At 34.6% G+C, this 70581-nt stretch overlaps 3 protein-coding genes and 1 long non-coding RNA gene across 6 annotated transcripts; 2 read left to right on the top strand and 2 right to left on the bottom strand.

Moving 5' to 3' along the window:
- Positions 1-10171: 10171 nt before the first annotated feature.
- LOC107918106 (prolyl endopeptidase) lies at positions 10172-13762 on the top strand. Of its 2 annotated transcripts, XM_016847619.2 has the most exons (12): positions 10172-10389; positions 10517-10736; positions 10834-11034; positions 11126-11196; positions 11290-11452; positions 11537-12130; positions 12228-12608; positions 12684-12759; positions 12833-12896; positions 12999-13134; positions 13247-13360; positions 13449-13762. In XM_016847619.2, exons 1-12 carry the CDS (start codon positions 10271-10273, stop codon positions 13512-13514), a joined length of 2205 nt encoding a protein of 734 aa, XP_016703108.2. In that variant the 5' UTR covers positions 10172-10270; the 3' UTR covers positions 13515-13762. The 2 variants fall into 2 exon arrangements, with proteins under 2 accessions (XP_016703108.2, XP_040930354.1); XM_041074420.1 differs by lacking the exons at positions 13247-13360; positions 13449-13762 and having other exon boundaries at positions 12971-13132.
- A 1231-nt stretch (positions 13763-14993) lies between these two features.
- LOC107917980 (prolyl endopeptidase) lies at positions 14994-19990 on the top strand. Its single transcript, XM_016847444.2, has 12 exons — positions 14994-15456; positions 15545-15764; positions 15863-16063; positions 16161-16231; positions 16330-16492; positions 16774-17367; positions 17452-17832; positions 17939-18014; positions 18114-18177; positions 18426-18561; positions 18711-18824; positions 19652-19990. Exons 1-12 carry the CDS (start codon positions 15197-15199, stop codon positions 19715-19717), a joined length of 2346 nt encoding a protein of 781 aa, XP_016702933.1. The 5' UTR covers positions 14994-15196; the 3' UTR covers positions 19718-19990.
- Positions 19991-28093: 8103 nt separating this feature from the next.
- LOC107917622 (uncharacterized) lies at positions 28094-30288 on the bottom strand. The gene is made up of 3 exons (XR_001689769.2): positions 29000-30288; positions 28839-28923; positions 28094-28741 (listed from the first exon to the last, which is right to left on the bottom strand). It is a non-coding gene; the product is annotated as an uncharacterized lncRNA (long non-coding RNA).
- A 789-nt stretch (positions 30289-31077) lies between these two features.
- On the bottom strand, positions 31078-34593 carry LOC107916611 (L-ascorbate oxidase homolog). 2 transcript variants are annotated; one of them, XM_016845915.2, is made up of 8 exons: positions 34185-34593; positions 33988-34097; positions 32861-33131; positions 32626-32728; positions 32191-32536; positions 31734-32099; positions 31560-31638; positions 31078-31472 (listed from the first exon to the last, which is right to left on the bottom strand). In XM_016845915.2, exons 1-8 carry the CDS (start codon positions 34320-34322, stop codon positions 31260-31262), a joined length of 1626 nt encoding a protein of 541 aa, XP_016701404.1. In that variant the 5' UTR covers positions 34323-34593; the 3' UTR covers positions 31078-31259. The 2 variants fall into 2 exon arrangements, with proteins under 2 accessions (XP_016701404.1, XP_040930226.1); XM_041074292.1 differs by lacking the exons at positions 33988-34097; positions 34185-34593 and adding an exon at positions 33302-33443.
- Positions 34594-70581: the final 35988 nt, after the last annotated feature.

Genomic DNA, 70581 nt, shown 5'->3' with positions numbered 1-70581 from the left:
TACTGTAGCTTGAAAGGATAAGAGTCTAACCACGGGAGTTAGGTAGAATGGCAAAGGTTTCTCATACCTTAACCAGTGGTCAAGGGTTCGATCATCGTCTTGGGTATAGAGCAACTTTAAAACTCATGGCCAATATCGACCCTCTTAATGAGCCTATAAAATCAAGAGGATTAGTTACTGGGCTCGCTCCGAATTTGGCTCAGGATTTTCTATTTTCATTCCAGGGTTTCTCTGAATTTGAAAGTTATCACTTAGTATGTTTCTATACCAAGCCTTAATCCAATTAAGTCCATAGCGTCTACCAATTTTGCCATATCCCCTTTTATGGCTTCCGTTAGAATTAAGTGACCCAAATTCTTATTTAAATAAAATACGATGGAAAATAAAATAAAAGTAAAATCCATATAGAACTAGACTTCTTTTATTTTATTTTAGAATAAGGTTTTTTAAACCTTATTAAACTCCATCTATTTTATATTGATTAGGATAAGGTGTTTCAATCCTACTAGAATATGGCTTTACAAGCCTATAAATAGACATAGTCTATTCCTCTTGTATTGATTAAAATTTTCGACATAGTGAATTTTCTTCTCCTCTGCCCGTGGTTTTTTTCCCGAAAGGGTTTCCACGTAAAATTTGTGTGTTCTTTATTTTATTTATTTTATTTATTTTATTTTTTCACAAATTGGTATCAGAGCTTCCGGGTTATTCATCTCGATCACGGTAATGGCGTCTTTGAAGTATGAAATTTCGCTGTTGGATCGCAACACCAGATTTGCGTTGTGGCAGATTAAGATGCAAGCAGTTCTTGCACAGATGGATCTGGAGGATGCCCTGCTAGGGATAGATAAGATGCCTTCGACATTAACAGATGAAAAGAAGAAGCGTAAGGATCGAAAGGCATTAACACAATTACATCTGCATTTGTCCAACAAAATTTTGCAAGATGTGATGAAAGAGAAAACTGTCGCTGCATTATGGAAGAGGCTAGAACAAATATGTATGTCGAAAACTCTAACAAGCAAGTTGCATATGAAGCAGCGTCTTTATGCTCATCGTTTGGAGGAAGGTGCGTCTGTACACGAACACTTAACAGTGTTTAAAGAAATTCTCTCAAACTTGGAGGCCATGGAGGTTCAGTATGATAAGGAAGATCTAAGGTTGATTCTACTTTGTTCGTTGCCCCCGTCTTATTCAACCTTTAGAGACACGATTTTATATAGCCGCGAGTCTCTCACAGTTGATGAGGTTTATGATTCTTTAACCTCGTATGATAAGATGAAGCATCTTGTGGTTAAACCCGACTCTCAGGGAGAGGATCTCATTGTTCGTGGGAGACAAGATCGAAATGCTGATGATGATCGTGGTAGGACACAGGAACGGAATCCTCGTGGTAAATCTAAGGGTAGATCGAAGTCTTCAAACAAAGGTAAAACTTGCAACTTCTACAAGAAGAAAGGGCACATTAAATCTGAGTGCTATAAGCTACAAAATAAGATTAAAAGGGAGGCTGCGAATCAAAAGGGAAAACAACCAGAAAATTCCGGTGAAGCTGATGTTGTAGAAGACTACAGCGATGGTGAACTTCTAGTCGCTTCTGTCAATGATTCTAAAGTAAGCGAGGAGTGGATACTTGATTCAGGCTGTACCTTCCACATGAGTCCCAATCGGGATTGGTTTACAACTTATGAAACAGTATCTGAAGGTGTTGTTTTGATGGGAAATAATGCTTCATGTAAAATCGCAGGTGTTGGAACAATTAAAGTTAAGATGTTTGATAGAGTTGTCAGAACACTTAGTAACGTGCGGCATGTTCCAGAATTGAAAAGAAATTTAATTTCGTTGAGTACTCTTGATTCAAAAGGGTACAGATACACAGCTAAAAGTGGGGTTTTAAAGATTTCCAAAGGGTCCCTTGTTGTGATGAAAGGGCAGAGAAAAATTGCCAAGTTATATGTTTTGCAGAGTTCTACTGTTACTGGTGATGCAGCTGTCGCTTCCTCTTCCTTGTCAGATGATGATATTACTAAACTTTGGCATATGCGCCTAGGGCATATGAGTGAGAATGGCATGGCTGAATTAAGCAAAAGAGGACTTCTTGATGGGCAAGGAATTTGCAAACTGAATTTCTGTGAGCACTGTGTTTTTGGGAAGCAAAAGAGAGTTCGATTCACTAGAGGAATCCATAACACGAAGGAAACGTTGGAGTATATTCATTCTGATCTGTGGGGGCCATCTAGAGTGCCTTCGAGAGGTGGAGCTAATTATATGCTAACTTTTATTGATGATTTTTCCAGAAAAGTTTGGGCGTTCTTCCTGAAGCAGAAAAGCGATGTGTTTTCCGCATTTAAGTCTTGGAAAATTATGATTGAAAAACAGACGGGAAAACAGATAAAATACCTCCGTACAGATAATGGCTTAGAGTTCTGTTCTGATGAGTTTAATAGATTGTGCAAGTCAGAAGGGATCATGAGACACTTGACAGTTCGTCATACTCCACAGCAAAACGGCGTTGCAGAACGAATGAACAGAACGATCATGGAGAAGGTTCGATGTATGTTGTCAAATGCCAACTTACCGAAGTCATTTTGGGCAGAAGCAGCCTCTACTGCATGTTTTTTGATCAACCGATCTCCATCCGTTGCCATTGAGAAAAAGACTCCATAAGAGGTATGGTCTGGTAATCCTGCTAATTATTCTGATTTAAAGATTTTTGGGTGTCCTGCATATGCTCATGTTGATAATGGAAAATTGGAACCGAGATCCATTAAATGCGTTTTTCTTGGTTATAAAGCTGGTGTAAAAGGCTATAAGTTATGGTGTCCTGAAAATAGAAAAGTTGTGATTAGCAGAAATGTTGTTTTTGATGAAACTGCTATGCTACCTAACTTATCTTTTAAAGACTCTTCCAACAAAGAAAACCAAAAGCAGGTGGAGCATCAGATTAATACAGAATCAACTCCTCAAGCCAATACAAAATTGAGAATAGAGTTGCTTCTTCACCGCAATACTCTATCGCCAAAAACAGAACAAGAAGAGAAATTAAACCTCCAAAGAAGTATGCTGAGGCTGATCTAGTTGCTTATGCTTTAAATGTGGCTGAAGATATAGATGCAAATCAAGAGCCATTTAATTATTCTGAGGCGATTAGCTGTGAAGACTCAGAAAAGTGGATGTTTGCAATGCAAGAGGAGATGGAATCACTCCACAAAGACAGAACATGGGATCTTGTAAAACTTCCTAAAGGTAAAAAGGCTGTTCGTTGTAAATGGGTGTTTAAAAAGAAAGAAGGGACTCCAGGAGTTGAAGAACCCAGATATAAAGCAATGCTTGTTGCAAAGGGTTACAGTCAAATTCCAGGAGTGGACTTCACAGATGTGTTCTCCCTAGTTGTTAAGCATAGTTCGATTCGAGCTTTGCTTGGTATTGTGGCCATGCATGATTTGGAGCTTGAGCAGTTAGATGTAAAAACTGCATTTCTGTAACACCCCGTGCCCGAGACCGTTGCCGGAGTCGAACACGAGGTGCTGACCGACTTAGTTCATTTACTTTGTTTTCACAGTCCATTAAAAAAAATTCCAGACAGGCTGGCTAACCGCGTCACTGTCGCCTTAAAAATCATATCTTGAGTTTCACAACTCAAAAATCAGTTTCGTGATTTTTCCCTGAAACTAGACTCATATGCCTATCTCCAAAATTTTTTTCTAGAATTTTTGGTCGGGCCAATTAGTACAGTTTATTAGTCAAAGTCTCCCATGTTACAGGGATCGACTGCACTGACCCTTGCGCATTACGAATTGGATATCTCCCTGCACAGAGCTTCAATACTGATGTCGTTTGTTTCTATAGAAACAAGACTCAGAGAGGAATCTGTACATATATGGCATGACTCCTAATTATCTCTGGTTAATTTATAATAAATCTCCAAAGTCGGAACAGGGAATCCAGAAACCGTTCTGGCCCTGTCTCACGAGAACCTCAATAACTCTTAACATACTGTCCATATGATCGTTTCGTTACTTTCCTATGAAAATAAATTCATTAAGGTTCATTTACATAATTTATTAATTATTTAATTCCAATCCTACTATTTTTAGTGATTTTCCAAATCTACTTCACTGCTGCTGCCAGCATCTGCCTTTAAGGTAGACTTTACCTACTTCATAGTTTCCATGATTCAACTAGCCCTTTCAGCATAAATAGCACAAATTATGATGGTGATTAACCATTCCATACCAAATGATTATAACATTATGCTCAAACATATATAAGCCATTTTCGCATGGCTATATACATTAACCAAAATATTCCTCCGCCACTAGTCTATTTTATACATGCCATAAGATAATCCAAAACATAGCAGTACCAACAGTGGATAGTGATAGTGTGACTAGTTGCTGACGATCCCCGAGCCTGTAGCTTCGCAATGAGATCTATAAAACAGAGGAAACAGAGTAAACGGAGTAAGCATTACAATGCTTAGTAAGTTTTAAGCAGTGGCAATAGATAACAATCAAATTATAACATAGTTGTTCGTATTTTTATTTCACTCTTCCTTCGGGCATACCATCCCTTTTCTGAATACGCACATCTCATCATATACAATAGGCAGATAAACTTTCACATAAAAGTGAGCTCATGTGACATAGATATATCGTATGATTTCACATCACCCCTCACACTGATCCGATGTCACATAGTCATAAGAATAGTCTCATAGATTGCTCTCGTATGCATCACATAACTACCTTATGATTTAGTGCAAATCAAGCTCACCTATAAACTTGGAGTACATACCTGTTTAACCTTTCGCATTGAATATATTTATAAGCAATTCTTATTACGAAGTCTTACCCGGACATAATCTCCACACGAAGTTATCGGGTCTTACCCGGACAAAATCCCCACACGTAGTCATCGGGTCTTTAGAACTCGGATATAGTACGAGCACGAAGCTTAGGGACATTAATCAGTGATAATATTCTCGCATAAAGCCTGCGGGGTTTTAACCCGGATATAGTACTGACACAAATGCCCTTCGGGACTTATCACATTTATGCACTTTCACATCCATCACATTGGCCACTCGGCCCTGTCACATATATACACTTTCACATTCATCACATCGGCCATTAAGCCTTATCACGCATATACACTTTCACATTCATCACATCGGCCGTTAAGCCTTATCACATATATATACACTTTCACATTCATCACATCGGCTATTAGGCCTTATCACACATATACACTTTCACATTCATCACATCGGCCATTAGGCCTTATCACATATACACTTTCACATTCATCACATCGGTCATTAGGCCTTATCACATATACACTTTCACATTCATCACATCGGCCATTAAGCCTTATCACATATATACACACTTTCACATTCATCACATCGGCCATTAGGCCTTATCACATATATACACTTTCACATTCATCACATCGGCCATTAGGCCTTATCACATATATACACTTTCACATTCATCACATCGGCCATTAGGCCTTATCACAATTTAGAATTCACATATGGGTTTAATCAATAGCTTATAAGCAACTAAAACAAGTTTATCAAGGTTTACAACACAATCTCAAATTCAGCACAAGCTGTTTTTCCTGAGCAATAGTCACTAAATTATTTATAACTGGAGCTACAAAACTCCAAATCACTTTCCGCAAATTTTTCCTGAATATAGACTCGTATGTCTTCCATCCATAAAATTTCCAGAATTTTAGGTTTGGCCAATCAATACCAGATTTTTTTTTAAAGTTTCCCCTGTTTCACTGCTTGACTAATCTGACCACTCTTCACTACGAATCAAATTTCTCATTATCAGAAATTCCTTTGCTTACACGGTTTCTTTTATAAGAAACTAGACTCATTAAGCTTTAATTTCATATCTCATTCAGCCTCTAATTCAAATCCATGAATTTATGGTGATTTTCTAAATTCATGTTACTGCTGCTGTCCTGAGCAGGTTTATCACAATTTTACTCTTCTGGCATATCCTTTCAGCACTTCATAATATCATATCCATTTGGCAACATATCATATCAATAACTTACCTATACTTCATAATAACCATTAGGCTATATGCATAAAGATTTACAATAGAGTTATGATTCTTTTAATATGTGCTTAACATATCATACTCAATCACATTATAGGCTTTAATACTTAAAACTTACCTCGAATACTTTGAATAGTTGTGGATAGACTACTCGATCACTTTTTCCTTTCCTTTATCAGATTTTGACCCTCTTGGCTCTTGAGCTTGATTCAACAAGTAGATTTTATTAAATAACTTATCAATTTAGCGATTCGATTTAATACATGTATACCATACAACTAAGTACAAAAGATGTTATTAACTAGATATTAAACATCAAACATATGCTCTACTCATGTACCAACGAACATGATACTAGCTCAATACCATGCATAATCGAATTTATTTAGCATCATTTAGTTTTATATAAATACACATATCATCCCAACTCGACACAAGAGTCAAATTCATCACTCAAACATTCACACCAATCTATTTGAATATCTTGGCCGAAACCCTCAATTGGCTAACATAGCCTTAATATTTCAATATAAGCATGTATACATCAAAGGCAATTTAAAACACTTAGCCCTTATACTCAACAATGAAACCAACCCGTATACCTAATTATTTAACACATCACCTCCAAATGCATGTATTAACTAACATATATCCAATCCACATGCCAAGTTACCATGAATAAATTAAACTTATATATATATAGATAACCTTTCATACCCTTGTATCTAGTGTCATGAGAATAGCCGAATGTCCAAATTAACCAAGCTTAAAGATTTAACCTTCAACACTTTAATGATCCACAACCTATTCTTCAAGGCTTCAATTTTAAAGTAATTAACATTTATACTCTTGTGCCGAATTAGCTAACACTTATAGTCCATAGCCGAACCTCTTGATGGTTAAGCCTCCAATTATTCATTTCAATTACCCTTACATTTTTACTTATCAAAGCCGAAACCCATACATGACATTACTCATATCATTCAAACTCACCTTCTAAAAAAAATCATGAACAATGCCGAATCCTTAAGTGTTCAAACCCCTAATTTACTCAACACATTCTTCATCAAAACTTAAAGGAAATAATCAAATTCCTTCTTTAATAACCATAGCCGAATGCTCCATCCATCCATCAAAAATTCCAAGTTTTCAAATGGGCTAATATGGAGCTAGCTAAATGACTTAAACTAAGCTTAAAATTTCAAAACTAACAAAATTTACTAACCTTCTCAAGCTTCAAGTGACCGAATGCTACCCTCCTATCTTCCTCTCTACAATCGGCCAAGAAGAACAAGGTGATAACCTCCCTCTTTCTTTCTTTTTCTTTTAGTATCCTTAGTATTTCTTTTATTATTTCTTTTCTTTTACTTAAAATAATGACCACTTCATGGAAATTTACCACATAGTCTAATATATGCTCCATTATGGCCGGCCACTATGCACACAAAAGGAGTATTTGACATGCAAAGCCAATATTTTCACTACATGCTTAAATAGGTCCTTATAAAATAACCTATCGCATTTCAAAAGTGTCACACATAAGTCCTATTAACTAGGTTCACATGCAATCGACTAAATCGAAGTTTAAAACTTTCACACATTCATATTCACATATTCTAGACAATAATTATCACATCCAAATACTTCGGTGACTCGGCTTAGCGGTCCCGAAACCATTTTCCGACTAGGGTCACTTTAGGGGTGTCACAATTTCTGCATGGAGAACTTGAGGAGGATATTTACATGCAACAACCAGAGGGTTTTACAGTCTCAGAAAAAAGGACTATGTTTGCTTGCTGAAAAAGTCCCTTTACGGTTTGAAATAGTCACCAAGACAGTGGTACAAGAGGTTTGATTCCTTTATGACTTCTCATGATTTGAAAAGAAGTAGTTTTGACAGTTGTGTCTACTTTAAGAAAAACAGTGATGGTTCTTTTGTGTATCTACTTCTTTATGTTGATGACATGTTGATAGCAACAAAAGATAAAGTAGAGATAAGAAAGGTCAAAGCCCAACTAAGTGAAGAATTTGAGATGAAAGATTTAGAACCAGCAAAGAAGATACTTGGTATGGAGATCCTTAGAGATAGAAAAGCAAGTAAATTGTACCTAAGTCAGAAGGGGTACATTGAGAAAGTTCTTTGCAGGTTCAATATGCAGAGTGCTAAGCCTGTTAGTACTCCTTTAGCAGCTCATTTCAGACTTTCATCAGCTTTGTCTCCACAATCAGATGATGAGATTGAGTGCATGTCACATGTTCCATACTCTAGTGCAGTAGGATCTCTCATGTATGCTATGGTTTGTTCACGTCCAGATTTATCATATGCAGTCAGTGCAGTTAGCAGATACATGGCGAATCCTGGTAAAGAACACTAGAAAGCAGTTCAGTGGATTTTAAGATACTTACGAGGTACTACTGATGTTTGCTTACAGTTTGGAAGAACTAGAGATGGAGTCATTGGGTATGTTGATGTTGATTTTGCTGGAGACCTTGATAGAAGAAGATCTCTCACAGGTTATGTCTTTACAATCGGAGGTTGTGCAATCAGTTGGAAAGCCACTTTACAAACTACAGTTGCTTTGTCTACCACTGAAGCTGAGTACATGGCGATTACTGAGGCTTGTAAAGAAGTTGTTTGGTTGAAGGGACTCTTTAGTGAAATTAATGAAGACCTTTAAATCAGTACAGTATTTTGTGACAGTCAGAGTGCCATCTTTCTTACAAAAGATCAAATGTTTCATGAGAGAACAAAACACATTGATGTTCGGTATCATTTTGTTCGTGATATTATTGCTCGTGGTGATATTGTTGTGAGCAAAATTAGTACTCATGAAAATCCTGCAGATATGATGACTAAGTCACTTCCTATAACCAAGTTTGAGCATTGCTTAGACTTGGTTGGTGTTCATTGTTGAAGTTAAACCCTTAAGGGGTTTTATGGAAGAGGTGGAGAACTTGTTTATTGAAAGTTCGCGATGAAGAACTTGTTCATTGAGAATTTGTGTCAAGGTGGAGATTGTTAGAATTAAGTGACCCAAATTCTTATTTAAATAAAATACGATGGAAAATAAAATAAAAGTAAAATCCATATAGAACTAGACTTCTTTTATTTTATTTTAGAATAAGGTTTTTTAAACCTTATTAAACTCCATCTATTTTATATTGATTAGGATAAGGTGTTTCAATCCTACTAGAATATGGCTTTACAAGCCTATAAATAGACATAGTCTATTCCTCTTGTATTGATTAAAATTTTCGACATAGTAAATTTTCTTCTCCTCTGCCCGTGGTTTTTTTCCCGAAAGGGTTTCCACGTAAAATTTGTGTGTTCTTTATTTTATTTATTTTATTTTATTTTATTTTTTCACAGCTTCAGATTAGGATCTTATTAGGATGCCCCTCCTTTCCCCTTTCTCCCTCCTTCCCCCCTCTTTCCCCCTTCTTTCATTTGTTTCTTTTCTTTCATTTATTTATTTGCTTTCTTTTTATGCGAAACTGTTGAATTTAGTAGATATGATAGATACGTTGAAAAATAATAAATGACAAGAGTCCAAGAAATTAAAATAAATATGATTTATATGGTATTTGTGGACTTATCTTTTTTTTAATTTATTGGTTAATTGATTATTATGTGTTTATTTATTTCTTTTTTAAATATCAATTAAAAACTATTTTTTAATAATTAAAAATTTTACTATCAATATATCAAATAATTATTTATAAATAAAGAGTTTCTAACTGTATAAGAAAAATAATTAGTTAATTCAAACAAATATAGATAAAATTAATTTTGGAGAATAATAAATATAGATAATTAAATTTTTTTAATAAGTGAAATACCAGTTAATTAAATATAAAACCATAAATAAACAATAATTTTTCCTTCCAAGGAATATAACTAACACGACAGATCTAAGATTCCAATAATATGGCAACATGCTAGAGTCATAATGGCGACATTTTAAGGCCGAAATCCCCTAGATACCGATTAGGGCCAACCCCATGGTGCAATAAATGGCTTACGATGTCTTCATCTATTACACATTCCCGCATTAAGCGGCCGACATGTATATAAATTTGCGTCTACCCCAAAAAATAGAACGCAAGACAACTCAGTTTTCTAAGTTTTAACTACTATTTGAGAAGGTTTTTTTATCCTACAGGTTCTGCTAAGTTCAAGCTCTGCAATCATGGGTTCTCTCGGTTTCTTTGAGGAACCCTTTGGCCCTTTGAAGTATCCAAAAGCTCGCAGCGACGAGTCAGTAGTTGATGATTATCATGGTTTTAAAGTGGCTGACCCTTATCGATGGTAAGCACATTGCCTTAAATCTCTTTTTTTGATTATTTGATCACAAAAAAAAAAAAAAAAAAGAGTTTCCCTTCCTATTGGTTTTTGTTGGTATAATCGCTGAAGTTGTTTATGAATTGCATATAAGGCTCGAAGATTGTGATGCTGAAGAAGTAAAGGAGTTTGTGAAGAAACAGGTTGCTCTGACAGAGTCAGTGCTTGAAAAGTGCGAAACAAGGGGTAAACTTCACGACAAAATCACCAATCTCTTCGACCATCCACGATACACTGTGCCCTTTAGGCGAGGCAATAAATATTTTTACTTCCATAACACCGGTCTCCAAGCACAAAACGTCCTTTACATGCAGGTTGTCAGAAAAGAATATTTTTTAAATGCTTAGTAGCGGATTCATGCTTCTTTTATTTCTTTCTTTTTTAATCTCACCTCAGTCCAATTGGGTTCAGGATGGTTTAGAGGGAAAACCAGAAGTTTTGCTTGACCCCAACACCCTCAGTGACGATGGAACAGTGTCGTTTAAGGCCCTGTCTATTTGTGAGGACGCCAAGTACTTGGCTTACGGGCTTAGTTCGAGTGGAAGTGATTGGGTGACTATTAAAGTAATGCGAATCGAGGATAAAACAGTGGAGCCTGATAGTTTATCATGGGTGAGTTCTTTGGTTCTTGCACTTCAATGGTGCAGCCTGCAGAGTCTGTCTATTACTGTTTCACAGTAATAATCTTGAGTTTATATTACAGATAAAGTTTACTGATATCAGCTGGACACATGATAGCAAAGGGTTTTTCTACAGCCGGTACCCAGCGCCCAAGTAATTGAACTCACTTCTCATTAATTACTGCAAATTTTGTTCTCTGTTTTCTGCCTGCTAACTATCTCTCTGTCCCCTGGTTCTAAAATGCAGAGATGGAGAAAACTTTTATTCTGGGATACAAACTAATGTTAACGTCAATCATGAGCTATACTATCATTTCCTTGGTACAAATCAGTCTGAAGACATTTTATGCTGGAGAGATCCTGACAATCCAAAGCACATGTTTAGTGGAAAAGTGACGGATGATGGGAAGGTAAGTTGATGTTTAAGCGTGCATCTACAATTTCATTTCATTTTGGTGTCTAAGGGGAAATTCTTTGTATTCGTTATCGTGCAGTATCTTGTTCTGTATATTGATGAGGGATGTGGCCCTGTCAATAAACTCTATCTCTGTGACATGTCTACACTTCCTGGAGGTCTCCAAGGTTTCCGGGAAAGAAATGGCCCACTCCCGTTTGTTAAGTTGATAGATAAGTTCGACGCACAATATATTAATGTTGCTAATGATGATTCGTGGTTTACTTTCATGACAAACAAAGATGCTCCGAAATATAAATTAGTTCGAGTCGATCTGAAGGAACCGGGTAAATGGATTGATGTTATTCCAGAGAATGAAAAAGATGTGCTTCAATCAGCATGTGTTGTGAATGGCAATCAGATAATTACGAGTTATTTGAGTGATGTCAAGTATGTGATCCAAGTCAGGGATTTGGAAACAGGTTCCATGCTGCATAATTTGCCTATTGACATAGGAACTGTTTACGGGATCTCTGCTCGCCGTGAAGATAGTATCGTTTTCATTGGTTTTACTAGCTTTCTTACTCCTGGTATAATATATCAATGTAACTTAGGAACTAAGTTTCCAGAAATGAAGATATTCCGTGAGATTAGTGTGCTTGGATTTGATCGGTCGGAGTTCAAAGTCAATCAGGTGATAAATCCTGCTCTATTCTAGTTTTGCTTACCTCTATTTTATATGGTTGTTCTTTATTTGGTATGTTACCTTTCTTTCTTTCAATTCATTTTAGGTTTTCGTGCCAAGTAAGGATGGCACCAAGATCCCAATGTTCATAATTGGGAGGAAGGACCTAAATCTGGATGGATCACACCCTTGTTTGTTGTATGGATATGGTGGATTCAATGTCAGTCTCACACCATCATTTAGTGTTAGTCGTATAGTGCTTGCCAGGCACCTTGGTGCTTTTTTCTGCATCGCAAACATTCGCGGTGGTGGAGAATACGGTGAGGAATGGCACAAAGCTGGTGCCTTATCCAAGAAGCAAACTTGCTTTGATGACTTCATTTCTGCTGCTGAGTATCTAATATCTTCTGGATATACTATGCCCGAAAAGCTATGTATTGAAGGGGGAAGCAACGGTGGGCTTCTAGTTGGGGCTTGCATAAATCAGGTTTACTTCTCTTTCATTTATTGTTTTCCTTGACCGTAAATTGTTCAAAATATTAAGTCATTTTCCTTTCTCCAGAGACCTGAGCTTTTTGGTTGTGCGTTGGCTCATGTTGGTGTCATGGACATGTTGAGGTTTCACAAATTCACCATAGGTTAGTTTCTTTTGACCTTCTTTATATTAGATGATCACTGTTATATGTTGATTAAAGTTTTGGATTGAATTAGGCCATGCTTGGACATGTGATTTTGGCTGTTCTGACAAAGAAGAAGATTTCAACTGGCTTATCAAGTAAGTCAAAATTTATATTACTTTGGCATCTGATTATGAATTAACTTGAGACAAGGTTTTGGACATTGAACTAGCTGTTGGGTTCTACCTTATGTTTATGAGGTACTCACCATTACATAATGTAAGGAGACCATGGGAGAAACTTCCTGGTAGAATGTTGCAATATCCATCCACTATGCTATTGACTGCAGATCACGATGATCGTGTCGTTCCGTTACATTCATTGAAGATGTTGGCAGTAAGTTCCTTCTGAATACTCGTACTAGTTTCTACTTGTTCGATCCACCCGCATAGGAAGCCTGGAAATTCCACCACTTGTAAGGGCACTTGGTTTCTTTGTTCTTTTTCAGACAATGCAACATGTTCTGTGTACGAGCTTGGAGAACAGTCCCCAGACTAATCCGATTGTTGGACGTATTGAGTGTAAGGCCGGTCATGGATGTGGACGTCCAACACATAAACTGGTAATCAGAGTCGTTAACCTTGTAAAGTTATCATCTTTTTAGCCACTCCCTGGACTATATTTCACCTTATGGCGTTTTTTTCCTGCAGATTGATGAAGCTGCTGACAGGTATAGCTTCATGGCTAAGGTGTTAGGTGCATCTTGGATAGAGTAACTCATACCAAATATGAAAATCTTCGTAGAGATAGGTCAAACTTTTTTCCCGACGTGAAACTACAAGAAACTATGTTACAGTGATATATGTAGTTAAAAATTTACTCATAGTTAGAATTCACAACGTTAACCTCAGGCTATATTTACAAACTATTACTTGTAAAGGAAACATGGATCAAGATAACAATAAAGTGTTCCTTATACTGAGTACGCACATACATAATTAATTGATGATCTAATGTTTATGTATGTCATCATGTGCCGAATTTTATACACAATTTATCTGATATTCTTTGAGCAAGATATTCTCGCTTTTCCTTCTTAAGATAGAGAACATTAACTGCATATATTCTATTAAATCAATACTTTAGATTTCCACTTGGTAGAAACTTAGGCGATTCTTGGACTGCCTGAGAATCCAGTTTAAAAGACATGGGATTGTAGATTCGTTGCCCACTTCTAAAGGAACATGATACTGCCAAATGCCTATCTATAACTAAATGACACACAAGTCTGGCGTCAAAGAATAGAATGTTGGTGTGGGCATGTGGGGGATAAAAGAAAACTTACCAAAAAGTAACGAAGGCTTCAAAGCATGTATCAATATTGATGTGGCGGAGATAAAAGTAAACTTAAGAGAGAATTGAAAACACAAATATTTACGTGAAAAACTCTTCCGAAGAGGATTAAAATCACGAACAAAGGAGGCTTCGGCTTATCATTAAACGAGTAAACAAAAGAGAGTATAATATGTTGCTAAATGTACTAAATTTACAAACTCAAACTCCAAAAACAAAGCTCTAACTCAAGAATAAACTTCTTTTTATAATTACCATGAAAACTCTCATCAAAACTCATTTGCGACTACATCTTGTCACCCAGAAGAAAAACCCAAGAGTACTATATGTCCCTAAAGTAATCATAGATCGACTGATAAAATATTAGAGTTCTACTCATACTAAAATATTCCTGAAGTAATTATAGATCGACTGATAAAAGATAGCAAAGTTTAATTAGGAGAAGATAATTTTGGTGGGAAACACGTCACAATGTTCTTATTTGCGTTGTCACGACGTCGCCGGCTAACTTTTGTAAGTTCCTGCAAATTGTTCCTTAAATGTGAGGCACATCTCATAAAATTACTGACAAATGAATCTCGATGATATAAAGAAACCTAATGATTATCTACATTTTACACTGATAGACTGCAATAATATTAATTTTTATAAAAAAATTCTATATTAATTTTTTATAAAATAATCTAGGAATATAAAAAATGGTGGAAAAATATAATCAAAGTATACTTAAATCTTCTTTTTAAGTGTCACATATAAATAAAATTTCGCTCATATCTCTTTATAAAAATATAGCTACCTAAATGAATACTCATATGTTTTTAACCATAAATGAATTTAAAAGAAATCACTCATCACTAAGGAATACTTATAATTTTTGGTTAAAGTAAAATCTTGTGTTTTTCATACGTTGGAAAACATTGAACTTGAAATAGATTAAGACAGAATTAGAGTTGAATTACTAGCGTAGGCGGGTCTTTTTCTTTTTTAAGGAATAATGTACAGATAAGCAAATAAAAGATTCGAAGAAAACTGGAAAAGTCTGTTTAGCCAGCCCCAGACGACCTTTAACCTAGTCAAGCCGTTTCTTTTTCCCTATTTCTAATAGATGATTTCACGCGCATGCCACGCGCTCCTTTTTAATCTTCCTTACACTACGCGCCGTCTCGGAAACCTCGCTCCCAATCTAATAGTAAAAGTCTCAGCTCCACGGAAGAGTCGCCGTTGCCTCAACCCTTTCGTTTCGACTGCTAGTCTCATGGGTTCAGTTTCTGCGTTGAAAGAGCCTTTAGAGTATCCAATTTCTCGCAGAGACGACTCTGTCGTTGACGATTACCATGGCGTTAAGATTGCTGACCCTTATCGATGGTATCCTATTTCATTAAAATTTCCATCATTTTATTCAAATTTTATATCGATTATTTTGAAGATATTATTCAATCATTTCGCTTCCTAGGCTTGAAGATCCCGATGCTGAGGAAGTAAAGGATTTTGTTCAGAAACAGGTAAAATTAACCGAATCGGTGCTTCAGCAGTGCGAAGCAAAAGATAAGCTTCGCGAGAAAATCACCAAGCTTTTTGATCACCCACGTTATGAGGTCCCATTCAAGCGAGGCAATAAGTATTTCTATTTCCATAACACTGGACTTCAAGCACAAAATGTCCTTTATGTCCAGGTTCGTAATCCAAGAATTCTATTCAAATGGATTTTATTTTTTTCGTACATAAAAAGGGATTCAAGAGCTGATCTGATGTTGAGTTTTTCTTTTTCCAGGATAGTTTGGAAGGAGAAGCTCAAGTATTGCTTGACCCCAATTCGCTTAGTGAGGATGGAACCGTGTCTTTGAGCTCCTTGTCTGTAAGTGAGGATGCTAAGTATTTGGCATATGGGCTTAGTTCCAGTGGCAGTGATTGGGTGACGATTAAAGTGATGCGAGTTGAGGATAAATCAGCTGAGCCTGATACTTTATCATGGGTGAGCTGATTGATTTGAGTCTTTGAGTGTTCAATTTTGTTTCAAGAGTCTGTTGATTGATTATCCTGCTAACCTTGCAATTCAATTCTGTTCACAGGTAAAGTTTTCAGGTATAAGTTGGACCCATGATAGCCAAGGGTTCTTCTATAGTCGTTATCCAGCACCTAAGTAAGTAAAAATGATGTTCTGATTGGAGTAGAGACGGACCTTTTTTTTTTTTTAATTCTGAAAATAGAAAATAAGGTTATGGTATGTTTATTATGTAGAGAGGGAGAAAATGTTGACGCTGGGACAGAGACCGATTCTAACCTTAATCAACAGCTATACTATCATTTTCTCGGTACAGATCAATCTGAAGATATTTTATGCTGGAGAGATCCTGAAAATCCTAAGCACTTTGTGGCAGGTGGTATCACAGATGATGGAAAGGTAAATGGATGTCATGTTTGGCAACTAGAAATGTATGAACAACTTGGAAGGCAATCTAGTTTTCACATCTTTTTTCCTTGTATTCAAGTTGTAGTATCAAGCAACTTCTTTTAACTTAATTTCACTATATTTTCATGTTTCCAAAGAGTTAAATCATAATGCTGCTAATAGAACTACTAGTGCACTGTTCTAACTGAAAGAGAGTCTGGAGATAAAATGCCAGGAGAAAGCAAATTTAATATTTTCTCATTCTATTTTTCCTTTTAAATTTTGTTGTGCAGTATCTTGTCCTAACCATTGGGGAGAGTTGTGACCCTGTCAATAAACTATACTACTGCGACATATCCTCACTTCCTGAAGGTCTTGAAGGTTTCAGGAATAAGGATGGTCTTCTCCCATTTGTCAAGTTGATTGATACATTTGATGCTCAATATGAAGCTATTGCAAATGATGATACAGTTTTTACTTTCCTTACGAATAAAGATGCCCCTAAATATAAAGTAGTCCGAGTAGATCTGAAGGAACCAAGTAACTGGATTGATGTCATCCCAGAAGCTGAAAAGGATGTGCTTGAATCAGTATATGCTGTAAATGTTAATAAATTGATCGTCAGTTACCTGAGTGATGTGAAGTATGTGCTGCAAGTAAGGAATTTGAAAACAGGATCACTGCTGCATCAGTTGCCAATTGACATTGGGTCTGTTTATGGGATTTCAGCAAGAAGGGAAGACAGTGTGGCTTTTATTGGTTTTACCAGCTTTCTTACTCCAGGTATTGTATATCAGTGCAATCTAGGCACTGAGACACCAGATATGAAGATATTCCGTGAAATTAGTGTTCCTGGATTTGACCGCTCAGAGTATGAAGTCAATCAGGTAACTATTGCAGCAATCTGGTGATGTTAAACTTCCAATGGCATGCATTTAGTATGTTCTCTTATTCTTTTATTTGCATTTCAGGTATTTGTGCCAAGTAAGGATGGTACGAAGATTCCAATGTTCATTGTGGGCAGGAAGAACATTAATTTGGATGGATCACACCCTTGTTTGCTATATGGATATGGTGGGTTTAACATTAGTCTCACACCAACATTCAGTGTGAGTCGTATTGTACTTACAAGGCATCTCGGTGCTTTTTATTGTGTTGCCAACATTCGTGGTGGGGGAGAATATGGAGAGGAGTGGCATAAAGCTGGTGCTCTTTCCAAGAAGCAAAATTGCTTTGATGACTTCATTTCGGCTGCTGAGTATCTTATATCTGCTGGCTATACTCGGTCTGAAAAGTTGTGTATTGAAGGTGGAAGCAATGGTGGGCTTCTCATTGGGGCTTGCATAAACCAGGTTGACTGAAATTTGCTTGACTGGGTTTTTTTTTTTTTTTTGTATATATAATTCCTTGTATCTATATGTTATAGTATTCATTATTGATCTATTTTGTTTTTGGCAGAGACCAGATCTTTTTGGTTGTGCTTTGGCTCATGTTGGTGTGCTGGACATGTTACGATTTCACAAGTTCACCATCGGTTAGTATGCTCTGCATCTTTTAACTCTATGGTATACTTATTTTAGTGTTATATATATGCATGTATGTAAATATATGTTGATGAATATTCTTTTTGAAGGCCATGCATGGACATCGGATTATGGATGTTCTGACAAGGAGGAAGAGTTTCACTGGCTGATCAAGTGAGTGACTTTCTTTTGTTGGAAACTTCCATTTAATTCAAATATTCAGCTTTGTAATATGGTTATAAATCAGACTTCTATTAGCAAATATCTGATCTGGTCTGATGTCAAACATGGATGAAAAGGTGGTTTTCCCCATTCAAGGGAGAAAAAACAAAGCATAAAATAAAGATGACCTGAAAGCAAAACTAAAACACAAGTAATTTATTTGTGAACAAAATTTCTAATTTATCATGCTCTTTTGCAAGGTACTCACCACTACATAATGTACGAAGACCATGGGAACAGCATCCTGATCAGCCATTACAGTACCCTCCTACTATGCTGTTGACTGCTGATCATGATGATCGTGTTGTGCCATTACACACGTTGAAATACTTGGCGGTGAGTCTTTGAATCATCATTTGTCATATATTTCACTCATCTGCACTTCACAAACCAAGAAGCTCCAGAACATGTTTTCGTACTTTGCTTCTATATTTTAGCTTGTAAAGCTGGCCCATTGAATTTCTTGTCTTCTGTTATCTTATCAGACACTGCAATATGTACTGTGTACAAGCTTAGAGAAGAGCCCGCAAACCAACCCGATCGTAGGCCGCATTGAATGCAAGGCGGGACATGGGGCTGGACGCCCAACACAGAAAATGGTATGCTTTTATTTTGATTTCTTTTCAATTAAAAAGTGCTAACATGGGTTAACTAAGCCACCGGTGTAGTGGCAAAAGACTTGTTGCATTGATTAAGTTATTAATAGACACTAGTCCAAGACATCCCTTACCCCCAGCCTCTGATTAAAAAAATGCTAGCATGGATTGAGGTGATATTTAATATTTATGGGTCTAGTAAAAGCAATACATTAATGCTTTGTTTGGTAGGAGTTATTTTTTCCTTACCTCTTAGTACATGAGTTAGTACTAAACCAATTTCATTTGATAATTTTTAGTCACATGTCTTATTTTCATCTAAGGGAAGGAAAAACTTTAACTTATTTTGAGGAGGTTTTTTTTTTTTTTTATCAGGGTTCTATTTATTTTTTTAATTTTAAATTTAAATTTGTACTAATTATTATTTATGTAATGACAAATTATTTTAATAGTTGTGTAATAATTAAGCTTTTACTTGTCTATGCACTAAATAAGCAAACGAGGCATAAATGCTAAAATAAGAATAGTAATAATTAAATCAATCCTTAGCCGAGAACTTGAACCTCAAGCTCTGATCTATTGGTCGGGTAAGAATAACAAGGTTGGAATTATCATTGTGCAAAAAAAAAAAAAGAGAATTTCCTTAGCCAAGAACCTAACCAGTGTCATAGGGTATATGCAACACAACTAACTGCGGTTATGGAGATTCTAGACTCCTGTATCAGTACGAATGATAATAATCCATCACTATACGTGATAAGACAGCTTTAGCAAAGTTCATATTATATTCGTTACTAGAGCATGTGATATTGGCTTTGTGTGTTGTGCAGATTGACGAAGCTTCTGACCGATATGGTTTCATGTCTAAGATGTTGGGTATAACATGGATTGAGTAGCCTTTTGTGCTGGAAAAATTTGCTGCAATAGTATTTATAGTCAACTGTTGTGACTGAAGAATTCTATTTGCCCTTTTTCTTATTCCTTCGCAGTAGGGCTTAAGGAAGATTCTTTTTCCCCCTTGTTCAATGGAAAGGCATCATTGCTTGCGAAGCTTGTGCCATCATTTTTTTTTTATTTTCCCGGATCATAAAGAAAATACTGTTACCATTTCCCATACGATTATATCAGCCATTTATTCCTATTTGCAAAAATATGAGCTTGTTACAAAATGAACTTTCCACTCTCTCCACTCCCCCGCTGCCTTTTTTCTGTTAGAAATATTAAGGTGGAATTAGGACTGATAGTAACTTGAGTTAGGCTTAAGTATGATATTAATGTATTTTATGTTTACTCAAACTATAAAATTATTTAAGCCTATTCATATTTATAAATGGTTAATTTAAATCTATTTTAAGTTCATTCATATTATTTTTTAAAAATATTAATTTAAAATTTAATAATTTTGTTTATTTTTCATGAAATTTTAAAATTATACATGAACTTCTATTCGATTTGATGTGCAATATCATTTTACCAATTAACTTTATTTATAGAAATGAGTTTTTTTTTATTATTTACTGGAATGGGCCGAAAACACCAAAATGCATTATTGTAAGAGCGTTTTACGAGGAAATTCTAGCAAAACGCGTCCTCAAGGGAGTGATTTTGCCATGTCAGCACAAAACGCGTTGACGTGGATGAACTTTGTTGATGTGGCAAAATCGCTCCCTCAAGGATGTGTTTTAGCTCGTGTTTTTCTAGGGTTAGGGCTATTTGCATGTTTAGTGCCTAGGGTTTGTGAGTTTAGGGTTTTAGGGTTGTGGTGTTAGTGTTTTGTTAAAATAATTTAGGGTTTTATTTAAAGTTTAAGAGTTTTATAAAAATTTAGGGTTTAGAGTTTTTTTTAAATTAATTAAATTAGGTTTGAGGGGTTTTAAATAAATTAATTAAATTAAGGTTTAAGTTTTTTAAAAAATTAATTAAATTAGGGTTTAGTTTTTTTTAAAAAAATAATTTTTGTGTTTGGCTTTTAGGGTTTTTGTAAAAGGGTTTAGGTTAAGGGTTTAGAAAGAATTATATTAACAAGAAGGATTTTGTTTTTTTTTCTACAGTAGTTTCAGAAAAATTAATTTTGAGAAGACGGTTCTAAAAAGATAATGTTAAGAATGTTTCAAGCAGGATGCAACTGTCAGCAAAATTACTGAAAAAAGCTTCCATGTGAACGCTCTTTCTCTACAGTAGTTCCTAAAAAAATAATTTTGAAAATACAGTTTTGAAAAAATAGTGTCAAAAACGCTTCAAGCAAGATGCGCTGTTAGCAAAATTATTGAAAAAAGCTCCCACGTGGATGCTCTTTTTCTATAGTAGTTCCTGAAAAAATAATTTTGAGAAGACAGTTTTGAGAAAATAGTGTAAAAAAGGCTTCAAGCAGGATGCACTGTCAGCAAAATTACTGAAAAAAACTCCCACGTGGACGTTCTTTTTCTACAGTAGTTCTTGAAAAAATAATTTTGAGAAGACGATTATGAAAAAATAGTTTAAAAAACGCTTCAAGCAGGATGCACTGTCAGCAAAATTACAAAAAAAAAAAGCTTCCATGTGGACGCTCCTTTTCTACAGTAGTTCCTGCTTAGCCTTAGGCTATAAATGAGTCAAATTTCATTCTACTGTTGCATAAGTTACAGCAAGAAAAATTAGAGAGGCTAAGTAGAATAGAAACTGAAGATGAGTGAACGTATTGGTACTGTTATTTACTATGATAGTGAGGTCGTGACACCGAGAATGGCTTTATTTTTTTATCGGAAAATACAATGCTACTGGTTTTTAACTAGAACATAGATTTGACAAAACTTAATAAAAGATTTAGACACAAAATCTTCGGAATGACGCCAATGAGAGTTTCGTCTATTAAGTATCAATTTTGTGCTTCGGTTGATCCCGTGACATATGACTCATTTAATATCAAAGGTGGTCATAGCTTAGAGGCGATGGTCCAGACTCATCTAGCTAATGGATTACCCTATCCTAAGTTATATATACAATTTTCATAGCCAAATGAAGCATTTGTGACTTCAACATCTACTGTTGTTTGAGAGGAATACACAACCCCTACCTGACACTCCGTTAGTGGGAGGCAGAACATAAAAGCCCTCGTGTTTGGTGGCAATATGGAATACACAATTCCTGCACGACACTCGGTTAGTGGATGGGGCATGCACCTCGGTGGGTCGATGTTCGATGCTGGAAATACGTATTGGGGAATGACATCAACTTCTAGTGGTTAGCAATCCACATCTGATTGGGGACGTTATGAAACGTCTACAAGAAGGAGTGATGTACTCCCTATTATGTCCACTGGCGATAGGACCTCGTACATTACAGATGATGGTAGGTTGGATGATGAGTTTGATGTGGATCCACCTCGAGACCCTAGCCCCAATAGTGCAGAAGTTGCATTATTTTCTGAATAAGAGCCTGTTCCAATGGAACCTGAAGACGGTAAAGAGGGTTTAGATGAAGAAGAAGAAGAAGATCCACGATTCAGGGTGTACTTACCTCTAGTCCACATGCATAATGTCAATCTATCGGTAGATGATACATTGGAGTTTCTAGCAAAATACGTGATTGTACAAGTTCATCATTGGATTCGGGTGAATTGGAAGTTGGTAAGGAGTTTTCCAGTAAGGATAGTTTTCTTGGTGCATTAAAAAAACATAGCATCATGAACGAGGTTAACTACCACGTGATTAAATCCAAATCTAAGAATTTCAAGGCCAAGTGTGCAGTGTAAGACGGTAGCTGTTCATGGATAATTATCGTTTTGGTTAGGAAAAAAGACAGACTTGTGGGAGATAAAAAAGTACAAAGGTTCACATACTTGTGTTGCCAGTACAGTATCACTGGGTGTTTAGGGTTTTTGAATAATACTGTTATTACTTAATGTTGCATTATTTAACGTACTTTGCTGACAGGTGTTTCACAAGATCATCCCAAGATGGATTCAAATATGATAGCTAGTTTAATACTACCGATAGTAAAGGCTGATTCCAAGACTTCTACGTTAGTCTTAATTACCAATATTCATAGCCAATTTAGGTATACGCCCTCTTACCACAAGGCTTGGATAGCTAAGCAGATGGCCTTAGAAAAGATGCATAATGGGTGGGACGCTTCATATAATGATGTGTGGTAGTAGTGTCAGGTGCTCGAGAGGTACGTCCCAGGTTGCATAACAGATCTTGAAACGGGCCCTGTGTACTACAATGACCTCTTGCTTCGTAGATGCCAAGTGTTCAAGCATCTGTTCTGGAGTTTTAAGCAATGCTGGGACGTATCTGTGTACTGCAAGCCATTGGTACAAATTGGCGGTACCTTTATGTATGGTAGATATACCCAACGGATATTGCTAGCTGTGGTACAGGATGACACTAGGAGAATCCTTCTAATTGCGTTTGCAATAATAATGGGGGAGTCAGGTGATGACTGAGATTTCTTTCTTTCTAGATTAAGGAGGCATGTTTGCCCCCAACCTGATATCTACATTATATCGGATCGGGGCACTAGAATACTAGCCGCAATGAGCGACTGGGAAGCCTATGAGATCGCATACACCATCGGTATTGTCTAAGGCACATTGCGTCCAACTACTACGGGCAATATCAATCTACGACTGAACAACGACAAGTGATCAACATGGGTATTTAATATCTATTCATATAATTTCGTTTGTAATATTCAATTTATTTTGAATGAAAGAGTGGTATGTAATTTTCGCTATCAACTTATATTGATAAGGTATGAAATCAATGAGGACCGTTTTCATGAGATGTTGGCGATTTTGCGGTCAGTTAACGATCAAGGCGCAGACTACCTCTATAATATACCTTTCGATCAGTGGACACAAGCATATAACGACGGCCTACGATATGGTCATATGACCTCAAACCTGGCTGAATGCATAAATTTTGTTCTAAAAGGAACTCGTCATTTGCTGATAACCTCGATTATGCGAGAGATATTTCTGTTTGGCGGCACTATTTTCAAAGTGAGCAGTAAGTTAAAAAGACCAAATGCAGTGGACCATGTATGGTGCCGAAAGGCATTACAAGAAATTAACAAGGCGACGATAAGGGCCAACACTATGTACATAGTATGTCACAACCGCGACAACCTATGGCTTCGTGTGACGGAGTTCGACAGACCGAACCAAGGTATTACCGGAAAGTGATATTGTGTACAATTGAGAAATAGGACATGCGACAGTAGGATGTTTGACGCATTTTATTATCCATGTGCTCATGCAATTGCAGCTTGTCAGAATCTTCATTTGGATCCCATGAGCTATGTTGACGAAGTGTATAAAATATAATACATGTACAATGTAATGTGTGGAGACACGTTTCCACCGGTCTCAGATGAACGTAAGTGGCCATCTGTATGGCTTGCTCCATTTAAGTTGTTACCAGATAGAGAATTGCATCACAAACCAAAAGGTTGACCTTGCTCGAGTAGAATACGTGATAATATGGATATTCGATAAAGAACGAACCAACAGAAGTTATACGGATGATGTAGGAACCCAGGTCACACAATTCGAACATGTCCAAATTGAAATAGTTGATAATTGCTTAAATGAAACTATGCTACATTATTTCTATTGCCTTATTCGAAAGAACTTCTATTTTATTAAAGAGGAAAAAATATAAAAATAATTTACTATTAAAATATTCAAAACAATATTTATTTTATTAAATGAAACAATATAAAAATAGTTTGTACAAATATATTAAAAAATCAATGTATGTGCCAATCAAAATCGGTGCCACATAGGGGTGATCAACGGTTACGTACTGGATTCCTTCTTGATTCAGCTTCTGGCGGAGGTTGTGGTTGCTTTGGCGAATGTTGTGGTTATTCTGGTTGTGGGTGTTGGGAGGATGACCCACCTTGATAGAATAAAGAATGCGGAGGTGTTTGCATCACCCACGGCAGAGGTGTTTGAATCCCATAAGGCGATGGAGATTAGAAATGAGATGAGCTTTCCGACGGTGCTTTTTGCGATCCCTCCTGCGATGATGTCCTATATATCGTCGGTTGAGTCGGAGTCATCGGAAAATAAGATGCACCGGGTCATGCATTCCAACCTGGCATAGAACTGAGAAAAGAAAACTTATAAGGGTTAGGATACATATAATGGCTAGGATACGCACCTTGTAACACCCCTAACCCGTACCCATCGCCGGAACAGAGTTTTGGAACATTACCAGAATATTCAGAACATTTTACAATTAATTCATGCAAGCTACTATTCAAATTCTAAAATCATTCTTAACGTCTCTAGATTGGGCCTCAAGGCCCATTATGAGCATTAGAATCAAGTCGGGACTTAATTAGAACCTCTAAGAATTTTTCGTAGCTTTTTAAAATTTTTCTAAGGTGCAGGGCTCATACGCCAGTGTGGTCCAAAGGACACGCCCATGTGACCCTGGGACATGCCCGTGTTAGAGGTCATGTTCAACCCCATGTAACTCTCTAACTTGCACACACGACCATGTCACACGCCCGTGTGCTAGACCTTGTAGCACACACGGCTGAGATACACACACACTTGTGTGCTCAATACTGAGTATTCTGTTTCCCAAAATTTAGGTGCAGGGGACACACGACCTAACCACATACCCGTATTACCAGGCCGTGTGTCACACACGGTCTAGACACACGCCCGTGTGTCTACCCGTGTGGACAAAATAAAGCCATCCCTAGCTTCATTTCTCACCCTAATCTTTTCCATAATCCTACGCCACATCTTGCATTCATAACCTAACAAATCCAAGCACTTTATTCAAGTTAATTCTATCATTTAACCTGATATATCATCACATACAATTACTAACCATTTCAAGCATTCTAATCAAGCATATTCCATCCATCATCATGGCATAACATTTCATGCATACATATTTACAATCTCACTTTGGTTATGTCCTCATATTAGACACAATTTGATCAACTACTTAACATATATGTGGTTAACATAATATGACATTACAAGTATATCAAAACAATCATTACTAGTCATTCCAATGGCTAGATTACAAGCATCATTTACATTTACATGCCAATATGGCCAACATATCTTATACATGCCATTACAACCGCAAATGAATTACCATACTATACTGACATGGGCCGATGGATAGTGTGAGTGGTCTCCGCCAAGCTTCGAATCCAACGAGCTTTTGATTTACTCTAAAACAGGGAAAAATAAAACAGAGTAAGCATAAAATGCTTAGTAAGTTCGTATAACATGGTACTTAACTTACCATTTATCCTATTTGAGATAACTAAGTAAGGTATATTCAACCACTTTGATCTCAAGCCCTACACACATCCCCATTGCCCTTGTTAGTCATATATTCCATAGTAACATTAAGACATGTAAGGGCTTAACAACTATCAAGTTCTCATGCACTTATGCTTTCCACATCATGTATTCATTCAACATGCATAATTCATCTCATTATTTCGAGTATAATTTCATAATAATTCATTTCGAGTTCAGACCATTCCATACCAAAACTTTACTGATTTTATTCGAGTATTAAGGTCACACAAGTAGTAGTACATTTAAGGTTTTCGGGTTTATGATGAAGGATGAACATTCTCATCAAGTAATTTCTATATACAAATATCATTCCATGTTAATTTATTTTAAATTCATCTTTGCCTTTGTCAGAACTTTACCTGTTGAATTTATTCGAAATATCGATGGATACATAGGTAGCACACCCAAGGTGTACAAATTAGAATTCGTGAATTCGTATCCAATGGTACCCATAAGGTACTATTTCATAGAGTACACTCTCGAGCCACACATGTATACAACAGGATTACCAGTCCAGACTAAATCCTTTTTATGACATATACTCTAAGGAGCTCGATTTGGATTACCCGTCTGGGCTATATCCAATCCATAATATATGCTCGAGAGATATTAGGATTACTCGTCCAGGCTAAATCCTATCAGAACTAAGGTCAAAGGATTACTCATCTGAGCTAAATCCTATCCGTAACAAATGCAGGACCTCTTTCGTTTTGGGAAATCACATACCCATTGATTTTCCATTTATTGAACCGAGGTTTAAACACTTTTCAAGCATTATCGGGCATTTTATTATTTCATACCTCCGTAACATTTATGCAATTTGATTAAAACATATTCTACATTCATGTCAAGCATACAAGTAACATTTTATTCATTTACCATTTTATCGGGTATTTTCATTTATCGGGCTATATCGAGTAGGTGATCATTTCACACATTTACGACATTAATAAAATTCACAAGTGAAACATTTAAATCAAGCATAAAAATATATACAATTTAGTTACATAAACTTACCTCGAAAATTGTTCGTGTACGAAAAATCTACTAATCCGACTTTTTCCTCTATTCCTCGTTCTAACTCCGAATTTGGTCTATCCGGATCTATACGAGTAAATTTAACATCAATTCATCACATTCTATATTCATATGGACTAAATTTTTATCCTAGACAAAATTACCATTTTGCCCCTAACTTTTTCATAAATTACCATTTTGTCCCTAAGCTCGGAAAAAGAAATTCATGAAATCCGACCCTCTACCCAAGTTTAGCCGAATTATACATACAACTTATACAGCACATAAATTTCACAAATATCAACATTTTCCATGGATTTTCACCATTTTTCATTTTAGTCCTTAAATTAAGTTTTCATGAAAAATCACTTTGTAAAAGTTGTTTATCTTTCATCAATCTTTCATTTTCTACCATAAATTTCAAATTTTCAGCATATACATCCTTGATCCAATTTTTATACCATGATAATTTTTCAAATTGATCCCCCAAATTGATAGTTTAAACTATCCCGATTTCAAAAATATCAAAATTACTAAAAATGAGACAATAAAATTTACCCAATTTGGCCATGAAAGTCTCTTCTCTCTCTCCTAGGGTTTCCATGTTAATTTTGGGGAAGAAGATGAAAAAAATATGATTTTTATTTTCTTTTCATCTTTTTAATTAATTAACATTTTCACTTTCCAATTTAGTCTCTACCTTTTTTTTAATCATTTTTCATGGATGAATCATCCAAAAATATCTACATATTTTTTATTAATGGTCTAATTACCATATAAGGATCTTAAGTTTTGAATTCCATAGCTATTTGATCCTTTTAGCTACTAGAATTCAACTTTCACATTTTATGTGATTTAGTCCTTCTCGTAATTAAGCACATAATCGATAAAATTTTATTATCAAAATTTTCACGTGACATTTCTAGTATAATATGGACCATATAATAAAATAAAAATAAATTATATTTTTTGGCTCAGATTTGTGGTCCCGAGACTACTGTTCCGATTTCACCGAAATTGGGCTGTTACACACCTAGCATAATCTAAAGGGGTAGTGGTGTGGGTGTAGTCACTTAAGGCGTTGGGCCTGATGGTTGTATGGGCACTGTTGATGAGCCATGCCGTCATCCCTTCTCATTGGATTTAAAGGGCCCCGTCATTCCATTTCGACACAGATTTACCAATGCCTCTGCTCTTCTGATAGTAAATATGGTTTGCCATGGATCCTAAACCATGGCATATAATCCGGTGCGCACGCCAACTCTGGAACGATGATAGGTTCGCGGGTAGGTATATGAACATATAGATTTTCTCAAATTTTGATATATTCCGAGAAGAATATCGACCAATGCGTATTTGATTGTCATAAGTTGATTTTGTACTCATCATCGAGCACCTCAGGTGTCACGAGAATCGGTTGTCGGAATCCAAATTACCGCAACACTTTATTCGTCTAGTGCATCTCGACAGTAGCATAGTTGAGCAATGGGACCTTAACATGCCAAATGTTCGGATTTTGAAAGAATTCATCCGGAATTACTGCCTGAATTGTTAAATCCTTGTATGGTGTCCACTAAAACTATATGAACGTGATAAAAATATTAATTATATACATAATACTAAATACTAAATATGAAATGACTATGTTATGTATATATATTTTATTTAATACTTACATGCGCTTCCGACCGTTAGTCTAATAGAAGCCGTATATCTTCAAGAGCGGTAGGTATTCCAACATAACTCGCCGAATGGTTCCACCTAATTAAATAAATTTTTAGCATAAAATTATATTTTAAAACTATGTAATAATTGTAAAATCTAATATAAATTTTACCTCGTTATAAGTGAAAATGTATATGGGTGGTTCACTTGAGGACGTAATAATGAAAAACGAAAACGAGCCCATGATTGTATTAGTGATAGACAACCTTCGATTTTGGCTTTATTTAGTTTTATCGCCCCGCACATCTCCCGGTAAAATGTTGCCAACACGACAGACCCCTAACTAAGTTCCCAGTTCCTTAAATGTACGAGGTTTTGTGACAAGTTTGGCATCAAATAACCTCCAATGATCTCAAGGATATATGCCTGAGCATATCGCATTCTTTTTACTTTAGTCGAATCATTCCTTGGCTCTGGGAATGTATCTTATAACCAGCATATCTCGATCCGACCTCCGTAAATATTATCTAGAATCGCACTCAAAAGATTGTAGCATATGGCTCCCCAATTAGCAGATTGAACGGACCCGGTGAGTACCAATCCATCCACTGGCAATCCCAATTGTAATTGCACGTCCTCCAAAGTGATGGTACACTCTCCGTATGGAAGATGGAATGTGTGCGTCTTAGGTCTTCACTTCTTTATGAACGCACTAATGAGTTTCGGGTCCAACTTGCACCCCTGGCATATAATAGCCACATGCCAAAAACCCACTTCCCTCAAGTAATTTTCCATCAATAGTGATGGAGGACCAGACATATTACGAATATAACATTGTAACACCGGATCTACAAGCTGTTATAAAAAATTATAAAATAAAAATTAATTAAAATTACATAAATGAAAAAAATATTAAATAATATTCAAAAATTGAAATTAACCTTACCATTTTCATTTGTTCGGCGGAGATATATTTATGATCAAGATAAATTAATTCCCCGGCCATTGCTAACACGATAAAATATTTTTGAACTTATAAAAAATACTAATTTAGAAAAAAAATTAAAGGAAATAACTAATTAAAGAGAGCTTTGAGAAATTTAAGGAGAAATTTCAGAGTTTTTTGAGAATTTTAGAAGAAATGCTTGTGTGGAAAAAATAGGAGGGGGTTATATATATAATGGTCAAAATTTTAAATGACTATTGGGGTGACTGTTGGAGATAAAAAACACAGGATAAAACGCGTTTTTGGGGGAGCGATTTTGCCACGTCAGCAAAGCGCGTCTACGTCAGCACATTTTGTGTTGGCATGGCAAAATCGCTCCCTTAGAGATGCGTTTTGCTGGAATTTCTCCCTAAAACGCTCCTACGTGGACGCATTTTGGTGTTTTGACCCATTACGGTAAATAATAAAAAAATGACCCATTTCCATAAATAAAGTTGGAAATGGGCCTTTATTGATAAAATGATCTATATATATATAAACTTTAATTTTGATTTAATTGTATACATTTCAAAAATAAATATATAAATATATTTTTATATTATACATAATTATTTTATAGTGCAGTATATATACTTAAAAAGTGTTAACAAAAATTTTATTAAATTGATATTTAATTTATAAAAGTGTACAAAATCAGACCTTTTGTGTAATTTTGAAATTTATTTTTCATTTATCAAAATTTTATATCAACTATATTTTTAAATATTTACATTTCGTATTATATTGTTATTAATTTAATTCTTTTATAAATTACATAATATTAAAAGATAACCCATTATATTATATTACAAAATTGAAAAACAATATCTAAACTTAGCAGGCCGTCTATTCTCATCTAATTAAATTGGGATGCATTTTGTATAAAAATGGTGATTTTTTAAACGATAGCACAGTCCGAACATTTTCAATTAATTGAAGGTTATAACATACTTATAGTCCTTGTATTTTTTAAAAATTTAAAATTTAATCCGTATATTTATATTTTATTTAATCCATATAATTATATTTTAAAGAATTTAATTCAGGTCTAATTGTTAATATTGTTAAATATTTTATTAAATTCAGATTAACTATATTTTTTAATTAGTTCGTAAATACTTTTTTATTTTAAAATATTTAACTAAAAAAATTTAACCTAAATTCCTTAAAAATACAAAATACAATTACATGGTAGAGATATTTTAACGTTAATAGAAATATGAATTATGATAGTGCATCATAATTAATGGTTGAAAAATGAAAACTGAAAGAAACAATAAGAACATAAGTCTATTAGAAGAAAAAAAAAATGCGACCTCGAGTTGAGGTCTATTAATTTAAGGTTAAAAGCATAAAAGTTCCTCCATAATTCACACTAGCAACATTAATGCCAAAACTCTGCTATTCAATCCTAAACCCAAACCTGGAGATTTTATTATATGCTGGGTTAGAGGGGTCGGGTGTGTCGGCCACTTGCCCTACCGCAGAGTAGTGCATTCTTAGGGATCGGATATTCATCCCTTAGCGAAGTTGAGGTGGTGTATACTCGCAAATAAAACTGTTGTCCCAGATACTGTCTTGCCCAAAACTCCGACCTTAAGTTCCACATTCCTACGTTGTCAAGTGCCACATAAATGGCAGTCCATGACTTGGGATACACCTGCATTTATTCCCACCCAAATATCACAATCTAGTTCTTCTGAGTGTTTTTTTTAAGATGCTAGATGAAGAAAGATGTCATTCTTACCTGAGTAGTACATCGAGAAACCGCGTCACGGAGATTGTATCCCCTCCTACTAGCTGTTGTCCATTGCCCTCCATCCATACTGCATCCCAGAATAGTTCAAAAACCAATGTTTCAGCACAATTCTCTGCATATATCTTTTGGATTATTGGGGGTAAAAGAAAAAGATGTGCTTACCCAACAACAAAGAAAGAGTAGCCATCAAGATGCCAACTCTGTACAATGTTCTCATTATTCTGAAACACTATCTCAATGAAAGCCCTGTAGTCAGCTTGCATTACTGAAGTATCAAGGTATATCTTTCCGCCATAAGGATTATCAGATATGCTTCCTACACGAAAAATTCCTCCGATTTTGAAATAGTCAGCAAGTTTCAGAGGTGTGTCTGCTGGAACAAATGAAACACTGTTAACTGCATATCTTTGCTTGCCGTTAACTTGCCCGGCGGAATTCGCAAGCCTGATGGTTCTGGTTGTGTTAATGAGACCGTAGTGATATGAACCCTGTGGGTTAGGCCTTGGTCCACTTGCTGTAAGGTTAGTCCTGAAACAAAAACATGCACAGAACTAGATTAGAACACATAATATAAGGTTCACAGCTTGTCGGTGTCAGTTAAAACTTGGAAAAAAAGTACCTGATAGAGCGGGCCTGGTTCAAGGACCAGTCAATTTGGATAGTTGGTCCACCAGGAGGAGGACCAGAGACAGGGCCAGCGGAATTGCTATATCGGAGAATTGCTGTAGAGGTGAGGACCCGGCTGGTGAAGCGAGTGGAGACTGCAATGTAATAATCTTTTGCAGGCTGATCAGCTTTAAATAAAACTGAACATGATTGGCCAAGGTGAAGGTCTATTGAAGAGTAGGTAGTTTGCAAAGTGTGGGTTCCCTCAACTTCTACCAACGTCAACCGATGGTTTTGGATGCGGAAATTGAGAGAATTCTGCAATCCAACATTTGATATCCGAAGCCTGTAGGTTTTCCCTGCAATAAATGGTGCACAACATGTTTATTCTCAAATCAAATCCTTCCGAAACAACTTAAACCACATATAATTAGAGTGACTAATATACCCTGTTCAACGTTGAATGAGGCACCGCCAGGTCCTCGACCGTTTATAAGGATTCCATCAGGGAAAGGGAGCTTCTTACCACGATCCAGACGAGCTTTCAAATTCTGCACAAGCACATTTCCAGAAACCAAGTGATCCCAAATGTTAGAAGTGTCACAACTTTTATGAAGATCATGCATTTTCCATTTAAATGCCAAGTAAAGGCAAGGGTTTGAAAAATGAAGGATGATTAATACCGTGTGATTGGACTTGTACCAATCTCCAACAAGAACAGTGTAATCTCCAGCAGGATCCGGGAAGGGAACCGGGATCCGAGGTCGGCTGAGGATCCTGATCCCTCCAAAACCACCAGAAGCCTTATGGAATGCAAGAGAGGGGAAGTAAAAGAAACTTCCTATCTGATCCTTGACCTGAAGAATGTATGTGAAGTTCTTTCCTGGTGGAATAGGACAGGTTGTTCCATATACACCATCTTCATAAGAATTCCTCCTCTGTTGGATTCCACTCCTACATTTACCATTTCATTTTAGTATCTGCTAATTTTAGATGGCATCTTTCATCAAGTTCACAGCTTTTACCACTTGTATGCAACTTTTCTACATTTTCAGGACTTTACAAGTGATGAACAATTCAATTCAATTCAATTCAATATCAAGAACAAAATACTGCAATCTTACATTTTATTTGCAAGCTCATAAATGATGAACAAAATATTGAGGTATGAAAGACATTAGCTTCCTTTTTCTGGTATGCGTCCAAATCTCTATCAAAACATTCCTAAGTCCACCAACATTGCACCTTCCCATTATCTCTTAGGTGGTGGTGGGAGACAGCTAATTAAAAATTGGGCCATGATGAATGATGGGTTTAAAATTAGGTAGATTATGGGCCATCCAACTTTCCCAAATTAATTCACCAGTAAAATCTTAAAACGCTGTCTCTCTCAATCAAGGACACTTTTGCTTTCTAGTTATAGACTGATACTAGACACTATTTTCTGTGTCTCCAAGACCTATGCCTTAAACCTTGGCATTCAAATTGCCGCTTTCACGGGCAGTCTTTCACTTTACAGGAAAGAGTTAAAGGAAGGAAATGAATGGGGACAACCAGATCTGCCATGTGACCAACCACATGCAAGGATGGCAGGAAAGAAGTAAAACGAATAAAGCTGACCGATTCTTTTAATAACAAATCTTAGTAAACAACTAATTAGGATGTTTGTCAGAATGGTACTAAGCTTAAAAATATGCCCCCACATGGCAGCTAGACAGATGATGATTAGTTAGATTCGTGTCTTTCAAAAGAAAGGGTGGGTAAATGTTTGTGGATAGAAGAAGATGGAATGAATGGAGTTGGATCTTACCAGGAAATAAGAAAAGGCTCGTTTAAACTGTTATGGACGTTGATAATGAGATTGTCGTTGGTAACAGAGTGAATGTCAGGGCCCGGGAATTGACCATTGATAAGAATACCCTGCCAAAATCAAAATCTAACTAATCAATTCATCATCATATATGGTTTAAAACAAAAACAGCAAGATGTGAATGAACGAAGGGTCACCGTTTGGCGAACTCCAAGAGGATAAATGTCACCAAAGGTAACATTCCAGTCGAAGAATCTGTAGGGATCTTCAGCACCGGCAATGGCAAAAAGACCAGCTGTGGCACAAAGCAATACCACCGCCAAATGAAGCTGCATTTTGGAAGTATAAAATGAAAAAAAAAAAAAAAAACCTTTCCTGGCTCTCAGTTCCTATGTAGCGAAAGTGAAAGACTTTAAAAAGAAAAAAGGAGGGGAGTGGCACACTCTTTTAGTGCGGTACAGGGGATGATGTCTGTCTGCAAGTGTAAATAAGCCGTAAAGAAAAGAAAAATAAAAGGCAGTGTCGGTGGTGGGGTGCTTAGATAAACATCAGCAATGTGATTCAGGGTCATATGAGCTTCGGCTTCATTGCAAATGTATTGATAGCGAGGCGGTGGAAGAATGACTTCAATACAATACTAATATTATGAGAGTGGTGGTGTCATGTGTGTTTTGTACTCTTCTCTTTTGTTTTGACCTTTACATGTGAAACTGCCAAGTGATTAATTTAAAGCAGGGAAACCCAAAGTCAAGACCCCACTTTTGATCTCGCATTATTTTTGTTCTTGTTAGAATCAATAAATTATGGTCTAATTTTAGTATTATACATTAATTCTAAATTTAATTTTTATACTCTAGTTTTATACTATTTTCAAATTATGTTATAAAAAAATTATGTAATTTGATTTAATGAATTTAATGATTAACATTTTAATTAAAATTGAAATTTAAAATATGAAAAATTATAAATACTAAAATTAATCAAATTTGAGAACAAGGAGAGATTAATAGCAAAATTTGACATAAAAAGTTTACTATTATTTAAATTGAAATTAAAATTTTAAAATTCAAAAATTACAATAATTAAAATTAAAAATTAAAAAAAAACTGATCGAATACATAACTTACTCATTATACAAGTAGTAAAAACATAATTCAACTTAAAACCATTATCGCTTCAATTAAAAAGTTTGAGGTTCATTCGAATTGAATTTTGTTTTCTACATTTGAGCTTAACTTATTATTTACTCCAATAATTTCAAGGACAAATTAATTAAATTTTATAATATCTTATAGTATATTTTTTATCCTCTCCATTTATTTATATACAATTTTATCTTTAAATCGATATTAAAATAATTAAATTCCATTCAAATAATTTGAATTTAATTAAACAGATACGAATGCTAATATTATATACCATTATGATTATTTGTATTTGTTTGTTGCCTCATATTTTGTCTTAAAAATGTGAATTATGATTCAGGGATGCAGTTAGGGACAGCAGGCCATTTAAAATGAAAATTTTTATTTAAATTTTTTAAAATTTTAAAATAATAAAATACTTTAATTCTCTCTAAAAAATAAAAACTTAATTTAATTTTTAAAAAAATATAAATATATAAACTATTAAAATAATAAAATTACTTTTTATTATCGTAAAATTTATAATTTGATTTTCACTTCTAAAATTCTTTTTGGCTTCGTCCTCCTATTATTATTATCAAAATAATAAACTATGAAGGAAACTAGCTCAGAAAATTCGTCGAATTTATTAAACATTACTAGGATTTCATTCAAATGGCCTCATTCTTGGTTCATTGAATCGGTAAATACTGAATATATTTTTATTTATAAAATTTAGGCTCCATTTGTTTTACTAAAAATAATTTTCGAAAAATAATTTTTAGAAAATAATTTATTTTTCTAGAAAAGTTAATATTTTCTGGTGTTTGGATGAATCTGTGTAAAATATTTTTTTATTGTTTAGTAGATTTCTTAAAAATATTTCATAAAACCTGTTTTCAATTAAACAAACATACATTTGAGATTTTCTTATTTTTTCGTTGTTTAGTTGAATTTATTTTTTATCTATAATTTTATATTTTACATTGTTTTTGCATATATTAAAAATATTATGTTAAATTCAAATTCATTACGATGCCATTTTTTAATTACATGACTATCAAGTGAGTATTTTTTATTTAAAAATGTGACATCAACAAGATGGACAAAAAAAATTAACCATGTCAACAATTCGGCTTGATTTTCAAATTTAAAAAGTAAAGGGACTAAATTCTTGAAAATAAAAGTACAAAGATTAAATTACAAATCTGTGAAGTATACATAGACTTATGACATATCTTAACCTTTATATTACAAAACATTTATTATAAATATATTTATAATTGTAATAAATATGTGTTATTAAAATATTAATATTGAATATTTTTAATAATATGTGAATAATATTATGTAAAATTATTATTTTTAAAATTTATTATTAAAATAAAATTGAAATATTAAATAATTTATTAAAATAATAAATTATATTTATTATATTAATAATTTATTATATGACTAAATATAAATAATTAAATATGTATGTTTAATAATATTGAACAATATAATATTTTAAATATTTTAAAAATAAAAAATAAAATTTATTATCAATATAATAATATTAAGCTTGATTTAAATTAATTTGTATATAAAAATAAAATTACCTATAGATGAGCTCTTTTCCTGAAAATGACTTGCGCTTTTCAAAATAGTAAGTCATTTTACAAAAAAATGACTTATTTTATCTTGACCTGTAAGTTATTTTTCATTAACTAAACTATTTTCTGTGAAACAAACACGAAAAAATACAGAAAATATTTTTCATAAAACTTTTTATATGTAAACAAACAGATCCTTAGATTCCATATTTCATTCATATTCATATTCATATTTGTTTTTTGTTTTTCTTTTACCACAGTAACAATATGTATGCATGCATGCAATGAGATTAGCAGCACATTTCCTTTATTTAATTTTGTAGCAACTTGGGACAACGAGGAAATCATTAGCGGCCTTGTTTGATGGAGCCTGAAGCAACATATATAGACCCTATCATTATCCTTTAAACTTACGTCAAGCTTCTTTTTGGTACAAAAGAAAGAAAATCAAACTATTCTATAGGATTAAATACGATTATTAATATATGTGCTTTGCGAAAGTTATGAATTTAGTTTTTTTACTTTTATTTGATCAATTTTAATACCTTACTTTTTAAATTGGTAAATTTTGGTCTTTATATTTTTTAAAATTTGAATTTTAATTCTAGTCTAAACAATAGCAGTTAAATCTATTTGATTAAATTTAATTACTAGTCTTGTTCTATATATACAGTTGTAAATTTAGTCCATTTTCTCCAACCGGATCATTTTAAGTCTCTATACTTTTCGAATTATGAAATTTTAGTCTTAACACAAATGACAGTTGATAATCCATTAACTAGATTTTTAGTAAGTACTATTAAATAATAAATTGACATAACATTACACATACGATAATATGTTTGGCGCATCATATTTTAGAAATAGAAAAATTATACTTAATGAATTTAACGATTATTATTTGGTGAGGACAAAAATTTTATAAGTACAGGAACTAAAAATGACCAAATAAAAGTAAAGGGATTAAATACACAACTTTTGCTAATTACAGGGACTAATAGCAAAATTTAACCATTCTAAAAATCTAGTCCTCCCATGCCTAAGAACATCCGCAAGAAACAAAGGCAACGGGTTATGCAAATGGACAAGCCCATCTGTATAGTTTTGCGCCAAATTAGCTAAATGATCAGCGAAGTGGTTGCCTTCTCGTAAGATATGTCGAAACTCCAGCACATAGCCCTCTTATATCAAGTCCAAACAGTCAACAGTAAAAGTATTTAATTGATGCTCACAATCATAAGGTCGAGATAACAACTGAACTACCCACAACACGTATAACTCAACGACCAAACGAGATTTACAATTCCTCTCGAACCCCCATGTCCCTCTTGCAAGCTATCTATTCTTTCGATTCTAAGCATGAATCCATGTATCCAATCACTAGTCGAGTTGTGCAGCAGCCTACCAGCCGTTACTATGCCTGAACGAGATTGTACTGCCCTATTTGTGTTCAAAATATAACAATCTGCCAGAGAACACTACCATGCAATCCAATGTGGACCACGATAGACCTTTGGGACCAAGCGCAATTGGGTTCAATTAATATCATTGGAAAAGACCTTCGCATACTCCAAGACTCGTGTTTGCAAATCTCCAACTCCCTTAGAGATGTGATCATTTCGATGCTTCCATGGTCCCCAAATTATCACTGAAAAGGTCTCCCATGGAAGTAGAAAGTTCAAACATTCTATGGAACGACAGTTCAATTCAAACCATTGGGGAAAAGGGATGTCAAAGAAATCATTTTGGACATGCTTTATCCGCAAAGTTGTCCATACCTCATTAGCAAAACAACAATTGCGTAAAATATGTTTTGTGGTCTCAACATCAACCCCACACTCAGTGTAAGATGCATCTGTTGTTATATTCTTCCTGTATCGTACCTGATTAGAATTCAAGCAATCCAATGCCACAATCCATATGAAGAAACGAGCTCATTCTGGGTATTGCAAAAACCAAATCTAGCCCAGATTCCAGATCGAATATGTGCATTCACTGCCTTCTCCAACATCGAATACATGGATGAAACAGAGAACTTTTCTGGAACTCTCTAGTCCCTAGTAGCAAGTATCCCGAGCCTCTGAGCTATGGGAATAAGAAAGAGGGATAGCCTTAATGGCCAACCAAGCATCTTTCGATAGCTCAAGGAGGACCGTGTTAATGGTCCAAATTCCATCAGCACCCACAATTGAAGAGACCATAGCATATTGTTTTATTTAGCGGCGTCATACCCACCCACCAATCGTCCCACAATCTAATCCGAGTACCATCGCCAGCCCACCATCTAATACCCTCTGTATAATGTTCCTGATCTGAAGCAACCCCCTTTAAACCGAGGATGCTATTGCCTTGGGCATTGCTTCCAAAAAGGACACCTCTGTAAGATATTTCTGACGAAAAAAATTACACAAAAATGAATTCCGTCGTGAATGTAAACACTAACCAACTTTAAAAAGCATCACCAATTTTCTCCATCGTGCGTTCCTCAATCCCAGATCATCAGACACGTTCGGACAACAAATTTGATCCTAGTTTACTAAATGGTTATGCATGTAGTCCGTCAAGCCGCCCTAAAAAAAATTCTGATCTAATTTCTTATAGATAGATATCGGTAAAAAAGTCATTTGCAGAACATGCAACAATATGACATTGGTGGTAGGTTGTATAAGCACCTTTCGACCTGCTAACGAAAGCACTTTACCTTTCCAATTGACTAACCATCACTTTGTTCACAATACCAACATTAGTCTACTTTGAAGCCCTCCCATGCACAAGAGGAACTCCAAGATAGGTTCCCAAATCTGTAGATAGAGGTATACCCCCCACACCGGCTGTACTGAAATAATAAGCCTTATCTCTTTGAATATTAGGCGAAACAAAGAACTTAGATTTTTCTAAATTAACTGTCAAACCTGAAGCCTCACCAAAATCCTTTAAGCAATATCAAATCAGACCTATTTGTTATTGTCACATCTCAAAAATCGGATTGTAGAATCGTATTAGTAGAACTAGGTAACGAACTGAGAGTTAAATTCGAAATTCTACAATTAGGATCGTAGGGATTAATTAAATAATATTTGGGATTAGAAATTTAATAGGGAAAATTAAAATTAAGTGTTCGGGAATTCATTTGTTTAAAATGGATTTTAAAAACGAAACCCAATTTGAAAATAATTAAGAATATATGTCTTAATTAAACAAAAGGACTGATTAGAAATTTAATAGGGGAAATTAAAATTAAGTGTTCGGGAATTTATTTGTTTAAAATGGATTTTAAAAACGGAACCCAATTTGAAAATAATTAAGAATATATATTTTAATTAAACAAAAGGACTGATTTGAAAAAGGGAGGAAAGTGGGAGTGGCCTAGGAGGCAATTGCCCAATTTTTGAAAATTGGGTGGTTATTTAAACCACCCGTCGTCCCTTCCCTCTCATTTTCATCTCCCATTCAAAATTTTCCCAAAATCAAAATATGAGTTCTTCTCAAAATTGATTCATCCTTATAAATTTTCTAACCTTCCAAACACCATTTCTTCCTTCGATTTTAAAGAAAATTTAAGTTTCCTTCATCAAATCCTTCATTGTTCTTCAAACATTTTTCACCGAATTGGACTTAAAACTCGTCGTTTTCTTCAAATTGAGGTAACATTTTGATTCCTATTGATGATTCCAAGTTCATTGTTTTTATAATTTGAGATTCGATCAACTAATACGGAATTTTAATAGATCTAAAGCTTTAACACCGAAATTTGGTTAAAAAATGGTGAAATTCGAATTATTGAGTTAACTTGTTGTTTTAGATTGATTTTCAACTTATTTTGAACTAATTAGAAGGTTTTTGAACTCAATTTAACAAATCATTAATGAATTTTTTATGAATTGAACATTTTCCCTCTTTTTAATGTTCATGTAAGCTTGATTCTCCAGAAAAGTTAGATCCAAGTGGTTAGGTGAAATTGATGGCTTAAATCTGTAATAATATGATATTTAAGATGTTTAGGAACATGTTTAAAGTTTAGAAACAGTAATTGAGTGATGAAAACTCTTATTTCGGTAAAGCGAGTTAATTTTTGGTATTGAGAAAGAGAAGCATTGATCTGCGATTCCATTGCTATTTGATTGTTTTTGATGTCCATGAAATCAATTAAAAATTCGACAAAAGCAAGTGAACCTATCAATTAATAATATAGTTAGCGTGAGCACAAATATCATTCCCACAAAGACTAAAAGTACTAGTAATTACTCTCTTTCTATTATTTAACCGATAAATTGAAGTAATTGATTAAAACTAAAATTAACTAAATTAATTAACTAAAGAACACGACAAAGAAAAATCAAGAAAACAAACGATTAACAGCCCCAATAAGCGAAACAATACCCATGAAAGAATCCACCTAGATTTCATTTGTCATTATCAATTTGAATTAAACAATTTCTTCACTTAGTATCTTGATCCATAGAATTCCCTAAATTATGCTAATATCTCTTTCAAGAGTATGAGCAATTGACTCTAGGTTGATTAATTGAAATTTCTTTCTAATAAAAACGCCAATTGTCGAATTAACTTGATCTATTGATCCCTATTAGATTTGACTCTAATTCGGTAGATTTATGTCGTCCTATTTCTAGGATTGTATGCAACTCTACTCAATTATGCTAGATCTACTCTTAAATAAGGACTTTTCCTCCTCTATTCAAGCACATCAAATATGGATTAATAATCCGAAAATATTAAACCATGAATTAAGCACACAAAATTGATAATAATATCCAAATATTTATTATGTAAAACATAAATAAAAAGATAGAAGTCATCATAGGGTTCATCTCCCTAGGTATTTAAAAAATTAGTTCATAATCGCAAATAAAAACATCTCAAAGGCAATATAACCACAAGAAATAAAGAAACTCATAATAAACTTCAAAGAAATCAAAAGGAGATCTTCAATCCTGATGGAAATCTACTTCAGAGTAGGCTTCAAAGGTGTTTTCCGAGTTGTTTTCTTCAATATTCTTTGACGGCTTCCTCTCCTCTTCTTATATTTGGTATATATAGGTATTAGAATGCCAAAAAACACCTAAAAATTGCATTTTTCCTCGTGTCTGGAATATGATTCACGAAACCCACATGTTCTGGCACATGGTCGTATGGCAGCCAGTATGGCTCACACGGCCATGTGTCCAGTCCGTGTGGGAGGGTCCAACCCATGTGGCTTTTGAAAATTGCTCTGAATTTGCAATTTTCACTCGTTTTTCGCTCTTTTTGCTCTAAAGTGCTCTCCTAAGTATAGAAACATGAATTTAAAGGATTAGGAGAATAAAATTCACCATTTTACATCGAATAATAATCCAAAAATGCATTAAGAATGGGATTAAAACATGTTACTTTTATCACTTATCAATGTTCAAGGCTGTAAATGATGTGTTTCTAATATGTTTAATGTGTATGCAAAGTGTCAAATCAATTAGGAGCCTCTACGAGTAAGGAAAAGGGAAAACAAAAGCTTGTTTGAGCTTTTGGCATAGAAGCAAAGGTTAAATCGGTTAGTGATCTCGAATTGCTATTTTTAGGCACATTTTAATGTGTTAAAGGGGAGCTTTGGTAGCCCAATCACCTATCCTAAGTCCCAAAAGTAAGTGTTTCTACTCAACCTTTAGATAATTTGCAAATAAAGCTTATATGTGATGTATATGTTTATGATAAGTTGATATGATTATATGTGATGTGAAAATGTCAAAATATAACTTGTGGTTGGTTGGCTTTATGCACACTATATATGAGATCTATATATAAGGCTTTTTAGGCATTATGAGAGCATTTGAAAGCTCATTAGAAGCGATATGAAAATGCTATGAACATGTTTTATATGATATGTGAAAATGTGCATAAAACAATAAGTATATGTGTTTACATGGATATGTTGGCATTGTGATCTCTTGGAACTATTGGATATAGTTGGCATGTCATAGGATTGTGAGTACTCACCACTTTATGGTTGTGTGTGGAGGAGATATTAGTTGTGTTTGGAGGGTATATTGGTTGTGCTTAGAGGGTGATAGCTTTATGCTACATGTTATATTAGTTGTGTTTGGAGGGTATATTGGTTGTGCTTAGAGTGTGATAGCTTTATGCTACACATTATATTAGCTGTGCTTGGAGAGTGATAGCTTTATGCTACACATTATATTGGTTGTTTTTGGAGATCCGTTTATCTAATGCAATATATTTTATATATGTTTCATAATCATATTATGTCAATTTATCAATATGAATGCTATGTGTATGCTTAATGCCATGCCATGATTAATTGTTGTAGTATGCCTTCTTTTAACCATGAGTATGTGTTTAAAGGTAACGCTCTTAATCACTTATTAAGCTTGAAAAATCTCACACTCTATTATGTTTAATAATTTAGAAATCTAGTTGAAACGATGAGGAGAAGTGAGCTACCAAGTGATCCAAAGCAAGGGAAATTACCTTGAGTATGTGTTGTGTTTTCTACTTCAATAAGGAAGGTAATGTGGGACCACAACTGAGGGTTTTAGACTTTACTAATTGTTGGTTGTAATAGACTTTTTTAAGGATTTTATATCTTGTTTATGATTGATTGATTGTTTGGATTTAATGCTTGAACACGCATGACATGTTTGTTGAAGATGCATGATGAATAATATGTATATCTACTAGTGAGATGTTGATATAGATGCTCAAATGGTATGAAAAATATTTGGACAAGTTTTAAATGACATAGTGGTATGAAATGAACCTATTTTGCATTTAAAAATGCATGAGATGCAAAATTGACATGTTAAGTAATTGAATTGTGACTTTAGGATTTCAGTCAGCATAGCAATTTACTTGATATGTCAAAGTATGTTAATGCATGAATTAGAGTAATTGAGAATGATTTATATGATCTATGAATGTTATGTGATATGTTAGAATATGGAAATTAGCATGAAAACACGAAATGGTATGTTTAATTTAGTGTCAAAGTGTCGAATGTAGGTTTCTAGATTGTTTCTACAAAAGTTGCAAGTGACGTTGTAAGGACATCTGTGTGACATTATGATGAGGGAATGTCATCATGACACCAAAAATTGTGTCATTGGGATGAGAGAGGGTCTCTAGGTCATGTCATGACAAGGTAAATCGCGTGGTCATGACGAGAATCTCTGAGTATTTCTGGCATGTTTTGTTATCTTTGCAAATGAGTCTTGACTATTATGCAATGCAATTGAGGTCCTTAAATGCTATGAAATGCCATGAAATTTTGCATGATTAAGTCTTGTATAGTTAATTTCATAATTTTACTCTTGATTTTTTAGAAAGGTTTTTCAAAGTATTTTGCAAAATTTACAATCTAGTTCTTAAACCTTTGTTTTAAAATTACATGTGTTTTAAATATGGTTTTGGATTTTTAAATAATCAAAAGACCAATTGAGCAATTGGACCATTGGTAATTGGATAAACGGTGGTGGGTGTTAGTTGGAACCCACTAAATTTGTTAATTACACTTAAGGTTTATTAATTATGTTAATTTTGATTAATTAAAATTTAAACAACTATATATGAAAAAATTTAAAAGAAACAAAACCATTGTTCATATTTTTCTCTTTTCCACCCGAAACTAAGAAGAAAGAATAGGGTTTTATGCCTTTCAAAAACCGGTCCCTATTTGGTAAGCAATTTTAAGTCATTTTCTTGTATTTTTTTATGTTTTTGAGGTCGTGAGAGCTTGATTTAGATGGCCCGTGTACCAATTTTTAAAACTGTTAAAATTTCTAAAAGTTGTCATTGATTAATTCTTGAAGAAATTGGCATTAATTTGTTAGATTTTAAGCTTAGATATGGAAAAATGACTAATTTGTAAAGTAAAAATTATTGGTTTTGAACATAAGAACTAAAGTATAAATATTTCAAAAACGTTATGAAATTTATGTAATTATGGACAATATAGGATCTTAGAAGGATATGATTGAGATCAGTTTCGAAACTGAAGCTCAAGTTTGAAAAATATTGCAAATTTGGTTTTAAGGATTAAATTGAATAAAATGAAAATTTTTAGGGTCATTCAAAAGATTAAATTGCACTGATACATGCATATGATGGGACGTTATAAATTGGTCTAAATTGATAAATTAAATTAAATTATTATATAGATCAAGTATTGAATCAAATTGAAGATAATTGAGGAAAAAAGCAAAATTGTTGATTAGTCCTTAGAGAATTGATCATTTGATATTTTGTCAGGTAAGTTCATATGGTATGATTGTATTTAAATTTTTATATGTTTGAAATATGTATTTGTGTAAGTTGGATAGTAATTTTAATTTTTTTCAATTTGGTACAAAATATGAGATATGGACTAAATCGTAAAAAAATGATAATTGATTGATAATTTGAATGTGATGAATTTCAAATTGAGATATTTAATGAATTGATAGTTGATATCGACTAATCGAATCACACTGATCTGAATTTGATTGATTATTGAGATAAAAGAATAAATTGAATAAATTGCAAAGTTTGTATATAATAATGATTGATTGTGAAATTGGTTGAATATAGATGGTGTGTAACACCCTATACCTAGTCCAGTCACCCGACCCGAGCTATAAGGTATTACTACTATAAAAATTTAACAATGTTCACCAACTAATCAAACATAGCCAAAAAGATCATTTCATAATAAATTACAATTATTTCCATGTTATTCAATCATATCGGGACCTAATTCGAGCTTATGAAACATTTAAAAAAAATTATGGACCAATTATGGACTAAATTGAAACTTTTATAAAAAAAGGTAAATAGTGAAAACAGGGGTCACATGGCCGTGTGACAGAGCTCAGACTGTGTGGCTCAAATACATGGTTGTATGGCCAGACCGTGCAACTCTTTATGATCGTGTGGACAAACCTATATCAAAATCAAATAGGCCACACGGCCGTGTGGCAGGCCGTGTGTACCTAAAAGTGCCCTCAAAATCAAAATATTTCACTTACAATTCCTTAGGTCTCAAGCCATACCATTTCCATCACTTAAACATATCTAAAATACATCAAGTCATGCCAAAATATACTAAATAACATTTAACCTAAGTGCCTAACCATTATGTCATCATTGGCATCGCAACTCAAATATTAAAACATAAACCAATCAAGCATCAACCATTAGCAATCCATGTCAACCGTTCCATGAACTCAATAACCAATTAAACACATTACATCATTGTTCACATTACTAGCATATTATCAACCTGAGATTCACCAAGTTACCTAAAGCATTTATACCAAAACAACCGTTTAAAATGCGTTTAAATATTGAAACATACGCTTACTTTCACACACCACAACCAACCAAATTACCAAATAGGATTTACATCAATACAAAAATTATATACTTTAAATGGAATAAAATATAACCTTAGTGCTTATAACATACATAACCAAAACCCTATTTACATGCCACTTATAACTGGGACAAAATAACGAATAGCTACCGAAAGAGTTGACGAATGGTATAATCTCTAACGATGTTCCAGTGGACAGCAAAAGTCTGACGATCTATAAGGAATAAAACCAAATAGGGTAAGTGATGGTCACTAAACTAACTATAAATACGACAAAGGCAAGCGTACCTATCGAACAATAGTATCTCTATGGTGAGTAGAGAATATCATATCAACGAGGACTAAAAGTACTATTAATTACTATCTTCTTATTACTTACCCGACAAATTGGAGTGATTGTGTTTTAATATAAAATTACTAAACTAATTTAACTAAGAACATAGCAGAGAATGAATCAATGAAATAATCGAACCAATGAGATAAACAATACCCAGGAAAGAATCCACCTAGACTTCACCTTTTATTATGAATCTGAATTAAACGATTTGTTCACTTGTGTCTTGATCTGTAGAAATCCCTAAATTATGTTAATATCTCTTTCGAGATTAAGGACAATGGACTGTAGGTTGATTAATTGAAATCTCTTTCTAATTAAAACCCCTATCGTCGCATTAACTCTATCTATAGATTCCCTTATTACATTTGACTCTAATCTGATAGATTTATTTGTCCTATTTCTAGGATTGCATGCAACTCCACTCAATTATGTTAGATCTACTCTTAAATAGGGACTTTTCCTCCACTGAAATAAGCACATTAAACATGAATTAATATCCCAGAAATATTAAAACAAGAAATACGCATACATAATTGAGAACAAGAATCAAGTATTTATCGCGTAAAAATAAAAATTAAATAAAAGGATTCATCATAGATTTCATCTTCCCTAGGTATCTAGGGAAATTAGTTCATAATCCTGAATAAAAATATATCAAAGCCAAAATAGCCACAAGACATAAAGAAACTCAATAAAACTTCAAAAGAAATTAAAAGGAGATATTCGATCTTGAAGGAAATCCGCTTCTGAGTTGATTCCAATGGTGTTCTTCGAGTGTTTTCTTTGATCTTCTCTGATTGCACCCATTATGTCTTCTTCTAATGGGTATTTATAGATTTTCGAATGCTCAGAAACCCTAAAAATTAGTTTTTCCTTGTATTTGGGAAGTAAGGTGCAAAATCGACACGGGCTGGAACATGGGCGTGTGTCCAGCCCGTGTGGAAACGCCCAGGCCGTATGGATCCTGAAAATAACTTTTTTTTGTCTAATTTTGACACATTTTTCGCTTTTTTCACTCCCAAATGCTCTTATAAGTATAGAAACATGAATTTAAAGGATCAGAAACATCAAATTCACTTATTTGCATAATTAATCATCCAAAAACACATTAAGAATGAGATTAAAATATGTTACTTTTATAGCTTATCAGTAAGCTTATGTAAAGCTTAGTGAGTTCGTAAATTAAAACATCACATACATGTCAACTTAAGTTTACAATTTATACATAACATATAAATAACATCCCTTTTTCTTGTTTCATAATTCCTACCATGTCAAATGGTTAGGCCTGGATAAATCAAATCATCAAAACATAACATACCAAGATTTATATACCATGTTATAATCAACATAACATAATTCATCATATCATCTTGTTTCATTTCCATTTCAATAATTAACTATTTTTCTCGGAGAACAATAGTAAATTGATTTCGGATACATGAAATGGTAATGCTCACACAAGATGACAAAAGGACAATAACAGATACACGATGTTACTCGCACAAACTTTTGAGAATCCGCAATACATGCAAGATCTCAAGCCATTGGTATGATATCCATCACTGGTACATAGTACTTACTAAATATAACACCAACATAAAGTGTCTGCTACTGCAACACTAGTAAATAGTACCTGCTGAATATAAATGACATATAGCCAACATCGGTACATAGTACCTGCTGAATATAAATTCTAATGACATGTCATTTGTATCCTAGCTATTCACTAAGTTCACACGGGCTTTAACCTGTATTCTATATACTTTTCATCTTTATAGTATTATATAATGATCAACTTGCTCATATACATTTCGTATGATATACCATTCAATTCACATATACTCATTTACCATGCTTTACAAATTAATCCTTCATTTCCAAACTCATGTCTTACCTAAATTAATCATGTTAACTATAATATATATACATAAAAACATATATAATTAAATTAAAATCATTATAAACATAATAAACCTAATACGAACTTACCAAAACGTAATGGCTACCAACACCTCGACGATGACTACTCGATAACTTTTCCTTTTCCGCGATTATCAACTGATTGATCCGTTTCTTGAGCTATATATAATAATTTAGCTCAATTAACCATTTAAAATATCTTAAAATATTAAAATTCATGTAATTAACCCTTTATCAACATTTTACACTTTTACTCTGAACTTTTACCTTTTATTCAATTTAGCCCCTAAACCTGAAACTTTCAAATTGATCACAATTAAACCAAATCCATGCTAGCCGAATTCTCTCTTATACATATACAACCCATAGTTACTAAATTTTCACAAGAATTCATGTAACTTTACTATTTTAATTATTTAATCATTAAACTTTAAAATAAACCAAAACTGTTTACAAAATAGCCTTATTTAACTATCTAGCTTATAAATCTATCATCAAACTTCAAAAAACTATAAATTCATCAATGGCACAATTCAAAATATTTAACAGTTTTACAAATTAGTCCTCGGGTTAGCTAGATTAAGTTACAATGAACTTAGAAACATAAAAATAATGAAAAACGAATGAAAATTACACTTACATGCATATACAAAAACAAGGCCGAAACTTCAAGCTTAATGGCCATGGAAGTTCGATGGAAGAAAGGCCAAATAATGAAGATGATAAATTATTATTTAATCTTTTGTTTAATTTAATAATATTATAAAACATATAATTTTAATTCAATTCTTCCACTAACCGCACATACTTAATCATTATAGTTTAATTACCACATAAGTCCTCTCCCATTAACCAAATAAGCCATTTAATTAATAAAAATCAATAGCGAGTGAATTTTGCAACTTTTACGATTTAGTCCTTTTTCTTTAATTAACTAGCTAAACATCAAAATTTCCTGACCAAACTTCAATACACCTATTTAAGAACTCTATAGATATTTAATAAAAATATTTACAGGTTCGATTTAAAGAAAACAGGTCCCGAAACCTCATTTTCCAAAACCACTTGACTTTAGGGACAAACCACTTGAACTTAACTATTCGTCAAATTAAAAAATTTATCAAATCAAAATTTAATATTATATTGTATTTGATTTATTAATATTAAATAATAATATTTATGGACCCACTTGCCGGATTTGTGGTCTCGAAATCACTGTTTTTGACACCACTGAAAATAGGTTGTTACATAGTGTTATATGTTTATGTTAATCCGTAGCTAACGTTGATCCGAATTCCTTGGGAAGGAAAGAAAATGCTAAGGCCGATGATGAATAGCTTGGAATTTTCAGTTTGTATTTCTATGACTCGAAACCAATATATTTGTTTCCTATTCATAATATACTGCATTATACAATATTGAGTAAAATGCTATGGTTGAAATTGAATATCGAGACATGGACTAAATTGAATAGAATAGAAAAGTTGCATGTCCTAACTAATACATGAAATTGGTATGAAATTGAGCTAAAATATGTTATATTACATGATGAATTGATGTTGGATTGAGAATGATGGGATGTGAATTGAGCTATGTGATAATATTGTAAATTGGTTACTCTGTTAACTATATAGGTTTATACTTCGAGTTAGCCGGTGATACATTATGGTGCTAGTTGAATGTAGATTGACTAATCTGATTATTCGTCTTGAAAATTTGATTAAGGTTAACAAGATTATATCAATGTGTTTTGTGATTAAATGTAGTCGAATTGTTGTAACCATACAATAGTGTATGTAAATCAAATGAAACCAAGCCCTTGGGGGCTAAAACGAATTCAAACGAGTTGGAAGACTCCAAAAATGATTAAATTAAGTGATATTAGAAATGGTAAATCAGAAGTCGGACTGATAAGAGAATGTTTTTATATTGATATGTTTAAAATATTGTTATTATAAGCATAATGAAATGTCTATATAGATTGTATTGTAGTAGGATGAATTTGTACTAGTTTTGTACACTTAACATGTTTATATTGTAGATGTAAAGTGTAACACCTCAAACCCGGCCTAAACGCTATAGCCAGATCTAGCGATGGCACATGATAGGGTGTTTGAAAACCGTGTCATCGCGATAAAACCATTTCTTTTGAATTACTTATCTTAAGATCTTATTATTTCCAAAAATCGTATTATTTCCAAAAATCATTTTATTTATTTAGTCGATGGCTTCAAAACGTTTATTCGTTGCAGAAGCTTTTAAAACGGTTTAAACAATTGCGCAATTTCGAAAATCATTTGTTTCTTTTGAAAACCAAGGTTTCCTACTACTAGCAGTTGTAATCCATAAGGTAAAGATAAGTAAAACCCAAAACCAAACCAAACCAAACCAGAGTCCAAAAGTCCAATTACAACCCAAAAATTTAACCAGTAAAAATAAGCTGAAAATAAAACCAATAATCATAATAAAAACCATTATAGCCCAGAATAGTGGTCACCATCGAGTCCTTCGCCGCACCGATCCATCTAGGTCTGGGATTACCTGTGCACATTAAACAGAGAGAGGTGAGTTTTCATAAACTCAGCGTGTAATCCCGTAGAACAACAAACAATCAGTAATCACATTGCACAATCAGTCTTGGGCCTAAGCCCCTTTTAGTATCAGTAATAGTTTGGGCCTTAGCCCATCTCAATACAGTATCAAATATGCAGTAGAGCCTTAGCCCATCACAGTATCAGTATGCATTAGGGCCTTAGCCTATCATATCATCAGTAATAGTCATGCAGTATTCAATAACAAGTCCTACCCAACCAGCCTCTACACACCATCTTCGTCCAATCCTACACTCTATGTGGGGATCAAATCGACCCACCCATCCCTACACTCCAAATAGTACCGAATGCGGCACAAAATAGTAATTTGCAGTTGAGCTGCCAGTATGTTAGGCTTAAGAGCCTTTCAGTACACTTCCTCCAAATATAATCAACCCAACCCCATGCAATGCAACATACAAATCATGACATGCTATCTCATGGTATTAGTACATATAACCAGTTCAGTATACATGCATACTATCATCATGCTCAACATATATATACATCAAACAGTCAGTTCACACAATTAGGGTCTAAGTGATGCTTACCACCCTACAGTAGGTTCACAGTCGACTTGGGCGACCCGTACAACCTTAGTAATCAATTTATTGAAAATAGGCTCACACGCGCATGTGGCTTGCCTGTGTGGGCCTACACGCCCAGATTGGCCTTGGCCCGTGTGGATCATATGGCCTGGCCCAAACTCCCACATGCCCGTGTGGCCCACACGACCCAAATTAGTTTCGCCCGTGTGTCGCACACGGTCATGTCCTATGAGCAAGGCCTAGTCTCGTTGACTACACGCTCGTGTTAGGGCACACAGCCTACAACACGGGTGACCACACGCCCGTGTTAGGGCACACGGCCTACCACACGGGCGACCACACACCCGTGTGGCATCCATAGTGAAGTTTTGACTTTTGTTGAAACCTTGTTTTTAGTGCAATCGATTACACACCTGGTATCATTTTGCTGTCTAAACACTCCCGAGCACTCCAGTCCTAAAATCGACAATTCAAAGCCTCAATTTTAGTGACAAATAGAGATTTAACGAGATTGTAACGAAACGTTCATCCCTTAACTATCGAAACTTTTACCTTTGATCGAAACGAGAACTCTACGTGCTCAACTCGTCGATTAGGAATGATTCGCAGACCCTTGGTTAACTCCTAAACACCAAATAAAAAAAAAACTCTTCTTTACTAAGCATTCATGAGGAACAGTTAAGATTAATCAACCATAACTTACCAAATGCGCGTCCCAAAGATGAATAGAAAAAATGTTTGAAAGAAAGAAGGAAACAGAAAGAGGGGGAAATCAATGGAATTTCAGCAGCAAAAGGAACAATGGGAGCAGAAAAAGGGAAAAGGAATAGCCAATTTTTGCAAAAAAGAAAACAATACGGAACAGAATCTGATAACCCCCAAATCTTTCCCTTTAATTCTCTCCACCAAACTCCCCACTCCATCGACTATTCAGATTTTAAGTCCAACTCAAACTCTCTCGGACAAACGAGCAAAAATAATGCCCATGCTAAGATTCAAACGCAGGACCTCCTCCTCACCAGCACTCCACATATCCACCAGACCAGTAGGCCTATTCTGTTAAGTATTTACACCCAATTACTTAAAAGCCCGCTAACCAGAGGTAGGGCTTTGTTCATAAAAATAAGAAAAATTGCCCAAGTCATGGCTTGAACTTGAGACCTCTCACACACACCCAAAACTCTTAACCACTAAAGCAGATACACAATTGTGTCCCACATTCGTAAAAATAAAAATTCAAATTTTGGGGCGTTACAACTCTACCCCCTAAAAGGAAATTTCGTCCTCAAAATTCACCTGATCAGAATAGATGAGGATACTACTGATGCATCGAATCCTCAGGTTCCCACGTGGCCTCCTCAATGCTATGATTACGCCATAAAACCTTCACCAAAGGGATAGACTTCCTCCTCAGAACCTTTACGTCACGATCCAGAATCTGGATAGGCTCCTCCTCAAAGGTCAAGTCTAGCCTAAACTCAATCTCCTCAACAGGGACAATATGCACAGGATCAGAGCGGTAGAGCCTCAACATCGAGACGTGGAACACATCGTGAATATGATATAACTCTGGAGGTAGCTCCAACTAATAAGCGAATGGTCTCACTCGTTTCAAAATTCGATACGGCTCAATAAATCTAGGGCTCAACTTGTCCTTGCGACTGAACCTCAGAACCTTCTTCCATAGCGAGACCTTTAGAAACACGAAGTCCCCCACAGAATAATCAATCTCACGTCTCCTCAGATCAACATAAGACTTCTGTCTGTCAGAAGCCACCATCAGACGATCCTTAATCAGTCGTACCTTATCCTTAATTTTTGAGACTAACTCGGGACCCAGAACTCATCGTTCACCCAACTCAGTCCAACACAAGGGAGTGCGACACTTACGACCATACAGAGCCTCGTATGGTGCCATCTGAATGCTAGACTGGAAGCTGTTATTATAGGCAAACTCAGTTAACGGCAAATAGTCCTCCCAACTTTCTTGAAAATCAATACGCAGCTTCATAAAATATCCTCCAATATCTGAATCACCCTCTCTGACTGACCATCGGTCTGAGGATGGGATGCAGTACTGATATCCAACCTTGAACCCAAAAAGCGAGGATCCTTATCAGAGATAATCAAAATCGGTACCTCATGCAGTCTCACTATCTCAGAAATGTAGAGCTTCACTGACTTCTAGAAAGAATAATTAGTACGAACCAGTATAAAGTGCGCTGACTTGGTTAATTGATTAACGATGACCCAAACAGAATCCTTCTTAGTGGGTGTTAAGGGTAACCCACTAACGAAGTCCATCGTCACACATTCCTACTTTTAAAGGGGAATCTTAATTGGCTGCAGCAAACCCGAAGGCAACTGATACTTAGCCTTAACCTACTGGCATGTCAAACATCTAGCCACAAAATCAGTAACCTCTCGTTTCAATCCTGACCACTAATACAACTCTCGGAGATCTCAATACATCTTATTCCCACCAGGATGCATAGCGTAAGGGCTACTATACGCCTCTTTCAGTATAGACTACCTTAGATTAGAATCATTCGACACACATATCTGGCCTCAGAAACACAACACACCCTCAGAGTTCAACCCAAAGTCTTTGATGTTACCACTCTCAATCTATCAGAACCGAAAACCCAAAGACTTATCCTCCAGCTATTTAACCCTAATATACTCAATATAAGTTGGTTTAACTTGTAGCTCAGCCAATAAACTCCCATTGTCGAACAGGATAAGCCGAGCGAACATCGCTCTCAGATCAGTCATAGCCCTACGGCTCAATGCATCAGCCACCACATTGGCCTTGTCTGGATGGTACTCAATGGTACAGTCGTAATCCTTAAGCAGCTCAACTCATCTACGCTGTCTAAGATTCAGTTCCTTGTGAGTAATGAGGTACTTGAGGCTCTTGTGATTAGTGTAGATGATACACTTTTCACCATACAGATAATGCCTCTAGATTTTCAGTGCAAATACCACGGCGGCCAACTCCAAATCATGCGTCGGATAGTTTGCCTCATGTGTCTTAAGTTGATGAGATGCATATGCTACCACTTTACCATCTTGCACCAACACGCATCCCAAATCGACATGTGATGCATCACTATAAACCATGAACTCATTTCCAGATTTTGGCTGTATCAAAATAGGTGCCTCAGGTAGTACAGCCTTGAGCTTCTTGAAGCTCTCTTGCTGTGCATCAGACCAATCAAATGGTACACCCTTACGTAGCAGCTTAGTTAAGGGTGCTGCAATCAGTGAGAAACCTTCCACAAACCGTCAGTAATAGCTTGCCAGCCCCAGAAAGCCGCAGATCTCAGACACATTTTTAGGCTGTTTCCAATCCAATACAGCCTCAATCTTATGAGGATCGACTCGATTACCCTCAATAGAAACCACATGACCTTGAAAATTTACTTCATGTAACTAGAACTCGCACTTGCTGAACTTACCATATAGATGTTTTTCCCTCAAAATCTGAAGAACAATCCTAATGTGCTTGTCATGCTCATCCTCAGCTCTCGAATAAACCAATATGTCGTCGATGAACACCACCACAAACCGATCCAGATAAGGTTGAAACACTTGGTTCACCAGGTCCATGAAAGCTGTCGGTGTATTAGTCAGTCCAAATGGCATCACAAGGAACTCATAGTGACCATAACTAGTCCTAAATACCGTCTTATATACATCAGCTTCCTTAACCCTCAACTGATGATACCCAGATCGAAAATCAATATTGGAGAATACAGATGCCCCCCGAAATTGGTCAAACAGATCATCAATCCTCGGAAGTGGGTACTTGTTCTTAATGGTCAACTTGTTCAATTGCCGATAGTCGATACACATCCGCATGAATCCATCATTCTTCTTCACAAATAGTACCAGTGCTCCCTATAGAGATACACTAGGGCAGATGTACCCACAATCCTATAACTCCTAAATCTGAGTCTTTAGCTCCACAAGCTCTTTCGGAGTCATTTTATAAGGAATGATAGACACCGAAACTGTACTAGTGAAAAGCTAAATCCTAAACTCCACTTCTCGATTCAGAGGTAAACCTAGTAGCTCCTCAAAAAAGACATCTGAAAAATCCCTTACCGTGCGGGTATCTTTTACGTTAGAGTCCCCAGAAGCGAAAACACTCACGTAGGCCAAGAATGCCTCACATCCCTTACGAACTAGTTTCTCAGCCCCCAGTGCAGAGATCACATTATTCAGATAATTCTGACACTCCCCAATCACAACTACCTTATTATCCTCCTCGGTTCTCAATACGACCTTCTTAGTCGCGCAGTCCAAACTAATACGATACTTGACCAACCAGTCCATCCCCAGAATTAAATCGAACTCCCTAAAGGGAAGATCTATCAGATCAGCTAGAAAGAATTCTCTTTGAACCTCTAAAAGAACGTATCTAAACAACTTGTTAACCCTTATATATTGTCGCAACGGACTAACCTTACTCGTAATGCTCTCAACCAAGATCCCCAAATTTCCTGACACAGTACAAGCTTTATAGGAGTTAGTGGATCCTATATCTATCAATGTAGTATATGGTACATCAAATATAACAAACTTACCCGTGATGATGTCCGGAGCATCTCCATCCTCTCGGCGACGAGTAGCATAAACTAAAGCCAGTTGTCTCACCTCAGTCTATTCAGCACATCTGCTCGGTGCTCTCTGTCCACGGTCCATACCATTACCACCTCTGGCCTGACCATGATCCCTCGATGGTTGCTAAACTACCCTCGGTAGCTGTACAGTACCAGTACTCGGATCTTGCCTCTGATCAACCCTCATCGGACACTCTTTAATGCGATGTTCCAACGACCCACATCTCAAGCATATCCCAGTCCTCTTTCAATACTCGCCCTGATGGCGTCTACCACAATTAATACATGGTTGCAGTCTAGTAGCAAAAACAACGGCCCAACTCTAATCAACTCATCAAGTCTGGCCTATTTCTTAGGCCTCTACACAGAACTCGAGGGCTCTGAACCCCTCTTGTTCTTACTTCTCTTTCTGTCGTGGTTTTGGAGCTTAGCACGCCTAACCTCCTCGGCGATCTTCGCCTTTTCAACTAGGGCAGAAAAATCCCGCTCTTTTTGTGGAGCTATCAAAACCCGTAAGTTATCTCTGAGGCCATCCTCAAAGCAGACACATCGCTCGTACTTAGACGCCACCATACCTCACGCATAGCGGCTCAGTCTTAGAAACTCGGCCTCATACTCGGCCACTGATTGATCTCCCTGAGTTAACTTCAGAAACTCCCTCCTACGGGCATCCACATAACTAGCTCCCACATATTTTCCTTAGAAGGCGATCTTAAATAACTCTCAAGTCAATCGTTTGGGCTGAGTGCCCTCTTTAACACCATTGATATGCCTCATCACGCAGCAGTGAGACTGCACCCTTTAATTTCTACTCTAGGGTGCAATCTAAATTGTCCATGATCCTCTTTGTGGCCTTAATCCAGTACTCGACCACATTAGGGGCAACTCCAGTGACACCCTTGAATAATTTAGCCCCATTAGACTGGAGTCGTTCCGTAACTGACCCTCGGACCCAGATCCAGTATTGGGCCCATCGACCCTCTCCAAAATCCTGAGCATAGCTTGGGATAGTGCGTCGTCCCCAACCATGCAGTCTTGAGACTAGTCTCAGTCGCAGGTGAAACCGGTGTCTCACTAGTATCCAAGTTAGATAGGTTGCCAGAAGATGAGGACCTAGCTCGAGTCCCTCTACGGCCTCTATCACGACCTCTAATACCCCGTCCGTGGATGCCTTGTGTACTCATATCTAATCGAATTATCTGTATTTAGAAATTTTTATGAATCAGTTGCAGTTCAATATTTATAAACAGATGTTTTATGCAGAACATTATCGGTAATAAAGAGTTTGTTTTCGTATATCGCAGTTTCACTACAGTTTTCAGTATACACTAACTAAAATGTTTTCAGTACAGTATACTACCTATAGTAGTTTCAGAATATACTATCAACAATAGTTTCAGTTTAAAACAATTCATAGTTTAGAATACTTACAAGATCGGGGCCAGAGACTCGGTGTACCACTTATTCAGTAAAACATTTCAAATCATTTTGTAATCAATTCTTCAAAACCAAATTTTACAAACCCAATTCTACAGCCAAGTTGTGCAACCTTACTCTGATACCACTAAGTGTAACACCCCAAACCTGACCTAGACGCTATGTCTAGCGATGTCACATGATAGAGTGTTTGAAAATCGTGACATCGCGATAAAACCATTTCTTTTGAATTACTTATTAGTTCCAAAAATCATGTTATTCATTTAGTCGATGGTTTCAAAATGTTTATTATTGTAGAAGCTTTTAAAACAGTTTAAACAATTGGGCATTTCGAAAATTATTTGTTACTTTTGAAAACCGAGGTTTCCTACTTCTAGTAGCTGTAATTCATAAGGTAAAGATAATTAAAACCCAAAAACAAACCAAGCCAGAGTCCAAAAGTCCAATTACAACCCAAAAATTTAACCAGTAAAAATAAGCTGAAAATAAAACCAATAATTATAATAAAAACCATTATAGCCTAGAACTTTGGTCACCATTGAGTCCTCCGCCACACCGATCCATCTAGGTCTGGGGATTACCTGTGCGTAGAAGTGTGCATGGGCCGGGCTACTCAGCTTGGCCCGAAGGCCCGCTCAAAAAATGGGAGGGTTCGGGTAAAAATATAGGCCCGAAATATGGGTTTGGAAAAAAAAACGAGGCCCGTTTAGAAAACGGGTCGGGCTTGGGTAAAACTTTTTTGGCCTGGGCCCGAGCCCGGCCAGGCCCGAATTATATATTAAATATATGTTTTTTATTTTTAATCATATTTACATTTTATTTTTAATTTTAATATAATCACTTTTTATTATATTTTAAATTTATGTATTGTTTTAAGAATTGTTTTTATATAATATTTTATTTGTTTCTTGTTTTAATATTTGTTTTAAATGTATTTGATGATTTATTATATTTTAAAATTTTTTATTTAATGAAATAAGTTAAAAAAAATAATATGGGCCGGAACGGGCCAAGCTCGGGCTTAACAATTTTATTTTGGGCCGGGCTTGGACAAATTTTTAGGCCCATATTTCGAGCCGGGCCCGGCCCGGGCCTAGAAAATGGGCATAAAATTTTGTACGGACCCGGCTCGGCCCATGCACACCTCTACCTGTGCACATTAAACAAAGAGAGATGATTTTTCATAAACTCAGTGTGTAATCCCTAGAACAACAAACAATCAATAATCATAGTGCACAATCAAATATGCAGTAGGGCCTTAGCCCATCACAGTACAGTATCAAATATGCAGTAGGGCCTTAGCCCATCACAGTATCAGTAACAGTCATGCAGTATTCAGTAACTAGTCCTACCCAACCAGCCTCTACACACCATCTCTATCCAACTCTACACTCCATGTGGGGATCAAATCAACCCACCCATCCCTACACTTCAAATAGTACCGAATGCGGCATAAAACAATAATTTGCAACTGCGGTTATAATTATATGGTATATGTAATAGCCCAAAATTGGGTCTAGTTGGAACAGAGGTTTCGGGACTGAAATATCCGAGATAGAAATAATTATTTTATGATTATTTTGAGGTCTATGATATGATTGCATGATTGTGTGAAAATTTCGTGAAGAAATTCTATGCATAAAGTGCTCAATTTGAAGTTATGGACTAAATTGAATAAGTTGCAAAACTTCCATTCTAGAAGTTTCTAGTATGAAATTTCTTTGAAATATTAATTAGGAGGTCTTAAATAGCAATTTGACCAATTTCTAAGTGATGGAAAAAAATTGGACATGGATGGAATTTTTGAAAGTTTAGTAAGGAAGGGCATTTTGGTCATTTGGTAATTAAAAGAAATAAAAAGGGAAAATAAAGCCAAAATTGACTCATCTTTTTCATGGAGGCCGAAGTTAGCATGGGGGAAGCCATGGCTAGGGTTTTCAATCTTTCCAAGCTCAATAGTAAGTCCGTTCTAACCCCATTTTTCAAGTTCTTTACGTTTTTAGAATCCCAGTAATTTGATTAAGCTTGTTCTAGCAATAATTTAAGCTAGGGTTCATATTTGGAAAAATACCCATAGGTAAAATGTGTTTATTTTACTGTTTTATGATAGAATATGAGGTTTTAAATTATGTTAGACAACTTGTGCTACTCGGTTTTGAGTGAAAACGAGTAAAAGGGCTTAATCGGTAAAAATACCTAATAGTCATAAGTATATGTTAGAGTCAGAATTTGATGTTTCCATAGAAGGGAAAAGTGATCAGCATGTCATAAAACATAAGAATAAGGGATGAAGTCTAATTCCTGAGCTAGGGGTAAAAGTGTAAATATGCAAAAGTTTAGAGGCAAAATTGTAATTTTGCCAAAGTTTGAGTTGAGAACTGTTTTGAATAGTACATTAATTAAATAATTAAAATATGATGTTTTAGATCCCGAAAAATGAGATTTGAACCTAGAACGAGAGAAAAATCAAAAATTAGGAAAGTTGGTAAAATGGTCGTTTTAGTATCGAGGTAAGTTCATATGTATATAATAAGCATTAATTTATGCATGTTTCAATGTAAAATTGATATATTTATTATAATTTCTGAGGTGTTGAGAGTATGCAAGTTGGTATGATAATAATACAACAATAATGCTGTAATTTATATTTGAAAGTTAAATTTAGTGAATTAATTGAATTATGTTAAATTAAATGATTATGGTGCCAAGTTTATGAATTGATTTAAAAATATGTCTATGGTACATCAAGTGCATTGAATTATCATACATAAATGTGATTTCTATAATTGTGGATATTATGGGAAATTGTAAGTTCATATGATTTTTAATAACGCAATGTGTAATTTAATGTTATTGCCTTGATATTAAATGAGATGTAAGTTTATATGTAAGTAATACATCAGTATTACTTGTATTATGATATTTTATAATAATATTGGAAATATTATTTGTGGATAATTACTTGATTAGTGAAATTGTTGGAAAAGAGAGAGAAATCCCGGTTGAACCTTCGGAAAGATTGGATGATACAGATAGTATGTAGCTAGGTCACATGTATGGTGCTGAGTGCACATCATGTGTACAAGAGAGCTACAAGACATTATGATGTAGCTAGGTCGCATGGGTGATACTATGTGTACACCATGTAGACAAGAGAGCTACGGGATATATGTAGCTAGGTCGCATGCGTGGTTCAAGGTGAAGGACACCATGTAGACAAGAGAGCTACGAGATAAATTGGCTAGGTCACATGGGTGGTACTGAGTTTTCACCATGTGTACAAGAAAGCCGAACTATATGATGGGTGGAGCTATGTGCTGAAACCATCAAGTATCAAGGATTGATCCGAAGTGTTCAACGGGAGACTCTCTATGTATTGCTTTGTGAGTTTTGTGATGAATAAGTGAAGAAACTTGGTTATGTGAATGATGTGTTCATTAAGTGACCAAGATGTGGTAAGGTTATAATCAAGTAAGTTATACAAGAGGATGATTTCATGGTGACCTTGTGATCATGGGCCTATACTTGTGATGTATGAAATGTGATGAAAATGATTTGTGATATGTATGTTAAAAAGAGGTTAATACAAAGAAAGTGTGAAAGAGTGAATTAGCAATAAAACTGTTTTGGACAGTAGTAGTGACGTAATTTTAAAAAATCACCAAAAATAGTAGAAATTGAATCAGAGACTGAATGAGATATCAAATTAAATCTTAATGCGTCTATTTTCATATACAAGAAACATAGCAAGAAAAGGAGTTCTATATTTTGAGATATTTATGTTTTTGTTAGACTGGTTCAGAATGATTACGTGATCCCCTATTCTGACTTTGGAAAATCAAAAAAATTTGGATAAAAATAATTAGAGGCTTAAACTTATATTTTTAAAATCCCTAATGAGTCTATTTTCAAGATAAATAAATAATAACATTATTCGAGTTCTGTACTATGAGATAATTAATTTTTAGTGAAGAGAGGTCAGAATTGTCAGAAAGTGAAATAGGGGAAATTTTAATGAATAAACTGTACTAATTGGCTAAACAAAAAATTATGAAATTTTATGATGGAAAGATATGTGAGTCTAGTTTCAGGAGAAATTTATGGATCTTAATTTGAAGCTCTGTAGCTCGAATTATAAATAAGTAAGTGACTATGACTCGTGTGGACATGTGAGCATTTATTAATAAATTGTGAAATCGTACTTACAAGGATGCTATATACATTAAGGATGTGGAATGGAGACGAGGAGGTGGAAAATAAATATATCTGGAATACATGGAAACTATGGTATATGAAATATTGATATAATGAAATAAATGATATGTGTTTATAAGAAAACAGAAAGAGAATGATATGTATCATGACATGTATATATATATATGACTAGTCTCAATGTAATGCTTGTTGGGTTTGGAGTTGAATTGAAATGTTTCAGGCAAACATGTTATTTTGCGCATCTGAATTGTGGTATTTTATAAAGATATGATCTAGTTTTAAATATGAATGCTTGATGATTAAGCTGAAGATATTTGGTAAGATGATAATCTTGGTATAAATGTATAAGTGGTACTATAATAAACAAGGTAAAATGAGTATGAGAGACACATGTATGATGACATACAAATGCTATGTTTGTGGTGTAATTGAGAATATTTAATCATTAAATGAATACCATGTTATATGCTTTTGATTTTGTATAAGTGTGTAAAAGATTAAGGTTGACCAAAGCTTGGAAAATAGCTTAGGTATATTCCACACAAGCAGAAACACGACCATGTGTCTCAGCCGTGTACGGAACACGACTTTGGGACACGGGCGTGTAGAGCATTAAAGCATGAAATTTCCAAGATTTTTGTAAGTTCTCGATTTAGTCCCGAACCCTTTCTAAAGTATGTTTTGGGCTTCGTAGACTCAAATAAGGTACTATGTGTAAGTGAATGAACGTTTTGAAATATGAATGAAATTTTATGTCTCGTATTTTAGTTTAATGTCTGTATGTTTGTCCGGTAATGCCTCGTACCTTATCCCGGCCTCGGGTACGAGTAAGGGGTGTTACATTTAGTGGTATCAAAGCAGGTTTGGTTGATTCTCGGACTAACATAGCAAGTGTGAGAGTTTAGTTATACATGCCACAAATATGTGATAGTGTGATGTCTCTCGACACTAATGAGGACCATTTTGTTTAAAATGAAGTATTCTCCAACCGAGCTACATTTGACCATTTAATAGTAATATTGAAGTATTTGAATAAAGTGTAGCTATGATGTGTTAAACTCGAGAAGGTATGAATAAGAATTCGTGATATATGTATATGTGATAATATGTGAGATAAAAGTTTATATAGTGATATATTTATTCATATTTGTTTGGCCTACATATGCTGTTGTATGCTTGACTAAATTAATTAGTAAATGTGATGACTAAAGTTATTCAAAATTCATAGAATGTATGAGTGAGTGCACTTGTTTGAAATGAGATAATTGGAAATTTTATGTAAGACAGATATGAATAATAAATTGTTTGAAGTGGATAGTATGATTATAATGACATATGTGGATAATGAAAAAAATGTGTCATATAGATATATGTCAGAATCGAGTTAGAGACTGTACAACCTCACCCCCTTACCGATGACGTGTATATAACGGAAATTCATGAGAATCATGTTGGCTAAGTTCCTAAGTGTGGAATCAAAGAGTTCAGTGATAAAATAATTATAGATATGACCAGAGACTGAGAATGGTTGACAAGTGAAGGACAGAGTTAGAGAAATATCAGAGTTGACTGAGTTATCTTGGGATTGAAATTGATGACAGAGTGTTTCTAAAAGTATCGTCTTGAAAAAAATTAGTTAGTAATGCTGGAAATTATGAGAAAGATACTAAACTTCACTCCGGTAAGATTTTTGAGGACGAAAATCTCTAAAAGGGGGGAGAGTTGTAACAGCCCAAAATTGGGTCTAGTTGGAACAGAGGTTTCGGGACCAAAAAATCCGAGATAGAAATAATTATTTTATGATTATTTTTAGGTCTATGATATGATTGCATGATTGTGTGAAAAATTCGTGAAGAAATTCTATGCATAAAGTGCTCAATTTGAAGTTAGGGACTAAATTGAATAAGTTGCAAAACCTGCATTCTAGAAGTTTCTAGTATGAAATTGCTTTGAAATATTAATTAGGAGGTCGTAAATAGAAATTTGACCAATTTCTAAGTGATGGATAAAAATTGGACATGGATGGAATTTTTGAAAGTTTAGTAAGGAAGGGCATTTTGGTCATTTGGTAATTTAAAGAAATAAAAAGGGAAAATAAAGCCAAAATTGACTCATATTTTCCATGGAGGCCGAAATTAGCATGAGGGAAGCCATGTCTAGGGTTTTCAAGCTTTACAAGCTCAATAGTAAGTCCGTTCTAACCCCGTTTTTCAAGTTCTTTACGTTTTTGGAATCCCGATAATTTGATTAAGCTTATTCTAGCAATAATTTAAGCTAGGGTTCATATTTGGAAAAATACCCATAGGTGAAATGTGTTTATTTTGCTGTTTTATGATAGAATATGAGGTTTTAAATTATGTTAGACAACTTGTGCTACTCGGTTTTGAGTGAAAACGAGTAAAAGGGCTTAATCGGTAAAAATACCTAATAGTCATAAGTATATGTTAGAGTGAGAATTTGATGTTGCCATAGAAGGGAAAAGTGATCAGCATGTCATAAAACATAAGAATAAGGGATGAAGTTTAATTCCCGAGCTAGGGGCAAAAGTGTAAATATTAAAAGTTTAGGGGCAAAATTGTAATTTTTCCAAAGTTTGAGTTAAGGAATTTTTTGAATATTAAATTAATTAAATAAGTAAAATATGATATTTTAGATCCCGAAAAACAAGATTTGAACCTAGAATGAGAGAAAAATCGAAAATTAGGAAAGTTGGTAAAATGGTCATTTTAGTATCGAGGTAAGTTCATATGTATAATAAACATTAATTTATGCATGTTTCAATGTAAAATTGATATATTTATTATAATTTCCGAGGTGTTGAAAGTATGTAAGTTGGTATGATAATAATACAGCAATAATGCTGTAATTTATATTTGAAAGTTAAATTCAGTGAATTAATTGAATTATGTTAAATTAAATGATTATGGTGCCAAGTTTATGAATTGATTTAAAAATATGTCTATGGTACATGAAGTGCATTGAATTATCATACATAAATGTGATTTCTATGATTATGGATATTATGAGAAATTGTAAGTTCATATGATTTTTAATAAGGTAATGTGTAATTTAATGTTATTGCCTTGATATTAAATGAGATGTAAGTTTATATGTAAGTAATACATCAATATTACTTGTATTATGATATTTTATAAAAATATTGGAAATATGTTTGTGGATAATTACTTGATTAGTGAAATTGTTGGAAAAGAGAGAGAAATCCCGGTTGAACTTTCGGAAAGATTGGATGATACAGATAGTATGTAGCTAGGTCACATGTATGGTGCTGAGTGCACATCATGTGTACAAGAGAGCTACAAGACATTATGATGTAGCTAGGTCGCATGGGTGATACTATGTGTACACCATGTAGACAAGAGAGCTACGGGATATATGTAGCTAGGTCGCATGCGTGGTTCCAGGTGAAGGACACTATGTAGACAAGAGAGCTACGAGATAAATTGGCTAGGTCACATGGATGGTACTGAGTGTTCACCACGTGTACAAGAGGGCCGAACTATATGATGGGTGGAGCTTTGTGCTGAAACCACCAAGTATCGAGGATTGATCCGAAGTGTTCAACGGGAAACTCTCTATGTATTGCTTTGTGAGTTTTGTGATGAATAAGTGCAGGAACTTGGTTATGTGAATAATGTGTTCATTAAGTGACCAGGTTGTGGTAAGGTTATAAACAAGTAAGTTATACAAGAGGATGATTTCATGGTGACCTTGTGATCATGGGCCTATACTTGTGATGTATAAAATGTGGTGAAAATAATTTGTGATATGTATGTTAAAATGAGGTTAATACAAAGAAAGTGTGAAAGAGTGAATTAGCAATAAAACTGTTTTGGATAGTAGCAGTGACATGAATTTGAAAAATTACCAAAAATAGTATAAATTGAATCAGAGACTGAATGAGATATCTAATTAAATCTTAATGCGTCTATTTTCATATAAAAGAAACAGAGCAAGAAAAGGAGTTCTATATTTTGAGATATTTATGTTTTTGTGAGACTGGTTTAGAATAATTATGTGATCCCCTGTTCTCAATTTGAAAAATGAAAACAATTTGGATAAAAATAATTAGAGGATTAAACTTATATTTTTAAAATTCGTAATGAGTCTATTTTCAAGATAAATCAACAAGAACATTATCTGAGTTCTATGTTGTGAGATAATTAACTTTTAGTGAATAGAGGTCAGAACTGTCAGAAAGTGAAACAGGGGAAATTTTAATGAATAAACTATACTAATTGGCTGAACCAAAAATTATGAAAATTTTATGGTGGAAAGATATGTGAGTCTAGTTTCATGGGAAATTTATGGATCTTAATTTGGAGCTCTTTAGCTCGAATTATAAATAAGTAAGTGACTATGACCTGTGTGGACAGTTTGATGTGAGCATTTATTAGTAAATTGTGAAATCGTACTTACAAGAATGCTATATACATTAAGGATGTGGAATGGAGAGGAGGAGGAGGAAAATAAATATATGTGGAATACATGAAAACTATGGTATATGAAATATTGATATAATGAAATAAATGATATGTGTTTATAAGAAAACTGAGAGAGAATGATATGTATCATGACATGTATATATATATGACTAGTCTCAATGTAATGCTTGTTGGGTATGGAGTTGAATTGAAATGTTTCAGGCAAACATGTTATTTTGCGCATCTGAATTGTGGTATTTTATAAAGATATGATCTAGTTTTAAATATGAATGCTTGATGATTAAGCTGAAGATATTTGGTAAGATGATAATCTTGGTATAAATGTATAAGTGGTACTATAATAAACAAGGTAAAATGAGTATGAGAGACACATGTATGATGACATACAAATGTTATGTTTGTGGTGTAATTGAGAATATTTAATCATTAAATGAATACCATGTTATATGCTTTTGATTTTGTATAAGTGTGTAAAAGATTAAGGTTGACCAAAGCTTGGAAAATAGCTTAGGTATATTCCACACAGGCAGAAACACGACCATGTGTCTCAGCCGTGTACGGAACACGACTTTGGGACACGGGCGTGTAGAGCATTAAAGCATGAAATTTCCAAGATTTTTGTAAGTTTTCGATTTAGTCCCGAACCCTTTCTAAAGTATGTTTTGGGCTTCGTAGACTCAAATAAGGTACTATGTGTAAGTGAATGAACGTTTTGAAATATGAATGAAATTTTATGGCCCGTATTTTAGTTTAATGTTTGTATGTTTGTCCGGTAATGCCTCGTACCTTATCCCGGCCTCGGGTACGGGTAAGGGGTGTTACAGTATATATGTGCATATAGTTATACATGTTTACTTAGGGTAGAATTTTTAAGACTTGAATTATAGAAATACCACTGCGTGTATTTGCTCAGCATGCAAATTTTTTTCTCTGTGCGCAGGTACAGTAGATTTTTGATGGATCGAAGGAGACTTATCTCAGCATCCAAGAATCAAACTCGAATCAACAATGTTGGTGTATTTACCTTTTTTAAATAGCTTGGCATGTACCTATCTAGTTGAGTCACTTTTGGTATACTTTATGCCTGTATAAACTTGAGTGCCAATTTGGTTTATGTGAATATGGTTAATAATGTTGGTTATGCTCTTAACTAAGTGATATGTATAAGGAGTGTATAATGTTACAATTTGAAGTTGTGTTTGGTTGGATTGGTATACATTTATGCTTTATTTATTTTTTACTAGAATTTAATATGTTTGGAGTAAGTTAATAGATTCTAGTTGTGTGCATAGGTATCTTGGTTCAAATGGTTAGAATGTGAATTTTATTAGTTAGACATGGTTGTAAAGGTTTAATTTTGGCTTAGTTAGACATAGTTATTATGGCATTTAATTTGCTTAAAAATCAAGCAAAAATCAGCTCAAATTCCACTAATTGTGGCCAACCATCCAAGGAAGAGATTTGAAGAGACTAAACCTAGCTATTTTTAGCAAACTACCCACCTCTCTTCACCTATAAATATGACCCATTCCCTCATTCATCATCCCTCATCATTCATCATTCTCTCTTCTCTCCAAATTCTCTTAGCCTTTTCCATTCCCCACACCTGGCATCATCTCTTCATAGAGATTCTAGCAATTAAACCTCTTAAAGAGCCCTTGATCAGCCACCTTAGAGAGCCATCAGCAAAGGAGTGTAATGACCAATTTTGGCCCGGCCCATGCAAACACAAAACAAAACAAAAATAAACCAAAAAAATAATAAGTATAAAACCCAAATAAAATTTAATGTTCTATTGCAGTCCAAATCATTACAATATCCCATAGCCCGATACCTAAGCCCAATTACATGACCTTATAATTAATACCCTAGCCCATTTACAAAACAGTCCAAAGCTTCAAGGCCTAAAACAGCCCAAAAGCTGAAACAACTTTAGTAACCCTAGGTCACTCCTCCTTCCTGCGCCGCAACAGCAACCGGACAGCAGCTCCGTGCCTCTGTATGCCCCAACATTTCAGCAACCACGCCACACCCCCGTACGCACGCCAACGCACACTCGTACCTGCAAGAAGGAAAACATAGCAGTAGCAAATACGAAAGCAAAGGAAAATTGTATTTTTCTTTATTTTTGATTAATCGGCTATAAAGCCGATGATTTCTGACTGTAAATCTTCTTCTTTTTTTTACACAAGTAATACGAACACACAATACAGCCACAATACTTGCATAATGAATACAAAGAAATAGCAAAAAAAGGTGACTTTAGATTAAGAACTTCCGGATTTCTTCTCATTCTTGCCTCTTTCTTTCCGAATCCTCTTTCTTTTTTTTAATCTTTTTTAGCATTCGAATGTATAAAAAAGGGAAATGAAGCTTTACCTTCTAAATACGCCACAAAACTCCTCCTCCTTTGTCGAAATCGAAATATAGTAGGGGTCTGAAGGCTAAAAAATAACCCCGAGGCCTGGACGAGCTTGGTCTCTGTTCATGGTGACAGATTGATTCTTGGGGAAGTGTTAAGGGTCAACTATGGATGGAAAAGGGAAGGGCCAGGGCTACTCTAGGGTTTCGGCTAAAGGAAGGTGTGGTTTAGCCTTTTTATAGAAGAGGAAACGGCGCCGTTTAAACCAATCTTCATGGTTTAAAAAAACGACACCATTTGGACAAAGCCCGACCTGATTCGATTCCAAACCCGATGACCCGCGTGTTTTTGCGGTGAGGGATTATTTGCAAGCTGGATCCTTCCCCTTTTGCGCCCCATCTCAATCAGCCCGCGTCCTTGTTTCATTTGTTTTTAATTTAGACTCGCGATTTGTGCTCATTTGCGATTAAGTTCGCGCTTAAACGCAGCACCTTGGGACTTGGCATATTGCCAGTTTTAGTCCCTCTGCACTTGCGCACATGGCATATGGGTCCCTGTCGTTATTATAGCTTTATTTCCTAATTTTCCCCTTTTGTTTTAGTTTAATTTTGATTAAATCTTTTTGTTTCATAACCCTTTTTTCTCTTAATTAATTATTTTTAATTTTTAAACAACTTTTGGTCATTGCTATTTCATTATGGTAAATTTTTTTTTGTAATATTAATGTCACATTTCGCAAACTTTAAATGATTATTTCCTCCATGTTATTATACACTTATATATTTTATAATAGAGTTAATGTCATTTCATGCATATAATGTTTTATTCTATCCATGTATTCTAACATATATTTTTGTCATTCGAATATGTCTTGTATATATGTTTCATAAATTTTAACTTATTTTTATATCCATTTATATTAGTACACGTATTTGATTCATATACATTGCTAAACCTATAGATATTATCATTTCTCTAAATTTACATGTATTTACTTTTAGACTCATATATTTATATATTAATACATTTATTACTCTAATAGATTTTTCTATTTTAAAACACTTTTTGCTTTATGATTTGTCAAGTGTTTTCCTTTATGTATATATGAAACAATTTTAGAAATTTCATTTTTGTAATTATAAAATTATTATTTTTGAATGTCTCCTTATATTACATTGTTTTTGTGTTTTATATAGCCTATTTTTTTTAAATGTTTTAATATAAGGATATGCTTGATCTTTAGACCAACTTAAAATTTATATATTATTATTAACCTCACTCTTTTTTATAAATTTACATGTACATTTTTATATATAAACCTATTTTGAGTATTATGTCTTGTCATGTATTTTTATTATTCTTCTATACATATATTATTTAAATTTTCATGTATTTTGTTAACTTCTAAATGGATTCGTGTTTAAAGTATTTTACGTGCAATTTGACTCGAACTTTTATTGTATAATATCTATTTCTATGGTTATATATTCCTAGTTTTTATTCAAGCTTGTAAACCTATATGTCTTAAGCTTATTAATCTTATACCATTTTGATTTCTACATTCCATTTTGCTTTGCACATATCTTGTTGTTTTTTCATATATTATAGCATGAATATATATTATCATTGCATGGTATTCATCTTATTGATTTATTAATTGTTCTTCATACGTGATTGAGATTAGGCCATGATTTTTAGATTAATCATATTTAATTGCTTATTCTGCTAGTTAATTAATATTCTCATTCATCAAGTATCGTATCTCATGTGCGCCTGTTACCCCATATCATCATTTTACACCCGGTTTTTTGAAATGTGGTTTTGTAAAATTCAAATTTTTATGACTAATTTCGTCTCATTTCAAATCGAATCAATACATTTTAAGCTAGTTTCACAATTATTTAAAACGAAGGCGATATTCGATATTTGAAAATTCGTGGAATCGTGCCCTAACGTGTTGGGTTGCAATTTTGCGCTTGTTCAAAATAATCAAATATCCCTTCAAAATTTCAC

The sequence above is a fragment of the Gossypium hirsutum genome, chromosome A01, assembly GCF_007990345.1.
Source record: "Gossypium hirsutum isolate 1008001.06 chromosome A01, Gossypium_hirsutum_v2.1, whole genome shotgun sequence".
Taxonomy (NCBI): Eukaryota; Viridiplantae; Streptophyta; class Magnoliopsida; order Malvales; family Malvaceae; genus Gossypium; species Gossypium hirsutum.
This window is presented reverse-complemented; position numbering and strand designations above follow the sequence as displayed.

What these genes read in the sequence shown, in the direction of transcription:
- LOC107916611 (XM_016845915.2), bottom strand. Translation starts at nt 34,322, where the DNA reads ATGCAGCTTCATTTGGCGGTGGTATTGCTTTGTGCCACAGCTGGTCTT. An exon ending in GAGCCTTTTCTTATTTCCTG is followed by an intron (nt 33,132 to 33,987) that starts GTAAGATCCAAC and finishes TGGTAAATGTAG; the next exon opens with GAGTGGAATCCAACAGAGGA. An exon ending in TTTCTCGATGTACTACTCAG is followed by an intron (nt 31,473 to 31,559) that starts GTAAGAATGACA and finishes GAATAAATGCAG; the next exon opens with GTGTATCCCAAGTCATGGAC.
- LOC107917980 (XM_016847444.2), top strand. Translation starts at nt 15,197, where the DNA reads ATGATTTCACGCGCATGCCACGCGCTCCTTTTTAATCTTCCTTACACT. An exon ending in ACACGTTGAAATACTTGGCG is followed by an intron (nt 18,562 to 18,710) that starts GTGAGTCTTTGA and finishes TTATCTTATCAG; the next exon opens with ACACTGCAATATGTACTGTG. An exon ending in GACGCCCAACACAGAAAATG is followed by an intron (nt 18,825 to 19,651) that starts GTATGCTTTTAT and finishes TGTGTTGTGCAG; the next exon opens with ATTGACGAAGCTTCTGACCG.
- LOC107918106 (XM_016847619.2), top strand. Translation starts at nt 10,271, where the DNA reads ATGGGTTCTCTCGGTTTCTTTGAGGAACCCTTTGGCCCTTTGAAGTAT. An exon ending in TTGGGGCTTGCATAAATCAG is followed by an intron (nt 12,609 to 12,683) that starts GTTTACTTCTCT and finishes TCCTTTCTCCAG; the next exon opens with AGACCTGAGCTTTTTGGTTG. An exon ending in GTTTCACAAATTCACCATAG is followed by an intron (nt 12,760 to 12,832) that starts GTTAGTTTCTTT and finishes GGATTGAATTAG; the next exon opens with GCCATGCTTGGACATGTGAT.